The sequence below is a fragment of the Alligator mississippiensis genome, chromosome 7 (genome assembly GCF_030867095.1).
Source record: "Alligator mississippiensis isolate rAllMis1 chromosome 7, rAllMis1, whole genome shotgun sequence".
Taxonomy (NCBI): Eukaryota; Metazoa; Chordata; order Crocodylia; family Alligatoridae; genus Alligator; species Alligator mississippiensis.
In genome coordinates, this window is record NC_081830.1 from 4,887,498 (window position 1) to 4,959,586 (window position 72,089).

Sequence of the window (72,089 nt, forward strand, 5' to 3'; positions counted from 1 at the left end):
GACAATGTTGTAACTTCTTAGTCATCATTCCCATTTGAAGAAGTAACATTTATTTATTAAAATTATTATAGTGAAAGCCATTCCATGCACATATAATAACTAAACTTCTCAGATTTCTATGGAACTAAAAACCCAATCCTACTTAAAATACACATACGTGGTCAATCCAAAATAATAAATACTGCTAGTCCAGCCAGAGGTTTCAAATTCTAGAATATAAGGGACCATAGACATTTTTCAGTGCCTTTTACAGACTGGCTGATTCTGAAGAGTGTATGAAAGGGGGGAACAACAGAATCAAAACTGTGTTGAGTAAAGCCATCTCCTTGTTGAAGTCTGTTAGAGCATGTTCTGCTGGGTTGATACAAGTGAACATGCAAACACTACAGAAAATCATAGAAAATTGGGGTTGGAAGGGACCTCAGGGGGTCATCGAGTCCAACCCGCTGCTCAAGGAAGGACCACAGACAACCAAACCATCCAAGGCTTTGTCTAGCCAGGGATCCTGCTCATCCTTAGAAAAGTGAAGACAATCCGTGGAACACCCCTGTGATAGTGAAGAGCTCTATCATCCAAGAGGTGGGAGTTGGGATCTGGAAGCCAGGAGATGAACAAGTTCATGTTAGAGATAAGGAACAAATTACCATTGGTGATGAAATAGAAACAAACAACACAGGGGAATGGCAAATTCTCCATCCGTTCCAGACTTTATTTGCTCCTCAGCTATCATCTTTTTCTTAAACAATGGCTGCAAAAATGATGTGGAATTAGGTGGCTCTGTTTCAAACATTAGATAGGGTTAGGGGTCTCGAGTCTGTGAAATGAGTCAAATCAGAGTAAATTAGTGAAATGGTCACACTGGGTTTTATAAGCTATGAGTCTATGCATGCATCTGCATGTAAAATTAATGCAAAGCAATAAATTCTGGATTTTCTCACCCTAGAGTTTATTGCTTCTGGGCATGCCCTTTCAACATGAACCCAGGAACAAGAAACTTGTGAGTTTATTGCTGTTTGCACGTGTACCCAGGATCACACATATTGAGCTGGGTCAGAGAAAGCCTGGCTGTCAGGGCTCCAGGGGTGGGCCCAGGGGTCCAGGGGTGCATGTTGGGCCCAGGGGTCAGCCTCTCAGCCCAGGAGAGTGTATAAAACAGATTATGGGTTCTATACCAAGAAATCACAAACACAATGTTAGCATGCATAAAGAAAAATATGACCCACTACGCCTCTGCCATTAGTACCAATGCAATCCTTGAGGGAAATAAAATAGACTGTCTTTCATGGCTTAGAGCATCTCAGTTCCACTTATCTAATGAAGAAACAGGTTAAATGAATAGTAACTTCCCCTCTTTAATATTGAGCATACCGTAATGTGCCACTTGCAGGAGAAATAACAATGGGCGAAATTTAAAGCTTGACTAAAAGAAAAAATATAATTTCCCATGGCAACAGCCTTTTGAAACATTTTAATTCTTATAATGAATCTCTACATTTTCAAAGTCTAAAGTCCTTAGAAGAGAGCCTGGCATGAGAGTCCCTTATAGCCTCCTTGACTTGCTTGTTTCGGAGACTGTAGATGAAGGGGTTGAAGAGCGGTATCACCACAGTGTTGAGAACGGCCACTGCCTTGTCCAAATCTGTCAAGGTACTCTGGGCTGGCCTCACATAGGTGAAAATGCAGCTGCCGTACAAGATGGTAACAACCATAAGGTGAGCAGAACAGGTGGAGAAGGCTTTTTTCCTCCCTGTGGTCGAGGGGATGCGCATAACAGTCCGGATGATGTATCCGTAACAAATGATGCTGACTGCTAGTGTTCCCAGCAAACTAATAATGGCTGATCCCAGGATAAATAGTTGCATGAACTGTGTATCAGAGCAGGAGAGCTGGAGGAGTGGGTTGAAGTCACAGAAGAAATGGTTTATGATATTGGGTCCACAGAAGACTAACTGGGAAGTCATAATGGTGGCTGGGAACGTTAAGAAGAAACTAAGCAGCCAGGAGCCCAGAACCAACTGCCAACACACACTGCTGTTCATAATGGTTGCATAGCGTAAGGGGATACTAACAGCCACACACCGATCCAAAGACATCACAGCAAGAAGGAAAAACTCAGTGGTCCCCGGGAACAAATAGAAAAAAAACTGAATGAAACAACCAGAGAAAGAAATGGTTTTCTTGTTCACTAGGAGATTGACAAGCATCTTAGGGATGAGGGCAAGGGTGAAAACTATTTCTGAGGAGGAATAATTCCGGAGAAAGAAGTACATAGGCATGTGGAGACGATGGTCCAGCAGGGTGATGGTGATGATGATGATGTTCCCCATCAGGGTCAAGAGGTAGACAAGTAAGAGTAGGAAAAAGAAGAAGATCTCCAGCTGTGGGTCACTGGTGAAACTTGAGAAAATGAACTCAGTCACCCTTGTCTGGTTCTTCATGTACGGCTCATCTTGCAACAAATAACAGAATATGAAAACAATTAACAGAAGAACAACAGAAGATCAAATTTCATAAACTTGGCACCCATCAAAAGGAGCCTTAGCAGATGAAGAGGGATAGTGGTAGCAAGCTAATGAGCATGCACACATGAGAAGGAATATGTCCAAATCAGACATGCATTTCAAAAGACGCATTACTCCATAAACACAAACTCCATAAGAACAAGTGCTCGCACACTGCTTTGTAACCCCTTGACCAGAGGATGGCTTGCCATGGCATGTTTTCTTCACGGGTATTATAGCATTTACCAAGTATGACCTGTGCCCCCAAAATGTCCTGCACCACTAAATCTCCTCCTTTTCCCATTTCTCATTATTTTCTGAACAACTCCACTGTATCCAGGACAGTGTCCCCTTTTATTTATCAGCATTTGTAATAAGTTAAAATGTTTAGAAGATTTCGCTGTGACTTACTTAACTATATTAAAAAAAAACAGTAGGGTGTAAAGCTGAGGGATGTATGATTTTGTTTGCATAATCAGAGATCCAGGCAGCCAAAATAGTGTTGATTCGCATTCCCTCTTTCCAACCCCAACCATCCCTGACCTTGAGTCTCTCTTCTCCAACTCTATACCCTTGGATCAGATGTCCAAGAAAGGGCAGGGCTTTCTTTATTCTTACATACCTGTGTGCAGAGACCACCTTACCCAGTACCTGTTTCATCTCTTCAGCTGTCTTATAAAATAAACAGGAAAAAAAGCAGACAAATAAAGAGGCTATCCACACAAGCCTTCATCCCCTTAAATGCCCATCTTAGAAATCTTTCACACAATGGGACAATGAGTACTTGAGAAAGTTTATAAGATAATCACCACTGAACACCAGCATGTCTATAAATGTAGAAGGGGACTGCAACACTCTCATCCATCATCGTGTCCATGGAAAGGGGAATGACTCAAAGCAACGATCTGTTCTGGACAGTCCCCTTGTCCCATCTTTCTAAAGTCCCTCTTATTTTACCTGTGCCATGGTAACTTGCCTGCTTTTACCTGTGCTGACTCCCTTGAGGGACTAATTAACTGGAAGCTCGCTCACACAGAGAGCAGTTTGGTTCAGTACAAAGGAAAGTTTACTGAAAACACAGGTCTTCATTAAACTTTTCTCTCTCAGGAAACATCACTTGGAAAACAACGGACTCTGGCATTTGCAGTCTGACTCCCTCCCTCTCTCTCTTTTTTATGAGACAGACACAGAAGAAAAGAGTCTAAAATCCAGAAACGCAATGGACATATTTGACGGAGTGGCCTTCGAATTAAGGTCGTAAGTTGGCCATGTTAGGCTGAAGCGAGGCAGAAAGCAGGGTAGAGTCACCCCTTATAGCCTAAGTAAAGTCAGACATGGTAGCAAAATCTTTCATGAGGATGGTCTCATATTTCAGCATCTGATAAAGTGACTCTGGCTTATGAAATGTATGCTACACCTAGGCCACAACATGAAATCTATGCTACGGGAAACGCTGACTGCATTATAGCTCTTTAGTAGGGCTGTGCGAAACACCATCATTTGGTTTCAGCGTCCATTTTGCCATTTCAAAGGGACAGTGTTTCCTTTCATCATTTCATTTGGAAGCACTGTCTCGCTTTGTTTCATCAAAACTGTTTCGCTGTTTCGACTTATAGTGACGTTTCACCCATAGGCTATAGTGGGGAATCATGACAATGCCTAAAACGTTATCCTGATTGCTTCCTGATTTGGAAGTAAATTGCAGGGGCGATAGCCCCTTCTGAGGGAATGAAGTCTGCCAAGTTTCAAGGACAGAGGTGAAGAGGTTTCCTGGAAACTACACCTCAAAGTCTTGAAAGCAAAATTTGCCGTCAGCAGAAGGCTCCTGGCATCCAGCACGCAGATCCAAGGGCTTGCACCCAGGGTGCCAGACTCCTCCGGGGCCTGCGGGCACCTGGATCTGTGCTGGATGACAGGAAGCTGCCTGAGACTGGTGCTGGGTGCAGCCTGCACCCAGCACTGGGAAAGACAGATGCTGCTGCTGGCCCCAGGCAGTAGCAGCAGCCTCCTGTCATCTGGGTGCAGATCCAGGGGCCCACACCCCCGGGAGGGCTGCGGGGCTGTGCCACACTCCTGGGAGTGCGGACCCCAGAATCGGCACCAGATGACAGGAGGCTGCTGCTGCCACCTGGGACCAGCGCTGGGCACAGCCCACACCCAACGCCAGGCTCAATGGAGCTCAGCCTGACAGCGGGAGGTGGAGCACGCTGCTGGCTCTGCCCACCTCCAGACGCTAGGCTGAGCCCCATGGGGCTCTGGAGCCGCTTGGAGCTCAGCCGATGGTGGGAGGCGGGCAGAGCCAGTGCACCGCTCCCTGCTGGGCTGAGCTACATGGGGCTGGGGAGCTGATTGGCGCGCCTCCACCACCGGGCTGCTTCAAACCTCGAAACTTGTGAAATGTTTTTCGTTTTGTTTTGAAGCTGTTTCAATGCTGTTTGTTTCATTTCTATTTAACTGTTTCAAGCTCAAAATTAATTGAAACAGCTTCAAAATGAAACACTCGGCAACATTTTGCACAGCCCTACTCTTTAGTACCGTGCAGTAGTGTTGCAGAGCAGGAAGCATTTTTTAGTCTTCTCTGCATCATGGGGGAGTTACAAGCTGGGACTCTTGCTTCTTAGTCCTGACAACTAGGCTCTTGAGCTAAAGTATGGGGTTCTGAGAATTGTAGACTTTGAATATGGTTTTGGCATCTGAAAATATAGTCGGAGCTCACAGTAGATGATCAACATTGCATCTTTATGCCTTAAAATCTATGAATCTGGGAGGGGTCACATCGTAGCATGGTACAAGATGATTGCCTAAACACTGAGCTCCTCAGCTCTCCACACTTATTTTGCATCCCGTTAGCATCAAGGTGGTTTTGTTTCCAGCACGTTCTGTTAATAAATCCACACAATGCAGAGGACTGGGCCTGGATCTCTCAAACAAGTCAGGATGGGAGTGAGATGCCTCAGGGCTTGGAGTTGCAGTACATTGCCTCTCTAAGGCAGTTCTTATCAGAGAAACCAGAGGGAATTTCTTAGGATACACATGGGTTTTCTGCAGGCAATGGTGAGATAAAAGGGTGCATTGTAATCCTGGAAAATTATGTGATTGAGAATAGCACTGATATTATGAGATTATAAAAGAAAACGCTGTTCTTAAATTAAAGGTCAACAGATTAGAACAGCAACAAGATAAGCTAGAGAATGAGCTAGTAGAAATAATTGAGGATTAACTGGGCTGTCAGGGAGAAAACACGATCCGTTTCCTAAACATGTCCTGCCAGAGATCCTGACACAAGATCTATCATTGCCTCCAATGAATGAGCTGAACCGCATAGGATCAATCCTAGCCAGAATGGGAGCAAGCCTATGCCAATTATATGTACGCTCCTTATATTCTCTGGCAAGGCTAATCTTTAGCCATCAGGTAAGAAGATAGGAAACCTTATGTTTAATGGAAATAAAATCTCAGTGGGCACATATACACGTGATGGACCTGCTGGGCTGGGGGGTGCACACATGTGCATGCACACATGTGCTCAGCCCCACACCCAGCCTCAGATTGACCTGAAGAGGCTCTGTGATCGACCGATTCATCATGATTGACTGGTTGGTGACTAATACTACCATAACTTGGAAAATAACAAACCCCCACTCTTACACAAGAATGGCTTGCATTTGAAAGCTTGTCTATCTCTATCTCAAACATATAGGTCAGTCCAATTAAATCTATAATAAGAAACCATTTTCTCCCACGTAACAAAGTCATTTCTCTTGTTTGTTTTAAACAACACTGCAGTGACTACTGCTTATTGTAGCAATCACATTTCATATACCATTCACTTTTCCTTCAATCCTCAGTTGGCTGTGCCCTCCTGCTGGTCTCTGCTTTCTGGAAAGGCAGTGCTCAGTCAGACAAGGACCATCCTTCTTTGACACATTAAAATGAAGTGCCACTATATATATACATATATAGTGGCGTTTCATTTTAATAATGGAAAATGTGGATTTTAAAGAGGAAAGAGGGTTAAATCAGAAAATGTTGATTTTTTTTTTTAATCAGAGAAAACCAGGAACCCTGAATATAACTGACCACAGGCATTCTTCAGTGATGATTTGACTGGCTTAATCTCAAGAAAGTATATGAAAGTGTGGAAGAACTGCAACACAACAGTGTTGTGAAAAGCCACCACCTTGTTGAAGTTCACTGCAACATGCTCTGCTGACTGGACACACGTGGAGATACAGCTAGCACAGAAAAGCATGCAGGATCCTTCTGATATTGAACAGGGATTCTGCTAATCCTTAGAAAATTGAAGACAATCCGTGGAACACCCCTGTGATAGTGAAGAGCTGTATCATCCAAGAGGTGGGAGTTGGGATCTGGAAGCCAGGAGCTGGACAAGTTCATGTTAGATATAAGGAACGAATTACCATTGGCGAGAAAATAGAAACAAACAACACAGGGGAATGGCAAATTCTCCATCCGTTCCAGACTTTATTTGCTCCTCAGCTATCGTCTTTTTCTTAAACAATGGCTGCAAAAATGATGTGGAATTAGGTGGCTCTGTTTCAAACGTTAGATAGGGTTAGAGGTCTTGAGTCTGTGAAATGAGTCAAATCAGAGTAAATTAGTGAAACAGTCACACTGGGTTTTATAAGCTATGAGTCTAGGCCTGCATCTGCCTGTACAATTAATGCAAAGCAATACATTCTGGATTTTCTCACCCTGGAGTTTATTGCTCCTCAGCATGCCCTTTGAACATGAACCCAGGAACAAGTAACTCGGCAGTTAACTGCTGTTTGCACGTGTACCCAGTATCACACACATTGATTTGGGTCAGAGAAGCCCCGGCTGGCAGGGCTCCAGGAGTGGTCCAAAGGTCCCAGGGGTGCATTTTGGGACCAGGGGTCAGCCTCCCAGCCCAGGACCGCTCCCTCTGGCCCAACATGCCATGGAGGGGAGGGTTGGGGCATGAGGGTGCTTCAGTCTGGGTCTAGCCAGCAGGCAGCCGCCGCACTGAAGCACCCTCATGCCCCAGGAAGTTGGGGCAGTGTCTACACATGTGCTGCTGAACAATTATTACTCCACAGCAGGGAGGATAGTATTTGTATTTCCAAGTACTATGCTGCTACAGAGTAAATTAGTTTTCTCCAGCCTAATAGGGGCACACATGTAGATGCTGAGACATTTACTACATTGCTATTTAGTCTACTGTGCAGGAAAAATCTCATGTATCTGCATCCTTTTTCCTACTGGGAAACCTAATGTATGAAAGAGATCATGGGTTCAATACCCAGAAATCACAAACACAATGTTAGCGTGCATGAAAAACAATATGACCCACTACGCCTCTGCCATAAGTACCAATGCAATCGGGAAATAAAATAGACTGTCTTTCATGGCAGAGAGCGTCTTAATTCCACATATCTAATGAAGAAACAGGTTAAATGAATAGTATCTTCCCGTCTTTATGTATTGAGCATACAGTAATGTGCCACTTGCAGGAGAAATAACAATGGGCGAAATTTAAAGCTTGACTAAAAAAAATATATAATTTCCCATGGCAATAGCCTTTTGACACCTTTTAATTGTTATAATGAATCTCTACATTTTCAAAGTCTAAAGTTCTTAGAAGAGAGCCTGGCATGAACGTCCTTTAAAGCCTCCTTGACTTGCTTGTTTCGGAGACTGTAGATGAAGGGGTTGAAGAGCGGTATCACCACAGCGTTGAGAGCGGCCACTGCCTTGTCCAAATCTGTCAAGGTACTCTGGGCTGGCCTCACATAGGTGAAAATGCAGCTGCCGTACAAGATGGTAACAACCATAAGGTGAGCAGAACAGGTGGAGAAGGCTTTTTTCCTCCCTGAGGTCGAGGGGATGAGCATAACAGTCCAGATGATGTATCCGTAACAAATGATGCTGACTGCTAGTGTTCCCAGCAAACTAATAATGGATGATCCCAGGACAAATAGTTGCATGAACAGTCTATCAGAGCAGGAGAGCTGGAGGAGTGGGTTGAAGTCACAGAAGAAATGGTTTATGATATTGGGTCCACAGAAGACTAACTGGGAAGTCATAATGGTGCCTGGGAATATTAACAAGAAACTAAGCAGCCAGGAGCCCAGAACCAACTGCCAACAGACACTGGTGTTCATAATGGTTGCATAGCGTAAGGGGATACAAACAGCCACATACCGATCCAAAGACATCACAGCAAGGAGGAAAAACACAGTGGTGCCCGGGAAGAAAAAGAAAAACACCTGAATGAAACAACCAGAGAAAGAAATGGCTTTCTTGCTCACCAGGAGGTTGATGAGCATCTTGGGGATGAAGTCAAGGGTGAAAACTATATCCGAGAAGGAATAATTCCGGAGAAAGAAGTACATAGGTGTGTGGAGACGATGGTCCAGGAGGGTGATGGTGATGATGATGATGTTCCCCGTCAGGGTCAAGAGGTAGACAAGTAAGAGTAGGAAAAAGAAGAAGATCTCCAGCTGTGGGTCACTGGTGATACTTGAGAATATGAACTCAGTCACCCTTGTCTGGTTCTCCATGTACGGTTCATCTTGCAACAAATAACAGAATATGAAAACAATTAACAGAAGAACAACACAAGAGCAAAATTCATAAACTTGGCACCCATCAAAAGGAGCCTTAGCAGAAGAAGAGGGATAGCAGTAGCAATCTAATGAGCATGTACACAGGAGAAGGAATATGTGCAAATCAGACATGCATTTCAAAAGATGCGTTACTCCATAAACACAAACTCCATAATAACAAGTGCTCGCACATTGCTTTGTAACCCCTTGATCAGAGGATGGCTTGCCATGGCATGTTTTCTTCATGAGTATTATAACATTTACCAAGTATGACCTGTGCCCCCAAAGTGTCCTGCACCACTAAATCTCCTCCTTTTCCCATTTCTCATTATTTTCTGAACAACTCCAATGTAATCCAGGACAGTGTCCCCTTTTATTTATCAGCATTTGTAATAAATAAAAATGTTTAGAAGATTTCCCTGTTACTTACTTAACTATATTAAAAAAAACAGTAGGGTGTAGGATGTATGATTTTGTTTGGAGAATCAGAGATCCAGGCAGCCAAAATAGTGTTGATTCTCATTCCCTCTTTCCAACTCCAACCATCCCTGACCTTGAGTCTCTCTTCTCCATCTCTGCACCCTATTCCTATATGAGACACCATAGCCCACTAAGCTAAGGGAGTACTTTAAGTGATGAATGGTCAGGAGAAATCGGCAAGGATCATAAATGGCATGGTTCTGTCCCCAGTGTTACCTGACATAATCAACGGAAACCTAAATGATAACGGAAACATTTTGCTAGTTAAGTTGGCAGAAGATGCAAATGCCAGTGACTAGTAAGTTATGAAAAGAAGTAAATCCCTGTTACAGGGTAGTGTGAACCACATGATTAAATGCCCATATTCCAAATACATTCAGGTGACTATATGTACGTAACTTATGCCATCAAACCTGCACTCACATATGAGCGAAAATGTGTGAGTACACTGGACTAGAGGATCTTGTGAGCACCCTTCCAGCCCTACTCGCCTATAATCCTATATTACAAAATGGGTCTTAGCACTATAGCAGTGGTATATTACCTCCGAAGGTGAGAGTAATATTCTTCTGGCCTAAACACCTAAGACCACTTAAGAAGCTAAAAAGCTTTTGCCATGTCCCCATTTCATGCCTCCTAAAAATAGCCTTTTGTAGCCACTCACAGGCATCATGCAACAGCTTCTGCTCATCACATTAAGCATTCGTTTCTCATATTTACCTTGTGTATCCACAGTCTGCTGGGTTCACCTTCCTGTCTTTGTCTTATGCGAAGATCAGATGTCCAAGAAAGGGCAGGACCTGCTTATTCTTACGTACCTGTGTGCAGAGACCACCTTACCCAGTACCTGTTTCATCTCTTCAGCTGTCTTATAAAATAAACAGGAAAAAAAGCAGACAAATAAAGAGGCTATCCACACAAGCCTTCATCCCCTTAAATGCCCATCTTAGAAATCTTTCACACAATGGGACAATGAGTACTTGAGAGAGATTATAAGATCCTCACTACTGAACACCAGCATGTCTACAGCTATAGAAGGGGACTGCAGCACTCTCATCCATCATCGTGTCAATGGAAAGGGGAATGACTCAAAACAATGATCTGTTCTGGACAGTCCCCTTGTCCCATCTTTCTAAAGTCCCTCTTATTATATCTGTGCCATGGTAACTTGTCTGCTTTTGCCTGTGCTGACACCCTTGGGGGACCAATTAACTGGAAGCTCCCACGCACAGAGACCAGTTTGGTTCAGTACGAAGGAAAGTTTCCTGAAAACACAGGTCTTCGTTAAACTTTTCTCTCTCAGGAAGCATCGCTTGGAAAACAACGAACTCTGGCATTTGCAGTCTGACTCTCTCCCTCTCTCTCTTTTTTATGAGACAGACACAGAAGAAAAGAGTCTAAAATCCAGAAACTTAATGGCCATATTTGACGGAGTGGTCTTCGAATTAAGGTCGTAAGTTGGCCATGTTAGGCTATACGGGGCGACTCTACCCTGCTTTCTGCCTTGCTTCAGCCTAACTAAAATCAGAGCATGGTAGCAAAATCTTTCATGAGGATGGTCTCATATTTCAGCATCTGATAATGTGACTCTGGCTTATGAAATGTATGCTACACCTAGGCCACGACATGAAATCTATGCTACGGGAGACGCTGACTGCATTATAGCTCTTTAGCAGGGCTGTGTGAAACACCATCATTTGGTTTCAGCGTCCATTTTGCTACTTCAACGGGCAGTGTTTCCTTTCATCATTTCATTTGGAAGCACCGTCCTGTTTTGTTTCATCGAAACTGTTTTGCTCTTTCGACTTGTTTTGACGTTTCACCCATAGGCTATAGTGGGGAATCATGACAATGCCTAAAACGTTATCCTGATTGCTTCCTGATTTGGAAGCAAACTGCAGGGGCGATAACCCGTCCTGAGGAAATGAAGTCTGCCAAGTTTCAAGGACAGAGGTGAAGAGGTTTCCTGGAAACTACTCCTCCAAGTCTTGAAAGCAAAATTTGCCAGCAGCAGAAACGTCCTGGCATCCAGCACGCAGATCCAGGGGCTCGCACCCAAGGGTGGGATGCCGGGCTGTGCCAGACGCCTCCTGGGCCTGCGGGCACCTGGATCTGGGATTCAACATAACTGCAATGAGCAACTGTGACCCTTACGGTGGTAGGAATGCCAGGCACAAAGATAAAAAGACCATCTAATGTCTGTGCAAAAACTATGCTGTGATCCTGACAGCAATATCTTAGCTCATTAGGAATCAAAGGAAGTAGCTTATTGCTCAGCGATTTACACAGTGATCAACTTCTGGATTAAATGAACAACCTTCAATTCAGGCTGAGACTGCCTTTCACATAGAGCATTTGCTGGTGACCACATCTATTCTGTAAAAACAACAGGAAATGGTTAAAAATGTAAGTTTGACAGGAGATACCAGAAATTCAGGACAGATGGTGTTATCTCACCTTTCATTGCACAGCCATATCCTGCAAAAGCCTTTCAGAGCACTATCAGAGCCTCCGACAGCTCCGTTGTGAAAGCCATATTACACTCATTCCACTTTGCCTTTGGTGTAGCATGTCGTTTCTAATAACATTCAAACCAAATTAGCTCCACAGTAAAGCCTCGCTGACCACATGTGCACCTGTATTACGGTGCAGTAAATTAATTACCTTTGCCACATGATTGTACTATCCAGAAAAAGTACTATCCTGGGGCAGAGTAATTTACTGCACCTCAACACACGTGTAGATGCTGACCAGGGCTGGCTGCGGCATGAGGGTGCAGCAGGCTGGGACTGCCTACTAGCTAGTCCCACACTGTATCACCCTCGGGTCTCTACCAGCCTCTCCACCACCCTCTGCTGTGACCCTGAGCCCTGGCATGACTCCCCCAAGCCTGCTGCCAGCTTAGGGCTGCTCTGCCCCAGCTTTTACTGCTGCAGTCCCAACTGTGCTAGAGTTTATTACTCTCTGCTAATTGCACATGCAGATGCACTCTTTGTGTGTTACAGACAATGTTGTAACTTCTAAGTCATCGTTCCCATTTGAAGAAGTAACATTTATTTATTAATTAGTATTGTAGATGCCAATCCATGCACATATAAGAACTAAACTTCTCAGATCTCTATGGAACTGAAAACCCAATCCTACTTAAAATACACATACGTGGTCAATCCAAAATAATAAATACTGCAAGTCCAGCCAGAGGTTTCAAATTCTAGAATATAAGGGACCACAGACATTTTTCAGTGCCTTTTATAGACTGGCTGATTCTGAAGTGTGTATGAAAGGGTGGAAGAACAGAATCACAAGTGTGTTGAGTAAAGCCATCTCCTTGTTGAAGTCTGTTACAGCATGTTGTGCTGGGTTGATACAAGTGAACATGCAAACACTACAGAAAATCACAGAAAATTGGGGTTGGAAGGGACCTCAGGGGGTCATCGAGTCCAACCCGCTGCTCAAGGAAGGACCACAGCCAACCAAACCATCCAAGGCTTTGTCTAGCCAGGGATCCTGCTCATCCTTAGAAAAGTGAAGACAATCCATGGAACACCCCTGTGATAGTGAAGAGCTCTATCGTCCAAGAGGTGGGAGTTGGGATCTGGAAGCCAGGAGCTGGACAAGTTCATGTTAGAGATAAGGAACAAATTACCATTGGCGAGAAAATAGAAACAAACCACACAGGGGAATGGCAAATTCTCCATCCGTTCCAGACTTCATTTGCTCCTCAGCTATCATCTTTTTCTTAAACAGTGGCTGCAAAAATGATGTGGAATTAGGTGGCTCTGTTTCAAACGTTACATAGGGTTAGAGGTCTCGAGTCTGTGACATGAGTCAAATCAGAGTAAATTAGTGAAATGGTCACACTGGATTTTATAATGATTGAGTCTAGGCCTGCATCTGCATGTACAATTAATGTAAACTAATACATTCTGCATTTTCTCACCCTGGAGTTTATTGCTCCTGGGCATGCCCTTTGAACATGAACCCAGGAACAAGAAACTCGGGAGTAAATTGCTGTTTGCACGTGTACCCAGGATCACACACATTGAGCTGGGTCAGAGAAGCCCCGGCTGGCAGGGGTCCAGGAGTGGTCCCAGGGGTGCATGTTGGGCCCAGGGCTCAGCCTCCCAGCCCAGGACCGCTCCCTCTGGCCCAACATGCCATGAAGGGGAGGGTTGGGGCATGAGGGTGCTTCAGTCTGGGTCTAGCCAGCAGGCAGCCGCCGCACTGAAGTACCCTCATGCCCCAGGAAGTTGGGGCAGTGTCTACACATGTGCTGCTGAACAATTTTTACTCCACAGCAGGGAAGATAGTATTTGTATTTACAAGTACTATGCTGCTACGGAGTAAATTCGTTTTTGCCAACCCTATAGGGGCACACGGGTAGATGCTGAGACATTTACTACATAGCTATCTAGTCTACTGTGCAGGAAAAATCTCATGTATCTGCGTCCTTTTTCCTACTGGCAAACCTAATGGATAAAACAGATCATGGGTTCAATACGCAGAAAACACAAAAACAATATTAGCGTGCATATGACCCACTACGCCTCTGCCATAAGTACCAATGCAATCAGGAAATAACATAGACTGTCTTTCATGGCAGAGAGCATCTTAATTCCACATATCTAATGAAGAAACAATTTAAATGAATAGTATCTTCCCGTCTTTATGTATTGAGCATACAGTAATGTACCACTTGCAGCAGAAATAACAATGGGCGAAATTTAAAGCTTGACTAAAAAAAAATATAATTTCCCATGGCAATAGCCTTTTGACACATTTTAATTCTTATAAGGAATCTCTACATTTTCAAAGTCTAAAGTTCTTGGAAGAGAGCCTGGCATGAGAGTCCCTTAAAGCCTCCTTGACTTGCTTGTTTCGGAGACTGTAGATGAAGGGGTTGAAGAGCGGTATCACCACAGTGTTGAGAATGGCCACTGCCTTGTCAAAATCTGTCAAGGTACTCTGGGCTGGCCTCACATAGGTGAAAATGCAGCTGCCGTACAAGATGGTAACAACCATAAGGTGAGCAGAACAGGTGGAGAAGGCTTTTTTCCTCCCTGTGGTCGAGGGGATGCGCATGACAGTCCGGATGATGTATCCGTAACAAATGATGCTGACTGCTAGTGTTCCCAGCAAACTAATAATGGCTGAGCCCAGGATAAATAGTTGCATGAACTGTGTATCAGAGCAGGAGAGCTGGAGGAGTGGGTTGAAGTCACAGAAGAAATGGTTTATGATATTGGGTCCACAGAAGACTAACTGGGAAGTCATAATGGTGGCTGGGAACATTAACAAGAAACTAAGCAGCCAGGAGCCCAGAACCAATTGCCAACAGACTTTGCTGTTCATAATGGTTGCATAGCGTAAGGGGATACAAACAGCCACACACCGATCCAAAGACATCACAGCAAGGAGGAAAAACTCAGTGGTGCCCGGGAAGAAATAGAAAAAAAACTGAATGAAACAACCAGAGAAAGAAATGGTTTTCTTGTTCACTAGGAGGTTGACAAGCATCTTAGGGATGAGGGCAAGGGTGAAAACTATTTCTGAGGAGGAATAATTCCGGAGAAAGAAGTACATAGGCATGTGGAGACGATGGTCCAGCAGGGTGATGGTGATGATGATGATGTTCCCCATCAGGGTCAAGAGGTAGACAAGTAAGAGTAGGAAAAAGAAGAAGATCTCCAGCTGTGGGTCACTGGTGAAACTTGAGAAAATGAACTCAGTCACCCTTGTCTGGTTCTTCATGTACGGCTCATCTTGCAACAAATAATAGAATATGAAAACAGTTAACAGCACAGTAAGAAAAGAGCAAAATTCATAAACTTGTCAGTCATCAAAAGTGGCATTGGCCAGAGCACGAGGGATAGAGTTAGCAATCTAAAGAGAATATGTGCAAACAAATGCATTTCAAAGGATGCATTATTCCATAGTCACAAGCTCCATAATAACAAGTTTTGGCCCATGACTTTGTAACCCCTTCAACACTGGATAGCTTGCCATGGCATCTTTACTTCATGGATATCACCGCATTTATACAGCATTTTCCAAACAAAACCTCTGCACCCCAAAATGTTGCAATATTAAACATTTTCCATTTTCTGTGTCCCCACTCTTTCCTGAACAATTTCAGTGTAGCCTGGGCAGTGTCCCCCATTATTTTTCAGCATTTGAAATAAATGAAAATCTTTAGAAGATTTCCCTGCACTTCATAAAGAATAAACTGTGAGGCTAAAGGGTGTGTCTTTACATTTGGATTATCAGAGATCTGAGCAGTCAAAATAGAGTTGAATTGCATTCCCCCTTCCCTAGCCCAAACCCTCTTGACCTTGACTCTCTTCCCTCCATTTCTGCACCATATTCCTGTATCAGGACCCAGGGTCCACTAAGCTAAAGCAGTACTTTGAGTGGAGAGTGGTCAGGAGAAATATGGTAAGGAACAGTAATGGCATGTGGCTCTGTCCTCAATGTTATGTGGCATAGTCAACAGGAACCTAAATGTTGATGGAAAAATGTTGCTAGTTAAGTTAGGAGAAGATGCAAATCCCTGTAACTTGTAAGTTATGAAGAGGAGAAGCCATTGTTACAGGGTGATATGAACCACATGATTAAATGTTCATAGTCCAAAAACATTCAAGTTAATATATCTATGTAACTTATGATACCAAAGCTAAACTATCATGTCTAAAAACGTCCAAGTAAATGGAACTAGATGTCCTTGTGAGGTCCCTTCCAGCCTGTGATCGTATATCACAAAATACAGTTTTGAACACCATAGGCATGGTGTCTTACCTCTGAAGTTGAAAGTAAAATTCTTCTGGCCTAAACACTTTGGACCCCATAAAATACTACAAAACTTTTACCATGTCCCCTTCTCATCCCTCCTAAAAAATACCCTTTTGCTGCAATGTTACACAGTGATGGGGTAGGCATCATACTACAACTTCTGCTCATCACATTAAGAATTAGATTCTCATTTTTACCTTGTGTATCCATAATCTGCTGGATTCACCTTCCCGTCTTTGCCTTACACAAAGATCAGATGCCAAAGAAAGGGCAGGACCTTTTAATGACATGTTTGTGTGCATGGATGATGTTTACCCAGTGCCCAATGCGTCTCTTCAACTCTCTTATAAATTAAACAGAATCAAGCAGAAAAATAGAGGACATACACATTTCTGCAAGCCTTCAGCCACTTGAATGCCCATCTTAGAAATTTTTCCCATCTTGGAACAATGGGTACTTGACAGAGATAGGTCAACCACCACTGAAACCAGCACTACTACACCTATAGAGCTGGGCAGTTGCATGCTCGTTCATCATTGCGCCAATGAACAAAGGTACAATGCAAAGTGACAGTCCCTTCTGAGCATTGCCCTCATCCCAGTTCTATAAAGTTCCTTTCTAACTCTATCCCAAACACACAGTTGGTCCAAAAAAAGAAACCAAGCTAAGAAATCCTTGCCTTCCACATAGCAAAGTAATTTCTCTTTTTTTGCTCTAAACTTTTCTCCTAATAATTTCAGTGGGTGCCTCCAAGGTTCTGTATTTTGTTCTTTATGAAGTTGACACCCACATTTAACTTAAAACATAGTAGGTAAGCCTTTTGATCAGGTTTACTGAGAAGAGTTAAAGGATGGAAAGGTGTGATTCAAATAGCTCCTGCTAGAACACTTTGCCTGCTAAGGGGAAAGCAAAATTCCCCTGGTATAAGAAGGCAGAACATGAATACAGCCTGTCAAGCACAGTATTGTGCTCTTCTAAACCATCCTAAAAATACTTTTTTTGCTAGCATTCTACACACCCTATGGCACAGATGAGGTAGCAGCCGTGTAGTGACTATTGCTTATTGCACCAATTCAAATTCCCAAACCTTTTCCTTTTGATTCCATCCTCAGCTGGCTGTGCCCTCCTGCTGGTCTCTGCTTTCTGGAAATAGGCAATCCTCAATCAGACAAGGACCATCCTTTTGTGACATGTTTCAGTGTGCAAAGCCTCTCCCCCATCCCTGAATACATTCCTTACCCATTCTATAAAATGAACATTCGAAAAGCAGCGTCCAGCAAAAAAGGCTGCCCAGGGCTCCACAAAGCTTCAGCACCTTGCATGTCCGCTTCAGACAGTATGATCTGAGTAAGCTATGTATTTATTTTTCCACCATGCAGTGATGAACCCTTGGAAAATATGTTGAACAAAGAATGCAGCAGTCATTTCAGAGCTACTGTTAGTATTTTGAACAACTCTAATTGATAGCAACCTATCTCCTTGTGTTTTTTTAACATGGGAGTGATCCACAGTTATGGGCTCATTATGCCAAACATCAGCACCTCCACTCTTTTTTTTCTGGTCTCTTTTTATAGTATTTAACGTATGTTGTATTCTCTCCTTTGAATGCCAGTGGATCTCCAGGGGCCACTTAAGTAGTGAGCTTTGCTGGAATTTTTTTAACAAAACTTCTCTGATCACTTTTTTTCTAAGTGTGTGCTGAAAGCAGGGGTCTTTGTTAACTTTCTCTCTCTCTTACTGGAGACAGCATGGGTTACATCTCTTATCCCCTTCACATATGTAAGTGGAGATTACATTTTCAGGAACATACAAGGCTTGCCATGTACCCACAGTTTAGAGTTCAGATACTAATGTTCACCCTATGCTTCTCTTCTGAGCATATAGGCTGCATTTTAGCTGCAAGGGTCAGCTATGAGGCACAGAATTGCCTGGGTATACATGTTATAACGGGGATATTCCAAAACTCTGGTTCTAATAGAAGTGCATGTTTGTCAGAGGAGATGGGCCAAGGTGCTTACTGCCCAGATGCCTGGCTGGTGTGACATTTTACTACCAAGAGAGACACCTGGGTTCTGCTCCCTTCATCACTCAGGGGTTGAGTTTGCATTCGCCCTTGCAGCCAAAACCCTGAACCAACAATGCACAGCTGAGGCATTACACAGCGAGCCAGTGACTTTGGCTGCCTGCTTCTAGAGTTTATAAAGCATTCAGTTACCACCGTTCCAAAAGATGTACGTCCCTAATTCTCCTGATTTTTCTTGAGGAAGTGAATGTAGAGACCAACTATCCACTCTGCTTTGCCGGAAGGGGCCTGAAAAACCTTTTCTTATCCTTTATTTTGGAAGTTTGGTGGAAGCAGAGAATGGCATGGCTCCTGCTTATTTCCAAGAGACAATATTGCATCTCTGTCATGATGAGCCAGATTCAGAGCGGTCATCTTGATGCTTGCACTTGACTATTGAAAGGTTCGGGAGAAGTGTCTGTCTACCTGGCACTTAGGGACCTGACTTGGGATACATATTAGCAGCCTCCATTCTCTTATGATTCATAACGTGTAGGTCTAGTGCTACCTAGTCTACAACCACACACAACCAGACAGCAACCACGAAGGAGCCAATCATGTTTAATCACACCCTTTATGGGCATTCTGGGAGAATCATTTGGCTTGGCCGTCTATACAGCCCTTCAGCCCTTGAACACCACAATCCATGAGATATATCATGATTTCATTCTCAAACTTAGAAGGGGCTACCATTCCTACAAGTTTCATCCAAATCAGGCCAGAAATGACAAAGTTATAGGCTGTTTCTACCTTCCTCATTATAGCCTATGGGCGAAACATTGGAATAGCGTCAACTTGCCTCGTTTTGTTTCGAGGCTTTTTCGACGATATCTGTTTTGTTTCAATTTTGCTTTTTCAACCTTGAAATGAGTCAAAACAACGTCAAAACAAAACTGGCGGTGAAATTTCGCGCAGCCCTAAGCCATGCGTGCCAGGCACAAAGATTAAAAGACAGTCTAATGTCTCTGAGAAAATGTTGCTATGACCTTGACAGCAACATCATAGCTCATTAGGAACCAAAAGAAGTAGCTTTCTGGTCAGTGATTTACACAATGATCAAGATCTGAACACCCTACAACGCAGGGCTAATTAAATGAACACCCTACAATGCAGGGCTGAGGCTCTTCCTTTTACAAAATGGAGATGAACAGTAGAACAAACCAGACCAGGGATATTGACTGGGCAACCTTATAACTCTATTCATATACAGGCTATTACTTCAAATTATTCACATAAACTGTAAGGCACAGTCCACAAATATAATCATCAGTACTTAGGCTACCTGGGCCCCACTCCCAAGGTACCAGTACAGGAAAGGAGGTGGGGTGGGGAAAAAAAAAGCAGAGGAAGACCCCAAAGACTCCTAAGCTCCCCCACTATCACCCAGGAGCGGCCCTTCGCACTTCCTTTGATTTGCAAATGACACTCCTGTTAATATAACGCACACATGAATCCATATGTTTATACACTAGGCAAGCACAGGTCCCAAAATTTACCTGGCAATAGCCAATGAAGAGCAGACATTGGATGGAGGAGAAGGAGATACCTCTGTTTACTTGAAGCAGAAAAGACAGAATCTTACTAAACTTTATGTACCCGTATGTCAGTTATCAGGTTGTGCAACTACTTCTAATGTTTCCAGCTCTGGGTGGCACAAGCATCCATGATCCACTCAGGCCCTGAAGCTAGCCTACTGAGCATCCAAGAGGGGGAGATATGTTCAAACTGGAGGAAGCAGAAAACCAGAAGCTGTGTGGCTCAATGAGATGGTAGAAGGTCTAGGTAAGACTGGACCCTGTGTTCTAGCTTTGGCTATGATAGCATCTAACTTATGGACTGGGCATTATACTACTGTGTTTAGATCTATTTTCCAGCTTCTCTAGGAGAGGAAGGTTAGACCACAGAACTGTTGCTTCTTTGGCTAATGTCCAAACAACCTAGTCTATTGAGCTAAAGTGAGGGGTTCTGACAATTTTAGACTTTGATTATGCTTTTGCTGTCAGAAAAGATGGGTAGCCCCCAGAGTAGATTATCAACATGGCATCTTCAGGCCTTAAAAATCGATGAATCTCTTAATATACTTACATTATAACTGGTACTTTAAAACAGTTCTCAGCTGCTAATAGTGTTCTGGGATGAAAAATGACCTCACTAGATAAAACAGATTTACACTTGGCTGCCCATTTCCAAAATCAAACTATCCAATCAGTCCAAAGCATTTATGATTTGTCATCTCCGATGTTGAGAGAACTCCAGTTAACCTGGACTCCAATCCTGGAGAGTACGATGACCATTGTTTAATGAATTCCAGCTACAATTAGCAGAAGCAGGTGAAAAGTCCTTTGAATACTTTCAGAGTTAAGTTAATCGACACAATGGGTGCTAGAGGGCAGCAGAGACCACAGAATAAATATCTGCAGCTGCTTTTGTATTGAAAGTTGCGGTTGAGTTTAGAAACTACAGAGAAACCACAGACAATTCCCACTTTCTGCCTGCCTTAATCTTTGCTACTGTTCTTGCCTCTGTCTCTCTCTCTCTGCTGCCTCTTCTGTGACACACATTGACCCATACCTCTTATTGGACCCATCTAATAAACTGAACAGCTGATCAGGGCAGGATTGTTTCCAGCAAGATGTTTTTCACAGGTTGGATCAAGTTCTCACTTGAAATGACTCCAGTGATCATCCTTCTATTTCAGCCATCTGAAATGTCTTCCAGAAGCCCTTGTACTGTTTTCTTTTCACTGTCACATGCACTCCTATTATCTGCATCACAGGTAGAAGAGGTGAGTCCCTCATTTCATATGTTTTTAAGGTGTTCAGTAACTAAAGTAGGGAAGGACTAAGAAAAAACAGAACAGAATAGAAAATCAGATCTCTCCTGCTTTTCCCTGAATCTACCTACATGGTCAATCTAAGACATGTATGTTTACATGTACATATATATAGACATGCACGCACACACGCACACATATATAGCTGCATCTCTCCTTATTAAGGTAAATCCAAAGCATTATTAATAAGGACTGCCTCAAGCAAGACACTTTGTATTATGGATTCTGTTTGTGTAAAAATCATGCGGTTGATTTTATTGCACACTTATCACCCAAGCATCAGAATAGTGGATGGTAAAAGGCTCTTATATCCAGCAAGAAGACAGAACAAGAACAAGGGGATGAAATTTAAAGCTAAACTATTTCACACTGGGAAGGAGAGATAAACTCTGGCCCATGGAACAAGGCCCTATCTCTTTGTTACTGCAATAGATGCATTCATTTAGGTGCAATATGACAACTTGTGAGTGACACGTGCCATCATTTCATGGTACATGGCTGGGATCGGTGAACAGAGAGACACCTTCAGATCTGGCTGAAAGTCAAGGAAGGAAGAGAGGAGGAAAGAGTCACTTATGTATCCCTTGGTGTCTTTCTGTAACCACCCTGACTACGTATCAATCAAAGAACCAGCTGGTGGCTATCATCAAGATACAACTATGCACAACTATGCACCCATGCACCTCATCTCTGCCTGTCCTCCTAGACACAGTTACTGAGACTGAATCATTTTTATCTAAAATAGAAATAGGAATGGTTGGAGAAAGAGGAATGGGGGCATTCATGGTCCACAGAGCAGGAAAGGGAACTGGAGACTTGGAAACCACTGGGATCTTCCTGTGTAGGTTCAAGCCTGTCAGCTATGGTGTCTGCAATGCAATTCCCTTTTAAGTGGCACAGGATAGCAATTACCAAACACTTGAGATGAACCTCTGATGGGAAGGAAGAAATACTATAGTCCCTTATCACGGAGAGATAGTAGAGGAGCTGACACAGCATGAAGGAAGTTATCAGAAAGTATTACAAAAATCCCATCCCATGCCTCTCTGAAGATCTATTTTGTATATTTTCATTCTGTGGTGATAATTTCAATTCTGATTTTTTTCAGTGTTTTGGAGAAGCAGCATTTCCCTTTGATCACACTAACCATCTCCCAGAATGCCTGACAATTTTCTTGGGTGAATTTGATATCTTTTATTAGACCAACCCAAATGGTTGGAGAATAGTTATTAAGCAAGCTTTCGGGTTCAAAAACCCTTGAACCCGAAAGCTTGCTTAATAACTATTCTCCAACCATTTGGCTTGGTCTAATAAAAGATATCAAATTCACCCAAGGAACCTTGTCTGCCTATGTCCTTAGACCAACACGGCTACAACCTACACCCCTGCAACATGACAATTTTCTCACCCTCATATGGTGCTAAGGGATCTGAATCTCACGACTCTCTCAGTTCTGAAAAGTGATCGTGTATGATGGTAAAAAAGGGCCTGTGAGAACCACAGCAGAACACATTAGAACAGAAAAGGTCTTAACATATTTTTTTCTTTATAAGATAGAATTGGTCACATTTTTTTTCTTCCAGGATCAGTCTATTTAATCTGTTTTAGGCTCCTATATACAGCGCTTAAGAAGATGAATCCCAATCTGTACAATTTGGAAACACTGGCTTCCAGAAGAAATGACATGGAGAAATCCACCTGTGATTGCTACAGGTTGATTTTCTCTTTTCCCTTCAGATTTAAATGAATTCATTTCCTCATTCACAAGAGGGCGGCAGAGACCATGGAAAGAGCAGTGGATGCTGTATTTGTTATGAAAGTTGAGGTTGAGTTTGAAAACCACAGAGAAACCACCAAGAGTTCCCATTCTCTATCTGCCATTCTCTCTCTGTCTATGAAAGGCATCTTTCATCAAGTAACTTGCAAACCAGACACTGTTTCATTCAAGGGCTTCCCCCCACCACCTTTTGCCCCACTTCAGTCTCTAAATAACACCAGGGATACACCTTCCCTATGGGTGCTGTCAAGCACCTGCAGAATTTGCTAGGTTGTTTCTCATTGTAATAGGGGCTCACAATCTCTAAGCCCTGCCTGCCAAATGGAAGTTACACTGCTTATTTTAATTTTGGAAGATGCCCTGATATCATGATGATGCACACGACATGATCCTGAACTAGAAGAGAAGAGAGTAGCAAAGATAAAACTAAATTAAAGCTCATGGGAGTAGACTACACTAGAATAAAACAGATATAATTTCCCAAAATATTTTAGGCTACTTGGTTCTAGGTATTTAGATGGCATCTTCAGATTACCTATGTAAAGTCCAATCACTTTTGCATTTGGGCACCAGTGCATAGGGGGCATGTCTACATGTGCACATTTACTGCGCAGTAACCAAAATCATGCAGGTATCACATTTATGCCTGATTAGTTACTGTGCAGTAACACTGTGTGTATGGACGGACTTGGGGCTAACATTACTCCTGAGTCAGTCCATGAAAAGCATTAATGTAGTTTAACACCTGTATGTGTAGATGCCAGCCTATTCCCTCTTACTGTGCAGTAATTTACTGAGCAGTACATTTAAACCGGGATAAATACATGTGTAGACATGCCCATTGAGAAGCTGTGGATCTGAGGTCAATTGTAAAGCTATCCCTGAATATGAAGCAGATAATTTCTCAATTCTCCATCTTTTAAGAAGGAAAAGTAAATGTTCTGATGAGTTTTTATGGGTTAACAAACTGTCCTGTATACAAAGTATTTGCTGATAGTAGTGTCCCTTTTGCAGGAGAAATACAAATGGTTTAATGTTAAATCAGTGACAGCTGACCTTTCTTTTGAATCCATATAAATATCTATGTTCTATAAAAAACCTCTGTCTCTTAGAAAATAGCATGGCATGAATGTGCCTTATAGTCTGTTTTCCCTGCTTACTGTGGGGTCTATAGGTGAAGGGGTCGGACAGTGGGATTACACAGATACTGAGAATATCAAATTCTCTCCCAGCGCATTGTGCTGGATGCATGCAGGTGAAGATACAGCTGCCATATAACGTACTCAGCTGGTACAATTGGTCACTGAAGGGCTTCAAGGACCAGGGAATGAGAAGCAGCAGCTGCAATTGCAAAAAAAGAGTAGAGATATTGAGTGTGAAAACCACAGATAGTTCCCACTTTCACTCTCCCTTTCTCTCCTGCCTTTCTCTGCTTCCCTGAACTTCTCTCTCTTGTTTTCTGCATGACAGGAGCTTCTTAAAAATTCAGTGAGAATATTTCCCGTAGGATTTTTTTATTTTTTTTGCCCACCACCAGCTCAATACTTACTTGAAGTAAGGGTCGTACTAACCATCTCCCAGAATACTTGTCACTATTTTCTCACCCTCCTGCGGTCCATATTTATCTGTAGCACATTCTACTCTCTCAATACTGAAAGGACATCAGACATTAGTGTGATAAAGAGCCAATGATCCCATGTACACATGCAATGAATGTGAATAAACTCTGGCGCAGTTTGTGCTAGAGTTTATTGCTGCTGGGGCACAGTGTTTACATGTGCACCTGAGACTGCAGCATGTTGAGCCAGCGTGGTGAAGCCTTGGCTGGCAGGGGCTTGGGGGTGTCAGGCTGCTGGCCGAGAGCTGCTCCAACCTGGCTCAACATTCTGTGGAGAGGCTGGCTGGGGCACAAGGGTGCTACAGTGTGTGGCTAGTCAGCAGGCTCCATCAGTATCTACATGTATTTTGCTGTGCAATAAAGAACTCTGGCAAAATATAGTATTTATATTTACAAGTACTACATAACTGTGGAGTTAATGAGTTTACTGCAGCCTATTGGGGCCATGGATGTAGATGGGAGAGTTTAATGAAGAACTAATTAGGCAGCTCTGCAGTACATGTCTTGTGTAGATGGGCCCTGTGAGAACCACAATGGATCGGATTAGATTAGAGCAGGCTTTTTCTTTTTTTTCCAGATTTTTTTTTTCCGTAATAGATAAAATAGGTTCCATTTTTCCTCCCAGGATTAATCTATGCAGTTAGTCTGATAATGTTATATATATATATATATATATATATATATATATATATATATATATATAACCCTATATCTATCTATCTATCTATCTATCTATCTATCTATCGGGTTTTCCTATAGATCTATTTTCTATATATTATTTTCTATATATTATATATATTCTAGGTTTTCCCTAGATATATAGAAATATATATATAGAAATATATATAGAAATATATAGAAATTGGTTGTAGAAATCCATCTCTGATTTCTCCCCACCCCCACTCTTAATATTTTACGAGTAAATGTTATGGGTCGCTGGGGGGCAATAGAGACCATGGAATGAGAAGCAGCAGCTGCAATTTTTAGCAAAATTAGAAGTCGAATTTGAAACCACAAAGAAGCCACTAAAAGTTCCCATTTTCCATCTGACTTTAGCTCTGTCTCTGCTTCTCTTTCTCTGTACAGATGTCTTTCAGCAAGCAAGTTACACAGCTGGCAGTGATTCATTTAGGGATTTTCCCTTTACCCACACTTAGAAATCTCGAAAGAGAGGGGAGCTTTCCATCCAGATCCAACTTTCCTCCTGTCTTGGTTTCTCTCTCCCACTTTTTCCTCTCCATTCCCATCTTTCTCCCTCAGACTAAAAGGCAGTCTCAGCTCTTTTTCTGTTCACCTTGCCTATTTCCATTGTACATATCTAAAAGCAGAGACTGCTTGCTGTGTATGGTGTGCCATATCTGGCAAAATAGATTCTTTATCTTGCTCCCAGACTCTGGCTGTTCAGAGGAAAGAAGGGAATAGAAGAGAGGAGAGAGACATAGGACACCAGGATTCAGTCACAAACCAGTTAACCAAGCTGGATTTTGGAGGGACATAACATCTGCTTTGGCATCTGGATTTTCCAACTGTTTTCTTAAAGAAGTTGTTATTGTTGACTCGTGTAGAATCAATTTACCTGGGTACGTAACCATTCCCAGGAGCCTTTGCCACTCATGTTTGCAGGATGGCGTGACCATTTCAAGAGCCACAGCAATTTTGGAAATAGGAGGTATGGCAAAGGTTGCCCCAAATATCTCCTCTGTCAGAACCACTTTTTATTTCTTCTCATTCTGCTATAAATTTGTCTTGTCATACCTGCCCAAAACTACGCAGCCTCTCATTGCTGCCTTGTCTGGTATTTGCCAATCTCCTATATAACACTCAACACCTTCAGACTGGTTGTATCACTCCTTGATGCACTTCAGGACCTCATCAGATACCAAAAGGTATGTGGGCAAAGCTCTATGAGCAAAATAGTGCCCCGAGTAGACAAATTCTAAAACTTTTGTCGTCCAGCTGGACTTCCCAAAATCCACTACCAGCATCTAAGAGAGCAAACATTGTAGATCTTATGCCTAACTAGTGGTATCTTCTGCTGTAGGCAAAAAAAAAATGTTCCCTTCTTATTGACCTGTTCAGATCTCTTAGATACAAAAGAATTATTCTTTCATCTTTCTCTGATCTACCTAGAGTTAACCCAGCTACCCAAATTTTGTTATAACTTACAAGTCCTTATCCTTTAATACCCTGGGATTTCTAGGAGGTACCAGCCCAAGTCCTTTGCCAGCTACTTGTCCTGCGCTTGAATGTCACTCCCCACCACCCATAGTCCCATCCCATCCTCCCAGCCATGTGCCCTGTCTGTGTAGGTCCTGCCTCTGGTAGTGGGTGTAGAGCAGACAGGAAGGGGTGCCCAGGCAGCGGGGCTGGGGCTGGCGGTGGTAGCAGCTGAAACGAGCTACCACCTCTTCTAGGGCTGCTGGGAAGTGAGATGGCTGTGCTGCGCACCCAGGGGTGGTGAGACTGGTTGCACACACCACAGCTTGGGCTGTCTCCCACACCTGGGCCAGGTGAGACCAAGGGACCTTCTATGGGCTAGGTAAAATCCCTTGGTGGGCCACATTCAGCCTGTGGGCTCTATTTTGTCCACCCCTGCTCTAATATCTGCCATACGTGCACCAGTAAAATATTAGGCTCAATTAGCTTATAAGGTTCCTTCTTAGCCTTACTTTTCTATGGTTCTCTAACATCTGTCATTTGTCCACCAGGTAAAATATTAGGCTCTTTCAATAAGCATTAGCCTCTTTATTTAAATAGTAACTAATATTGTTTGCATACATAGGTAGAGTGTTTTTCTTATGCTCTCCTAGTCCTGTAGCAAAAAGCCCCCTTTGTACATTTTTCTTCTGGACATGGATATAACACAAGCCCCTTCTTGCCTGTCACTGACTGCCCCCAGTAGGCTTTGATCCTTACTACTTCACAGTGCATTTTTTTTTCATCTTTCCCATCTTTACCATGGCATTTTGTATTTTATATTTTAGGCTTTTAAACCCTTAAGGAATGTACTCCCTGTAGAATGAACTTACAACCTGGACCATTTTTAAAACTTCATTGAAATTGTAATTGTAGAGATAAAATCTGCTATATTGGGTGATCCTTTGAGTGAATGCGAGTGAATGGTGATCGGTAAGTAATTAAATGATAACAGCCTAGCCAAAAGAGCTTACCATTACAAAACTCTACTCTACAAGCCATTTTAGCCTAATCAAGCCAAGGAACTCATTCCTGGAACTGAGCACCTACCCTATTGACTATAACCCTTAACAATACCATTGTTACTTAATCAAAATTACAAACTGACTCCTGAAACTGCACTACCAGCAGGCAAGACCCCTGTGACTAACAGCTGTCAGGTACTACTCAAGACCTATGTGGGACAGTGACCTCCAGATTGGGCAGCCAAGATGATGCTGGAGGATCACATAAGTCTGCCAGAAAGGGATAAAAGGCAGTGAACCGTGACCCTCAGTGGCACCCTCTCATCTAGCACCTGATGTACAGAGACAGAAGGACAAGCTGACATTGCCTTGAAGGAAGCTGCCCATCGACAGCAGACTCCAGGGCCTCAGATAGGTAGATATACTGACACCAGTGCTCTCACAATCACTATGGCAGCTACTATACACTATACTACATGGGTTTAAATGACATGGGTTTGAATGAGTGAGTGCATGTATGTGTTCGTGTGTGTGTGCGTGCGTGCGCAATAAGGTGCCCAATACCTTTCATAACTCAAAGTTTGCATTTGTGATTTTATTGGTACCTTCACATCCCATCCAATAAACTAGAATTTATGATGATCCCAAGAGTTAGTCCTTTGTAGCCAACAGTCCAATACATTTTGGTTTTGCCTCATTACCTTCTCCTGACTCCCCATATAACACATGCTTGTAACTTTATGGTAACTGCTTCCTAATTTCATTACAGATCATACCTAGCAATGTGTGTGTCTAGTCTTAAATATAAAAGAAAACCCAGCAAAAAAAATTATGTATGTGCATTTTGGGAGTTTAGGCTATAGTGCAGACACTTTCTACTAGACCAGGTGCAGACATTACGCTTTTACTGGTATAAGTCATTGGAAATCAGTGTATACCCATAACAGAACAGAAGTTCAGCGCACAAAACCAATCTATACCAGTAACAGAATACAAGGGAAGCACACACAGACTGGTTTAAAAATGGCAGAACCCAGTCTAAGATTTGCCCCCATGCCAAAGGGCAATCTGTTCACTACCAATCTAAACTATGCTGCTTACAGAAAACTGTGTAAATTAGATCAATTCTTCCTTGGGCGTTTTGAATGTCTGTACCTAGCTCTAAAGTTCAGTATACACACACATATATGTATGTATATGAGTAACAGCCATGGCCACCAGGTGACAGCAAAGATCACATAGGGGAGAGCAGCAGCTGTGTTTGGAAAGATCAGAGACTAGAAAATATTATACCAATGTTATTACATTTACTGATATGGAGAGACAGAGAGAGAAAGAAAGACTTTTTTTTAACTTTTTATAAAGGTTTATTAGGGGGGAAATGGGTAACAATATAGCAAGGAAAAACAAAATACCCATGGAGGGACCCTGATACAACAGACAGAGCCTGGGGATTTGGCCTGTAAGACCTGCCCTCACAGTCTAAAAATAAACATATCCAGTACAACATCAGCCTGCTGAGACCCCTGCAACTACCCCAGGAAAGGGCTAGCAGTACCACAGTGCAAGGACTAAATGGCCACCCTTGACATTGCAGAGCACCTCCTGAACTGCCCAACATGACTGGAAGGCAGGCACCATCCACTGGAGGACTACATGCTCAAACTCCAGTGACAGGCATTCCTCCACCAAAAACTGGGAGGGTCACAGGGTGTTGTCTGAGCCGGCCCCGGTAAGCCAGTTTCTGTGGCTCTTGAGGATGGCCATTTTAGCCTGGCTGAGTAAGAAGTTGGCCAGGCAGATGACAACCCCACTAACCACCCAGTAGGAAAGGGAGAACAAGTAAATGGCCTCTGAGAAGGTTAAGTCTACTGCCTCAAGTAAGACATTTAGGGCAGCAAATAGCGATAACAACTGGGGACATCTGAGGAAGGCATGATGAAGATCCTCCTCCACTCCCCCCAGACAAAAGGGGCTGGCTGCCAACACAGCTGCATCTATGCAGTGGATGAGAGTGCTAGTGGCCAGTACCCCACGTAGCAACCGTCACTGGAGGTCACTGGCCTTATTGGAGATGGGGGGCTTATAAAGCACGCGCCATGCAGGGTGGGCTGGTATGAGCGCTGGTACTGCTATGTGCCTTCACCATACCATGTCAAGCTGACTGGCAAGGATGTGTGCATGGTCAACTCAAATTGCCCACAGCTACAGAGCCTTCTGGGGGAGCGCATTGAAGCGGATACCGGTGCCTCTGGAGTCCCAGCCAGATGGTATGTGATGAAGGAGGGAGTCAACAAGGCTGCTAGAAGTGAGGCTTGGCAGACTGCACTGCAGGGTTGGAATATGGACTCTAGTCCACCCCACCACCCCTGCACAGATACAGGATTTAATGTTCCTCGGTCATTCTAGAAAGGACTTGATGGCCAGAAAGGGCAGCTGGCTCCAATAACTATCTTGTCTGACAGTTTAGTTCCTTCTTGTGTCTTAGGATTTATTTCTCCCAAGGTTTGACCTGAATCTACCTTCTCGTGCTAAAGACACTTCCTCTTACCCTTCCCTCAGTGCCCATGGTGAAGTAGGAATGAGATCAATAGATATTCATCCTCCACTTTCTGGCAATCATTCAGACATTTAAGAACCAGTCTTCTTTTACTTCTAGCACTATATGCATCACAGCACCTTTTATTGACATATCTAAAAGCACTTTCCACATTAGGTGAGTATCTTTCTCTTTGCTTTGTGGGGGCAAGGGCTGGAGGAGAGCCGGGGTTGAGGCCCAGGAAGGTACAATCACTTGACTTAAAGATGCCCACAAGATTGTGGTGCTCCTAGGGGTGGAGTTATTTTCTCCAGTTTCTTCCCACAACTCTGCTGCTCTTTTCACAGGACTTTGCTGCCAGCCTGGAGATAGTCACAGCCTGGATAAAACAGGGATTCAAGAACTCAAAGTGTATGTGTGTGTGAGAGAGAGATGTCTGCTTATAATAAATATTGGTCTCTAGCTTTACATACACATACACTGATGCTGGATAAGCTACAGCAGCAATCTTTAACCAGGGTGCTGTGGCAGCTTGGGGTGCCTTGAAATCCTTTCAAGGATGCTGCTGGGTACCTCACAATATTGGCATGGTTAGTGGGGCTGTGCAAAATTTCACCACCAGTTTTGTTTCGAGGTCAAAACAGCAAAATCAAAATGAAACAGATGTGGTCGAAACAGCCTTGAAACAAAACAAGGCAAGTCGAAACGTTTCGCTGTTTTGACACTGTTTCAACATTTCAACCATAGGCTATAATGGGGAAGGTTGAAACAGCCTACAACTTTGTTATTTCTGGTCAGATTTGTATAAAAAATTGTAGAAATGGTAGCCCCTCCTGAGGCCACAAAGCCTGCCATGTCTCAAGGAGATAGGCGCAGGGGGTTCAGAGAAACTGCATCGCAAAATCCTGAAAGCAAAACTCATGTCAGGTGTATGTGTTAAACAACAGCAGGGTTAAAACTGCAGGCATGCTAGCCCCTGTGGAGGCCACAAAGCCTTTTAAGTTTCAAGGAGATCGATGCATGGAGTTTGGGGAAACTGTACCCCCAAATCCTGAAAGCAAAACTCCTGTCATGTGTATGTGTTAAGCCACAGCAGGGTCAAAACTGCAGGTATGCTAGCCCCTGCTGAGGCCATAAATCCTGCCAAGTTTCAAGGAGATAGGTGCAGGGGTTTGGGGGAAACTGTACCTCAAGCTGTGGACAAGCAAAACTCATGACATGGGTGACACTGCGTGTGTTACGGTGCAGCAGGGTGAAAGCTGCAGGGATGATGGCCCCGGCTGTACACTCATGCTGTACACGATGCTGTAGCCACCAGGGCCAACAGTATGCTGGCATGCATCAACTGACGCATCTCCAGCAAAACCATTGCATAGAAGTGATTCTCCTGCTCTGCTCGGCTCTACCCAGCACTGGTAATCAAGGGTGTCTTGATTAAAAAAAAAGGTGAGAACGTGCTTTAACAAGGTCTCCATTTCTAGCAGGCCTTCCTCCCTTTTTAATACTTAGTTTAACAAGGTCTCAACATCTAATCAAGCTCTTCTCCCTTCCTGGTAGGTGACTGGAGCTGGTTGGGTTGCAGGGAGTTTCAAGGCCCTTACAGATTGCATCTCAAAGGTAAGTCACGTGATTCTTTTTCAGGATCATAGGGATGTGTGGAGGGAGGTTTAACAATGATTGGATAACTAATTGGCTCATATACCAAGGTTGTGAAATAGAGTCCACCTGCATGTATATTTGTGTGGTCACTGGTGACTGGGTTTCTTATAGGATCATTACAATCTGATTGGTTTCCTGCATTATTCAATGTATAGCAGAGGTATAAAAGATGTAACTTTTCTATTACACTTTGCATTTGTAACTCTTATGCATCTTGCTTCTGCTGGCAGATGTAATCAGGGGTTGAAGGCTCCCTAGTTATGCTGACTGTCATGTGTGGGGAATGATTAGCTAGACTTCAATAGATTGAGGGGGATTTGATAAATCTTCACATATGTGAAGGGTGATTATATAGATGGGCTTTTCTCTTTGGCTGTAGGGGAGAGGACTAGGACTAGGACTAGGACTAGGACTAGGACTAGGACTAGGACTAGGACTAGGACTAGGACTAGGACTAGGACTAGGACTAGGACTAGGACTAGGACTAGGACTAGGACTAGGACTAGGACTAGGACTAGGACTAGGACTAGGACTAGGACTAGGACTAGGACTAGGACTAATGGCCTCAAACTGTAGCAGGGGAAATCTAGGGAATAGCATTACTCATATAAATCTAGGTTAGGGATTAGGAAGAGCTTTCTGGCTATGAGGGTGGTCAAGCATATGAACAGACTATGTAGAGAAACTGTAAAAGCTTTCAAAAGCAGATTAGATAGACATTTGGCTGTGATTGTTTAGTCAGGGATGACCCTGCCTTGAGCAGAAACCTGGGCTTGATGATCTTGTGAGGTCTTTTCTAAGCCCTTCTTTCCTATATCTCTAAACTTAGGAAATATTGTATGCAGCAAACAAGGACAAAACCAAACAGCCGCTTGCAAGTGTGCCCACATGCACACACAACTCCTCATTCTGAATTAGCAAAATTCAGGCCTAGAAGATTTCCTGTGGAATGAAAGGATTCTTTCAACTCAAAGTTACCATTCTTGCAAATATCTAGCTGGTTTAATGAAAGAGATCACCTCTGCCACAAGTTCTGATTTCATTCTTGCAAATTGTTTTGTGCATATTTGTGGCTCATATTTTTTTTTCATGTCTTCTTTCCTCCCTCTGCAGATAACATTCAAACAGACTGGAGGTCAGATAACGTCTGGGACCCATGACTCCATGCAGCACCCCAAAAGCTGGTTGAACCTCTCTGTATTTATGGAAAGCCTGTGAAGTTTCTTTTTTACACTTTGTGAGGCATGTTCAAACTTGTTTTCACCCAGTCTTGCCATCCTCATGGCATATAGACAGGGCCTTAGGGTAGGAATCTGGATGTCTGGGGCAGAGGGGAGTTTGGTCTGTATGTTCATGTTGTTTTCATGTTTGCTACTGTTGTGATCCAGAGGTGGAGGCCCAGGGCCTTGCACTGAAGGGTAGACTCCCAGACAAACTGTGCATAGGTCAGAGGCCCAGTGTGCCCTCTGAATCTGTGACAGCACTCTCCCAAAGGGAGATGAGAGTGATTCTCACTGCTACATTGCAGATTGGGGAAACTGAGGCATGGCATTTTTTTTTATTTTTTTTTAGAGGTCAGGTTTTAAAGAAGCAGTTGTTCATTATAGGGTTTTCTAGCATAATATCATCACCAGCTGCATCCTACAGAGGCAGGAAATGAGGTGCAGTGAAGATGGGCTCACAGCTGCCTTCCTTCTGGAGGGTCTATATTCAAGACTACAACAGCCTTGTTTGTCCAGGCACTGACCCACTCACAGGGATCCTTCCCTTCCTCCGAGTGGAGAGCACTGAGCTATTCTCAGACTTGGGTTCAGGGATCGAATTCAGCCACAGTGTAGACATGTACATAGGCTTTCTCTGTGGTGGAGCAAAATCTGGGGGGGCACATGGATGGAGGGCCCTCTATAGCAGGGTACGGTGTACCCTGTGTGATGAGGTTTATCCTGAAGTGAAGGGCTGATATGATGGAGGCACAGGTAGATTTAGCAGCAGTGAGCAGCCACCCGTTCCCTGGGGTGTTCATGTGTAACACCCTGGCGGTACCCTGGGGGCAGTGGAGGTCCTGGGTATCTGCACTTGGGTAACGCATCAACTGCAAGCTTTTCTGCAGTAGCTGTTGCAGTCAGAAAGCTCTGCCTCAGTGATTTGTCCCAGGTCATACTGCGGCTCTGTGGCAGCACTGGAAAAAAGGTACCAGGTGCCTGAGTCTTTGGCCAGGTCTGCCCCCTCACCCTAGGAGGGAGTGGGATCCAGGCTTAATAGTAATAATATCAATACCTAGTATTTGTAAAGGTAATAATACTTATTATAATGTGCTTAAATTTGATACACGGTGATTCATTGATTAAACTATACATAAGAGGCCACTGTCATCCCAACAGATAATGAGATAATAGTTCAGGCACAGAGTTGGGAAGCAGCTTGCCCAAAGGTAGCCCTAAAAAGCAGTGGTACGTCCAGGTCTGAGCCCAGGACTCCTAGGTTCCTGTCCAGTGTGGTCCCTACGAAGGGCAAGCTGTCATCCCTTGGGCTGAGCTCAGGAGAGGGGTGAGGTCAGTTCCCTGCTCAATTCCTGACTTCTTGTTATGTCTTGAAAAATTCACTAAGGTCCCAGTATTTAAAGACAGACAAGGTTCCTTGGGTGAATTTGATATCTTTTAGTAGACCAACCCGAATAGTTGGAGAATAGTTATTAAGCAAGCTTTCAGGGTTCAAAAACCCTTCGTCAGGCTAAGGAAGTTTCAGCAGTTGGTGTGTGCTCTTCTTAGATGTATTTAAAGGCACTTATCTGCCTGGCTCCCAGGCTTAGGCACCTAAGCACCCTTATGTGCCTCTCCTTAATGTCTCAGTTTCCCCATCTGTAAAATGGTGCTTTGTCGGTCTTCTCTGGCTGTGTAAGGAACTCTTCAAGACCAGAGGATATATGCTCTTACCCTTACAACACCCAGCACTTCAGTGCTCTGAACTTGGATGAGGCCTTTTGTAGTTTTTACTAAAAAATAAATAAATAAATAAAATTGCCAATTCTTATGATAACTTCATGAATCGTTCAGTATTTGGTGTTTTTCCTTACAGTTCCTTGTTAAGGGATCCTGCAATTACCCTGGAATCTCAACTTGGACCAAACAATCCATTTCTAGCCTCTGTGGGCACCAATAATAGCTTGAAATCATGAAGGATAAGGCAAAAAAAAAACCAAAAAGGCTGAATATTGTTTATCTTTTGTAAATATCTGCTTTTTTTATATACATAACATATATGTTTTTGGCAGGGGTGCCTTATGACTTTTGAACGGCTGGTGTTATGAATCCTGGGCAAAGGAACATTAATAGCCTCTGAGAAAAGTGTTATGAAGGGGATTAGTCCAGCCTCTGAAACAGAGGACTGGAAAAAGAAAAAAGAGAGATCAGTTGGGTTCCTATTGCTTTTTTTTTGGTCATCAGCAGGGGGCATTTCGTCTCATTTTCCATGTCTGAACGGGTAGGAGGTAAAGGATTGAGTCTGATGTCTCTGAGCTGGGCCTCACCAGATACTATTCCTTGACCAAATTTGTAGTCATTTTTGTCTGGCTAGGGCTATCATTTCCAAAGCAGCTAGTCTGGGTGCCTAAGTTTTATGGCGTCCAAAAAGAGGTCTGATTTTCAGATGTTGACTATGCTCTGAAATGCTTAACTCTTTTCTGATGTCCATATCTAAGTATCCAGACACCATAGTGATTTAAAACCGTTTGTCAATGTAGGCCTAAAAACAGGGTTAAAAGTAGATCAATCTAATAGTTAAGCAAAAGTTCAGAACTCCAGCGCTGTAGCTCCCTAGGTGTTAATTAACAAATGTGCAAAGTTTTAATTAACATGGGACGGTCTTTTTCCTTCAGGGATAGCAGGTTCAAAAGGATCAGGCTGTGCTTTTAATTGGACGGTCTGGGAACTAATCAATGGCTGAAAAGTTTTGGAAGAAGCAGCAACAAACTTGTACTGCTCCAACAGGGAAGCTGATAATGAGTGTAAAGAAAGGAGGGGGGGTGGGGAATAGAAACACAGGTTCTGTTTGCAGCAGTTCAGCTACCAAAGGCAGATTAGGATACTAAAAAGATAATAAAAAAAATACCCTTGGGTTAGATTCCTGGCTAGAGTCAACAAATGCATGGCTATTCACAGGGCTATCACAGAATGATACAAAATAGGACTGTTTCATCACAATGCCCTCTGAATTAAGCAGCAAAGCACTTTTAGCATTGTCCTCAATGATCTTTAGAAACCACACAGATACATGAAGTATGTCCAAACAGATTAGACCAGACCAGTGGCCCTGTCATCTCCAAGCTCTCCTAGTCTATCCCAAGGGACTCCAAGGAAGTGCAAAACTCCCTGCAGCAGACAATTCTGAGAGAAGCTGTTTTGAGAAGTTTTTCTTCTCCCTTTTATCAGTTACAATCTAGGGGCTGAAGCTTCAGAGCAGGAAGGTTTATAACTCTTCCAAGTTTTTATTTTCCCCCTACTTCCATGTACAGTATTTCCCCCAATGATAAATAAATAAATGAATTTTAGGGGGAAAAAAGGGGGTCAGTGAGTGCGTTACTGAAAGAGTCCTCTGGCTGGAATATTCAGAGGTGTCTTGCACATGCCTATACCTGCTTGTGGCCATCCTAAGGAGCACCACTGTGAAAATGTCCACCCCAAGTGACATGCTTATGGCATGCATTCAAAATGGTTTTAATATGCAGTGTAGCTGCATCTGTGGGTGGCACCCAGAGCGGGCTCAGCACCATGCATTCTCCATCCTAGCAGTCTCAGTGCGTGGAGTGGGAGTGAATGGGTTTAGGGAAGATTCTCGTGTCATTGCTCCACAGCCTGGTCAGAAGCAGCATAGATGGGCCATCTATGCCTTTTTCCTAGACTGGTATCATTCAAGGTCAAAAGGGACTGCACCTTGTCTAACCTACTGCAGGATGGTTGAGCTATGCACACATTACCTAGCCACACTTCACAGACTTGAGCTGCTGACTTCTCAAGAAAACCAGCCGGGCATGACTTTGGCTCGCTGCTTGGCTAGGAACACCTGCTAGCATTGACCCCTGCAAGCATGAAGAATGACGCCTGTGATTCCCCGAGGTGCAGGAAGATGCAGAACTCTTCTTCCTGTAGTTTCTGGCTCATTCACTCAGAAAATGGTTTGAGATGTCCAGTGAATGAACTATGACTTAAGACAAGCTTGGGGGCAACTTAGTGAGGTCAACTCAGCTCATCTTCTTGGTAGGAACTCTGTCAGGGAAGGCCAGAGGCATATATTTATAATAAATGGTGTTTAATTATGACCCTCCTTCCAGCCTTGGGATCATTCCATCACAGCTCTGCCAGTGCCCCTCAGTCTTGACCCATAGACCCATTGCTCTCCTAGTGCTCAGTTCCCATTCCCCTCAGTCCTCTGCTACATCAGCCTTGGTCTTCTCCATCACATTGCTGCCCATTCCCCTTTATCTTGACTCAGAGTCACTCTACTATTTTGGTCCTGGCTCTCTCCTGTCCATCACAGTTGATGTGTATGGTGCACTTCCTTAGTCCCAGCTCTGCCAGGGGCTTCCTGTCATACCACCATGTCTTCCATTTAATACATACTCTTCACATAGGGATCAGAGGCCTGATAGCTGAAGCTGTTCAGGTGCCTGATGGGAATCACTTCACTTTGAACAGTAGGTGAGAGGGTGTGTGTTGTTGAGTTACAGGCCCTTAAAATAACTGCATTTTCTGCCCCAGAACCAATAAGGCTTTAATGCAACCCAAGGCTTAACTGGGACACAGTTAAATAGGAGGTTGGTTGTTCTGGGACACAGGAGCACAGTATAGGAACCAGTCACTATTAGTGAAATCCTGGCTCCTGGGAAGACAGTGTGAGCTTTGTTAAAGACTGTAGAATGAGGATTGTACCCTCAGACCTTACAATCAGGGGATCAGGCCATGGGTCCATCTCACTTGTTGTCCTATTTCCAGCTGCCGTTGGTGCCAGCTGTCCAAGAAGAAGTAGAAGGAATCCTGTAGTGGACAGTTCTGGGCTAATATGACATGGGAGGTTGCTGAAAGGATCCTGGTGGACTTGGAAGAGAAAATGAAGGGGCATCATGCTTCTAATTTGAGTGGGTACCTTGGAAAATCTCCCTTATCCAACCAGTCTGGGGCTTTCAAAGTGATTTCTGGATTTTCCTAGTGAATCCTAACATTTAATTTTATAAGTGATAGAGTGAGACAGTGCAATTTATTCCTGATTTATTACTTTAATCTAAATTGATGTATCATTGACTTAGAAATAATGGAGATAAGCCAGAGATAAACCTACATAAATATGTCAAAGAAGTTCCATTAGTGTAACATGAAAGTCTGAACCAGATTAAAATCTTTATTTTGTGTTAGGCAAGTGCTCAGACAACATCAACCAAAGGCCCCTTCTGGCATTGAAATCTATGGGCCTGTTAAACTAAATTATTATTTTTTTTAATCAATAACTGATACAGCATTTGTGAAAATCCAGATCCTAAAATGTAGCTAACAAAGACAAAAATGAGACCAATTTAAAAATGAAATACAATTAAAGAATGGCATTAATTGGTACGTTTACAAGGCCTGTTTCTCAAAAGGCTTTACATTTGCAGTTCAAAGGCAAGTTTCAGTTTTGGTTACTGCTATTCTAGTGACATATTCAAATGAAATAATACCTTCAGAAAAGTAGCACCTGGTTGCCTTACTCCCTCCTCTGGTTTACAAGCAACATCTCTCAAAACACATTTTTATTTTATATCTTGTTAAATGTCCAAGAGACCAATATAGAATATAACAAATAGTGCAAAGACAGGCCTTTAAAATGGATGTAACAGTAACCAGAAGAAATATCTAGACAACAACAGCAATACAGATGTGACCATTTGCTGCTTTATTCTCTTTCTTTCATGAACAAATGTGCTCTGTCACTACATACCTTTTCCTCAAAGTTATTTTAACGTCAAACAGTAGGTGCTGGCTGCACACAGTTTCATTCCCTGTGTTATACAGGAAGAAAGGCAAGAAAATAGCTGGGGTATAAAATCTTTGGATCAATTATGCAGATGTAGTGGAACAGTTGGAAAATATCTAATGAAGTCGAATCTCATTTATACCAGCCAGGCCTTGTAGTCTAGTGGGAAAGGGAGATTCAGAGTCAATGACTCCCTTGCTCTGAACCTGAATTTTCTGCTTCCAGCCACAGTGCTTTAACCAACAGGACACAGGCTAAGCACCACTGAAGCCCCTTGCAAGCCTTTGTGTTGCAGCTGACAGGTAGCCAAAAGAGGGAAGTATGAGCATCCAGGGGGAAGGAAACACATTCAAGTTTGTGTGGTACTAAGATGGCTGTTGATGCCCCAGATGGGTGTAGGCCTTGAGTTTTAGCCTAGCCCCATACCCCCAGTGGAGCAGAAACTTCCCTGCTGCTTTTCATAGTATTTATTAGATACAATCAAAATGGAAAGTGCTGTATGCCAGCTTCAGAAAGAGAGATGGTGATGGGGGCCTCAGTAAAGCCTAATGGATAGCCTGGTGGTTAGTGTGTTTTCTTGAGAAGTAGGTTTCAAGCTCAGCTTTTTTCTTCTTCATGGGGCAGGCAGAACTTAGGTCTCCCAAAGCCTGATCTGCACTTGATTTGCTGCCTTCACATTAAAGTCAGCTGTCATTTGGGGAAGGTGTGAATTAGGTAAATTGAAGATACTTGGGTAACCTTCTGCCCAAGTCGCATGGGAAGCCAGATGTGATACTGTGATGGTCTCTTTTTGCCTCAAAATGCGTGACCTTTGGAGTTATGTGGCCTGCCATTTCCATACATGGCTACACACTTGGGCAGAGAAGCTTTAACCCACTTCAGACAGGCTGTAGGAGCTACTGGTGGCAAAATAAAGATTACAGTGTTGGCCTAAGGGAAGTCTCCAGCTAGGGTAAATGGGCCTGGCCCCATGAAGCAGCACCGGGTTCTGGTAATTAATACCAGAACTATCTTAGAGATTAATACCACCAGAACGAGTGATTAGTATTGTAATAGACTAGTCTAATAAAAGATATCAAATTCACCCAAGGAACCTTGTCTGCCTAGCACCCATAAGGAACTTACCTGGCAGAAATATCTTGGTTCAAATAAACCCACTCTACTGAATTGATGGAGGCCCAAATTATTCAGTAGCATTAATGGGGATTAGTCAATAAGACCCATGCCTCTAAATACACTCAACCAGTATAGTAAAGAGTGTTCCTTTAGAATCAATGTTCTTCTGTAATGCACATACTTTAGTGTGAATCACCAAACTTAAGTTGAAGCTTTGGGCCCAGGTGATTCAGTCTCTCTGTAGTATTCAAAGAGCTTCTGAATCAATCCTACCTGTCCCAAATTAACTCCAATTCTCCAAAGTAATGGCTTCTGGGAGACTTCAAAAGCTTTATTATGGGACTGAAGAATGATGTTTAGTCATCATAGCTACTTTCTTTGCAAAGGGCCTGGAGATATATGGGTAAAAAGCACTTTATAAGAGTGCTTTGTGTGCTATTCTAGTATTTTCAATCAATTCAGTTCATCTTTAGAGTAAGCTCTTTTGTACCGAATCAGTATTTGTATTGTATCTGGGCCTTTAGTGTCTCCTATTTAATTGGTCTGGGAATGTCTACAGTCTCTTTTAGCTTGATGCTATGCGAGCCCAGTCCATAACAAAGCTCCCTGTCCCAAAGAGTTTCCGAATGAAGTACAAGAAAAAAGACAGTCTGAAGGCACAGAATGAGAGATGGAAGAGAACAATGATACATTGGTCAGTCTGTCATTGCACCATTGGTTTCAGTAGCACATACTGGGGGTGCCTGAAAAATTCCTTCAAACTATTTTTTGGGTGGTGGAAGTGGCATGCTAGAACTGAGGGCATCTGGCTCTTGAGCATGTCCCTTGTGTTCTGGGTGAGTCAAGTCCTTTTGTTTGCATTCTCCTAACTTGTAATGTGTGTGTTACATAATTCAGCCCTTTCCCCTACCCATTGTCCAGTCAATGTTTTGGGGGAGTCTGAACATGGGCCTGTCTATCCTGTCACTCGCAATGCCAGAGAGTGGATGGTAAGGGGAAGAACATTTCTTCATATCTTGTTCAGACTCATCTGTCTCCTGCCCTTCTCCCCTTACAGCGTTCAGATGCAGAAGTGCAGAGCCCTTCAGCTAGACAAAACCAGAACCAAAGCTCAGGACTGCTAAGCTTTTAGTTGAAGGCTCAGTCCTCTGGGTCACCATCTGTGGCAGCCAGATCCAATGGGATTCCCACAGGACCTGGGTTTCCAACTCTTTTAGTTGCTACTGAAAAAACATCAGAGGTCCTGTTTCCATATCTGAGTATCTCACAAGCCCTCTTTGGGCTATGGAAGTGCTGTGAGCTCTTTCTTTACTGACAGCAAACTGAGGAATGGGTTCTCAAAGGTGTTTGTGTGTGCAACTTGGGTTGATTTCAGTAGCAGTTACGCCTATGAGGACTGGCCTACTGTGCTGCATGAAGTCTATGACAAAAGCAAGAGTAAAAAGTAGTGCTAATCCTTACTGAAGTGCTAATCCAGACCTGAAGTACTGAAGAGACCTTCATGGTTATCTCACCTGCCCTTCTGTATACCACAGGTCAGGAGGCAGAAAAGTTAGCTTGAGCTAATAAAGACATCCAAGTTTGGTGGAGTTACAGATGCTTTAGAGAGTAGTGGTAGAATGATCTGCATAGATTAGAGAGTTGCTCTGCAATCAACCAGATGTGATTCAACAAGGATAAGTGCAAAGCCCTGCACTTGAGACAGAATCACCGTGTGCCCTGATACAGAATGGGGGATGACTGACTAGGCAGCAGTATTGCTGTGAAGGACCTGGGGGTTACCGTGGACCATAAGACCATACAGTGAACCATGAGCAGCAGTGTGTCCTTGTTGCAAAAAAGACAAAACCAGACTCGGTTGAATTATTGTGGAATGTCACCTGCAAGTCAGGGGAAGTGATTTTCCCACTCTATTTAGCACTGGTGAGGCCTCACCTGGAGTATCATGTCCTGTTTTGGGCCTCACATTTAAAGATGGATGTGGACAGACTGGAAGGAGTCCAGTGCAGAGTGACAAAATGGTTATTGGGAGGCAAGACTTACGAGGAAAGGCTGAAAGAGCTAGGGTGGTTTTAGTCTGAAGAAGAGAAGATTTGCCGGGGGGGGGGGGAATCTGATAAGTCTTCACATGTCAAGGGTGATCACAGAGAGAATGGAGATGATCTTTTCTTAGTACCTTATCTGCTAGGTTGTCCCACACTACATGGCAGAAAGGTCAGATTCTTACAGGGAGCATGCACCATATGCAGCATGGCAAGTATCTGGGAGAAGGCAGCTTGCATCTCCATTGAGTCTTGTACATGCTACAACAGATAATGATGGGATATCTCAATCACTTCCCTATCGTAGCAGAGACATCGGTGGCACCTTGTCTTGTTTCCTCTGTGCTTATGGCCATGGCTTAGCTTCCTGAGAACTGACATGGTTTGTTCTAACTCAGGGTTGAAGTAACACAATGGTTCACCTAGGCCCTTTGTTTTTAAAACGCTTTGTTTCACATAGATGCCAGTGGCTATCCCATCAAATAACAGCATTTTAATGTAGCTAATGTTCATAATTAGCTAATGTCCCATCCAGATACGAATGCCTTGCTTGGGTGTGCAGCTCTTTGACACAGGATATGCAAGGGGATGAAAGTTTAGGATTGATGTGGGATATATGAGTCAGACTAGATGGTCAGTGATATGCAGGAGGTAAGGGAGGATGATATGGTGATCCCGGCAGGCTTTGAATGCTATGGAACTATAATAATAATAATACAAATAATACTAATAATAAAACTGGGTTAAGTGAGACCAGAACCTCATCCTTTGCACTCTGACTGCCAAAAGCTACTTTGCAAGTAGTGGCTAAAATTACCCTCGAGTGCCTCAGCCTGTGCTTTCAGGAGTGGAGTTGATCAACAGCTGCTTGGGGCAGACAGGAAACAGAAATGAATCATGCATGTTGAGCTCTGCTCTGAACTGCACAGATGACCGATTTCAGCTGTTGCAAAGTGTTATTATTAGCTCAGGGCTGTCAGTTAGGGACCTTCTCCCACATGGAAATAAACACGGGGCTTGCTTTTTACTGGAAAGGGGTCAGTGAGATCACAGCTGACAAGCTGGTGCTTTCTGTATCACATTGAGAGACACGGTGGAAAAACAAAAAACAAAAAAAAAAGCCCCTGCTTTGGTGTTCGGCAGTGCAAATTCTTTGACAGAAATGGATGGGAATGGGGGCGGGGGGACACAGCTGTGTTGCTGAGCGTAATTAAATTAGCTCATTGAATTGTCACCATTTCAATGCATGGTTTTTAATGAGGAAAGAAAAAGTAATTAAACCACAACAATTATAAGTGGAATGTCTGCAGAACTCATTATCCCCCAGATATTATAGAAGGCAAGAAAATAAGTGTGTGTGTGCATTTTGTTTTAAAGGATTGTGAATTTAATTGATGTAGGAGGCTTAAAACAGTACAAATTGGATTCTCTGGTTTAATTTATTTAGAAAACCACATTCGATACTCTAACAGTAACTTTTGGCCTAAAAATCTTTTAACTTCTAAAACTGAAATACTGCTACAGCTCCTAATATCACCAAATCCAAGTCTACTCAATTAAACCTGCATTGGCAACTGTATTCCTCCCCCACTCCCCTCCCAATCCTCCTTGAGATCTCGGATGAGGAAGGGCAAATGATGATGATAATAATAATACTAGATTTGTTATCAGAAATAATAATTGTGTGGAAAACATGTTTTCCACAAGAGATTTGAAGAGCTCATGTTGTTTAGCTTGATAAAGGGACAATGTGATCCTAGAGTATGAAGCCTGTACAGTGACAAGAAATGTGATCATCAAGGGGTCTTCAATCTACTAGATTAAGAATATGAAAAGATGCAATGATTAGAAGCTGAAGCTTGACACATTCAAACTCGAAATCAGGTGCACATTTTTTAATAGGAGTATCATTAAGGAGGAAAAGCAACTTATGTCCATGGTGGTTTCTTCTGTAATCAACTTTTCATCCCACCCCCCAGAAAATAATCCATTTTGACTGGAATTAATCCTGATCAGTGATCTGGGCTAGGTTGTAGAAGAAGCTTGATGACATGAGGTCAGAGAGGCCCCTTCTGGCTTTCTAATTTACAATCAGTTTAATTGGTTGCCATTTCTTCATCATTAAAATATTTTTATACAATACAACTGTTTTGGCAAACTGGATTTTTGGTCCAAAATACCCTTTTATTTGTCAAGAAGTGTAGGGATTAAAAAACCCCACCTGAAACACCCAAACCTATTCCCCACCCCCATTTTAAGCTGTTTATTTTTAGTTTTAAACCCCTTATCATAAAAAAAACCCAACAGCAGCAAACAAATGGATAGAAAAAGAAAAACATCATTCCTCTCATAAAGAAAAATCAAATCAGATCTAATAATGCCTCAAATTAAATAGCCTGGGATTTCCTTAATTTGGAGAAAGCTTTGAGCTTTGGAGTGCTTTTAGCTGTAGAAAAATAAACTCTCTGTCAGGTAGATTTACCCCTCTGTAAGGCATGAATAGCATACCCCCTGCTTTCCCTGGGACCAGCTCCAAACACCTTTACTCCAACTGGACAACACCTTGCCAAATGATAAGCAATCTCTGTGGAAGCAATAGGGCTCCTGATAAGCAAGTTATATTTTTCTAAGGAAGGGCCATCAATGCCATTTGGGCCAGAGTTTTAAATACATTGAGGAAGACAGAAATGAGGATCCAGACCTGCTTCTACCTTCAGATGGGTATAAGAACCGTTTTCATGGATTTTAGATCCCACTCCTCTCTGGGAAAGCATGTGAGTCACAAATAGATGATAGAAAAAGATCATTCCATCTTTTAAACGTGTAGCCTAGTGGTTAGGCCACTTTCCCCAGGAGTGGGTGTGCCAAGCTCTGGGCCTTTTCACATGGAAGGGATTTGAACCTGTATTTTCCCCATCCTAGCTGAAGTGCTCTAACTATGAGGCCATGGATTAGGCGTTGCCCAAAGCATCCTCCTGCCTTCTTCTAGAAGCTAGCACTAGAAAGCAAAGCAAAAGGAGTATGGCTTAATGAGATCAGCTCTGCCCTGGAAGGACAGGGGACCTTGGGGGCTTGAGACCCCATTCCTGCCTCCAGTGGTATTCTGCATTTTGCATTCAAAAGTCATTGGATAAAGAGCAGTGGGGCAGCATCTACCCCAATGGCACATGGCTTCTTTAGTCACATATTTAATCCACAAAGGAAGAATTTGATCTGGGTTCCAGTGAGACTTCTAGAAGACTGTAAGCAAGATAAGTGTCTAATACCTATGGTACCTGGACACCTAATATACTAAATCACCTCTTAAAATCTCCCTGAGGACGTGTCAGAATCATTATCTCCCTAATACCTTTGGAAGCTGGCCTTCCATAGTCCTGTGTTTCAGTTTCCCAGCTGTGGAGCAAGGAAGATAGCATCACTATATTGTGTCACGAATTAAAATGATGCAAAGCTGCAACGCTGTCCTCACATCTCACTTTTCTGTAGGTTAAAGGTCTCATTTAATTTCCTCAAATTTAGCCCTGGGCAGTTTTACAGTCTTCACCATGGAAGAGCACATCCAGTGTATTTTTGTTTTTCTGAAGCAATAATGAGTTTAAGACTCAATCTGGATTTATGCTGGAAACTGCCTTTAGGTCAAATAACTACTGATTCCTACTTGGGCACCAAAGGCAAATGGACATGATTCTGGCTTCTGTGTGTACTGTTGGCTATAGAAAATGACCTGGTTTAACCATGATAGTTTGATAGGCCACCCCAGGCTTCATTTGATTCTTTTGTTCCTATATCAGCATTGTCCATTAGCTTAAATGTTTTTTCTCCTCCCTCAATGCTTAGACCTGAAGGACCGAAGAGACCTTCATGGTTCTCTCACCTGACCTCCTCTATGGCACAGGTCAGGAGGCAGAAAAGTTAACCTGAACTAAAGACATCTAAGTTTGGTGTAGTTATAGATGCTTTAGAGAGTAGTGGTAGGATTCAGAATGATCTGCATAGATTAGAGAATTGCTCTGCAATCAACCAGACGTGATTCAACAAGAATAAGTGTAAAGCCCTGCACTTGTCACAGAATAACTGTGCGCCCTAATGCAGAATGGGGAATGACTGACTAGGCAGCAGTACTGCTAAGAAGGACCTGGGGATTATAGTGGACCATGAGCTAAATATAAGCAGCAGTGTGTCCTTGTTGCAAAAAAGCCAAGAACAGACTCGGTTGAATTATTGTGGAATGTCGCCTGCAAGTCAGGGGAAGGGATTTTGCCACTTTATTCAGCACTGGTGAGGCCTCACCTGGAGTACTGTGTCCTGTTTTAGGCCTCACATTTAAAGATGAATGTGGACAGACTTGAAGGAGTCCACTGCAGAGTGACAAAATGGTTATGGGTCTGGGAGAGAAGACTTACAAGGAAAAGTTGAAAAAGCTAGGGTGATTTTAGTTTGCAGAAGAGAAGACTTGGAATGGGAGGAAGATGTGATAAGTTTTCACATGTGTAGGGTGATCACAGAGAGAATGGAGATGGTCTTTTCTTTGTGGATGTAGGGCAGAGGTTCTAACCACTGGGCTGTGGCCTGGTACTAGGCCATGAAGGGTTGGCTGTTGGGTCATGGTATGAGTCCCCCCTGCTTAGACCTCCATCTGTCCATCCAGGTGGGCAGCTTCTGCCCCTGGCAGTCATGTGTGGGGTTAAAGCTGAGGGGTGGGGCAACCCCAATAGGGAGACAGGTGGCTCTGTGCACCGCATCCCGCTCCCATGCCAGTCCACAGGGGAAAAAAAAAAGGTTGGGAAGCACTGATGTACAGGACAGGACTAGGAGAATGGCCTCAAACTGTGGCAGGGAAATTTTAGGTTTTGACTATGAGGGCAGTCAACCATTGGAACAGGCTACTTAGAGAAATTGTGGAATATCCATTCCTGGAAAGTTCAGAGAGCAGGTTAGGCAGACTCTTGGCTGGGATGGTTTGATCAGGGATGAACTTGCCTTGAGCAGGGGGTTGTATTAAATAACCTTGTGAGGTTCCTTTCATCTGTAATTTCCTGTGATCCTATGATACTATCTGGGATGAAAGTCTTCAAGTGATGGGGTGTGCAATGGTTCCAAAGGCGAATTACATTTGCTTAACTTCAATTCTACTGAGAATTTGTCTAGGTTGTTGGCCATGTGTAGATGAAATGAGAGGCATGCGTGCACAACACTTTAAAGCAGTCTAAATGCTTTTGCACTGCATTAATGGTGTCATTGTGCATTAATTCTAGCCACTGTAGGAAATTCGGTGGTGTAAGGAGGCTTAAATGGCTTTTAGTGCAGCAAACTACAGCCATGGAGTGAAGCACCGGGCTCCATGAAGCTTAGATGCTCTGCAGAAAGCCCTGCAGGTAGCCTGACAGCAGCCCAGGAAAGCAGCTCAAGCCAAGAAAAGCATTGAGTCTGATTTCCCACCCTTCTCTCTTCTCCCTGGAGTCTGCCTGCCTGCCTGAGCTGCGCTGGGGCCTGGTGCTTCCCTCCGTTCCTGCGGTACGCCCTGGGACACCCTGAGCCGGGTGCCTGCAGGCAGGTGCCACCTGTGGGGGGCACTACTGCCATGGAGGGAAGAACCAGCCCCTCCCCGCTGCAGCCTGGGGACCGCTCAACCCGCTGGCAGCTATCCCTCCTTTCCCTGCCAGACAGACAAGTAAGTCAGCAGAGTATGTGCACAACACACGGGGGTTTAATCAACCTTAAATTGAAATGGTGTTTTTTAAAACCCACTGCTTCAATTTAGGGCCCCTGTTTTGTCTACATGTGCCCTTTGAGGCTGTAGTACCAGATATTCCCATTTCTACCAACCCTATTCACTTTGAATGGCTTCTTCCTCTGCAAGCAGATGTGATTAATGCAACTGGCCTAACTGCAGCAGGAAACATTGCTCAGAGTTAGGAAAGTAGAATCCTGGTCTTTAAATCACGACTTAAAGACATTTGCTTTTTCTCCCAAGGTTCGCTACTACTTTTGACATATAGTTATTGAGCTAAGGGTCAACACAAGGCTTATGAACCACTGACCCATTTTTACCTTACTAACTAAATCTGTGTTGACTTCAAATGATACATAGGGCTTACAATGGTTCTCTGTAACAAAGCAAATTTTACCCATTGGCATATTCTCAGATGGGGTACCTGGACATTGCTCTGTTAACTCCGGTGGATTTCCACTCGTTTATAGTGGCTGGTCTGTTGGCATGAGCTAGGGATGTCTTTGATACTATGACTGTATTAAACCAACTAATAGTCTAGCCCTTTCTTTACACAAGGTGGAGAGGTAGTTGGTCACAAATAATGCTTAAGTTATACAGGTTTATAGTGGCTTATCTGTTGGCATGAGCTAGGGATGTCTTTGATACTATGACTGTATTAAACCAACTAATAGTTTTTTACACCAGGTGAAGAGGCAGTTGGTCACAAATAATGCTTAGGCTATACAGGTTTACTCACAATGATCATTTTGTATTATATAACTTCTTTTCCTTTCCAGTCCATTCTCTGCACTTCTTTAGGTTGTCAGAGACTTGCAACCAAATCTGCAGACAGCATATATTGGCCACAAATTCCATTGATTTTAAATGATAAACTTCACCCTGTTGCTGTAACACCATAGGCGAAGTAATTTTTTCCTTTTTTCTCTACTTTGAAGCTTATACGATAATATTTGAGAAAAAGATGTTCTCATACAAGCTTCAATGTGACAGTTAGCTTTGGAGAACATATGTCAGAATGAAAACACCTGTGATTTTCAGTAAAGGCGGATGAGCATACTTTGAAAGATGCAGAGTCTTGTGGTTACTATACTGGAGTTGTATGAAAGCAAGAATATGAACTGAAGTGACTTGAGGGAAAGACATTACATTTTCATGGAAACCACCTGACAAGGGACAGAAATAATCCTTCAACACCTGTTTCTTTTTTGTGGTGGGCTGCTTAGTGAGCAATATTGTCTATCACAGAAGATATTTTTGATCAAACAAGACTACTGTCTCAAAATTATTAAGAAAAACAGCTAAGAAAGATTGTTGCATCATTTTTTACCTACTGGCAATCTACCCCCCCCCCCCTTTTAAAATTTTAGGTAATTACAGGATTTTTAAAGTTATTTAAAAAAAAATTACAAAAAAAAAGAAATGTCAGGTCATACTTATTCCTTACATTCCTCTCTCCACATTGTATACGTTTCAGGGTTATTCATTTTTGTCTAAGCTGGCTGCTGGCTTCTATCACTGTAGTACCTGACCTATAAAGCAGGTAAAAAAATTCATTAAAGTTTGATGTTTCAATGCCTCACTCTGTCTCCCTCTTTCTTTTTCTTCTTTATTCTTTCTTTGCATTGAAATTCCCATTTTTGGCCAAAAAATTAGCCAAAAGCCATGGCATTGCCATCTCTACATAAAAGCATTTTTAGGGGAAGCGTAGGGAGGGGAAAACAGTGGGTTTTTTATGCTGAAAAACAACATATTAAGCAAAAGATCAAGTTTCTACAAACTGTCTGTGAAAACATTTGGCTGGATAATGGGAATTATTTTTCTAATGATCATAGTGAAGTTTTGGAATAGTTTTCTGAGTGGAGTTGCATGGACGAAAGAGCCTAGATTACTTTAAGACTGAACATAATACCTTCATGGAAAACTTTGCTAAGTCTGGAGGCTTTGATTCAATTATCAGTGTGACTTATGAACCATGTAATGGAGGGTGTCTGGGAAATGCATGTTTTGGGATGTTTGTTGGTGGACAGTAGAGGTCAGGAAATAAGTGTAGGTGTGCTCTTCATGAACAATCCTAGCTTCTGGAGGGGAGGGAAGGGGACAGCAATTCATTTTCCACTGAAGCATCGGGATGTTAGCCATGGCTATGGGTGGGAGCTTTTGACTTGGGTGTAATGATATTCCTGTTGGCACTTAAATTCAGATGTTCCATGATAGAAGGTCTTTCCCTTCAGTTAAGGGTTACATTAATCCCTAATTTTGGAGTTAGGAAGGATTTTTTTTTTTCCTTTAGGTCAGATTGCCAGGGACTTTACACTCAGCTCTGAAAGCTTGTCTGACCTCTCCCACAATAACAGGGTTTGTCCAATAAGAGATATTACTGAATCAATCCTGCTTCTATGAACTTCTGAGCCAAATATTTCTCTGTCATTGAAGGGTACAACATTGACAGTGCCTTCATGTCTCTTTGCCTTTATATATGGTACATTAAAGGGTACTCCTGCTGTTTCTTATAATGTGCTTTGTAGTTGCAAGTGAGGGTTTGAAGTGTTGATTTGGGGGGTTTCTTGAGTAAATGATTCTGTGCCTGTGAGGGACTGCACTTGATAGCCCAAGAGACCCTTTCCTATCCTGTATCCCTAACATTTTATTAATATTAATTGTACTGTCCTTGAAACTCCTTTATTCCTTGTTTTACATAAAGGAACAGTAAGAGATTTAAAGATAGCTTTCCATAGGTACAAATGGCATCGAGGCTTCCAAATCTCAGTGGTTTTCAGTGGGAGATGTACATTTACGGTTCCTTGGGGGCTTGGAAAAATCAGTCCCAAAATCTGATATTGGCAGAAGAACTGTTTGATGCACTCATTGTCCATTTGGCACATAAATGCCGTTTGTCTGGTGCTAAGTAGTCCACCCAAGATGACATGTGTTAGGTGAGGAAGAGGTGAGCTTTGAAGCCCTACGATGTGAGTAGAGGTTCAGCAGCTAGTGGTTACCTCCCAGGACCTATCATGTCCTACCACAATTCAATATGAATAAAGGCTAAACTAAGTTTATGCTGTCAAATAGCTTCTGTGGGCCTATTCAAACTATCAATCAGTTGATGAGGTTGGCCATCAGGGAGGAGGGATTGCATGGGGTTGAACACAAATGTGAAGTGTATTTCAAATCTACTCTCTATTCATTACAAGTGCTTATATTAAGCCTGCATCATTGCATCCTACAATTTGCTGGTTAATGATCATTATAAGTGCAATGTTCCTACATACCTTTCTGTCTTGTGTACCAGGTGTTGGCTGTACCATCATATATGCTGTCCTCATAATCAATCATGCAGATACCATGCACCTTTTTAATGTATTGATCAATGGAACTATTCAATTACTGTATCCCCTATGCATCGGGGTCTGTTTCCACCCTGGGTTTGGTTTATCTTCTATGAACTTTTATTTGCTATGATAGCTTGTACTGATTCTGTCCATCTCAGGATGTTCTAGATCAGATGTCGAATGCCACCTTCCACAGAACTTCAGACCTGCAGGACTTTAACTCTGTTGTCTCATGCTGGGAATTTGGCTCTAGCTAACCTGTCTGTCATGCATATATGGCTTTCCTCTGTGCATATCTCCTCATTTTTAATGCATTTATTTTCACAAAAACCCTAGGTGATAGGGAACTTCCATTATCCCCAATGTACAGTTGGTGAATTGAGTCACCAAGAGACCAAAGAACAGATTTTTCAAGGCAGATCAGTGCCTCTAAAAGATGGGCCCAAGCAGGTTGAAGAGTTTCACAGTTTAATTTCAGAAAGGACCGCTACATCATCTACTCTGTGGATCTGCACACCAGAGGCCCTTAACTGACATCTAATGACCTTGGAACTGACCATTATAATTTTCATTAAGTGTATCTTCCAAAAAGACATTTAAAACATTGTCATCCATGTTCAGGGTGAGCTCAAGCTGGTGCAAGTAGAGAGTGAAATACTAGGCTTTGTGGTTCAGTGGTAGTATTCTTTCTCCTCTTTCTCCCTTCCACCAGGGATTTTTTTTTAAAGAATTACATTCAGTCCCAGAGGCTGGACTGGAGGAGTATCCTAAGCTCTTAGGATGATCAGAGCAGTGGATAGCTTTCCTTGAAAGAGGAGACTTGATTAGCCAGGAGCTTGTCTCTAGCAGTCCTTTTCCTCCTCACCTAGCAAAAGGAAGCCTGAGAGGGGATGTCATTGTTTTCAGTAGTTGCATTGAAATGATAAATGTTAGGGGATAAAAAAGACTGCTTACGTTCCAGAGCAATTTCAGCAAAAGAGCAAATGGGTAGAAACTGGCCATGACTAAGATGAGGCTGGAGAGGAGTCTAAACTGTCCAAGCAGTGACGGTCTGAGGAACATTTTCACCGGCAATAGGATCATGCCACTTTAAAATAGTTTTAAGATGTATTTCACTGATTTAAGACAGGGGTGTTGTGACCCAGTGCCTGGAATAGGTAGAACTGTACTCAGTGACCCAGGAGGTCACTTCCAATCCTGTATTCCAGCCACACAGGATATCCAGCCCCTCTTTCTTTCCTAAACCCCTTTAAATATATATATCTTATGTCCTACACAAATACAGATGGGGCCATGCTCTTCAATGGCTACATCAGGGAGATGGGAGTCACAGCAGTGGATTTCTTATCCTAAAAGCCCTTAATGTTTCAGGGGTTCAGCTGGTTACATGTAGGGATCTATTTTCTTTTCTTTGCTTACTGCTTTTGTAAGGTTATTTCTTTCCTATCCTGGTTTCCCCTGAGGTATCAGAAATGTACCATGAGTGCAGATGATATTCAGGGAGCTTTAGCATGGCTTTCTTCAGCTTCCTAGCACAGTGCTCTAACCACCAAGCAACAGGTCAAGCACTGCCCAGTACCCTTGACATCCCTCCCATCGAAACTGAACCATTGTTCCTTGCATTTAATAGTCCTTGAATAAAATAGGTGGAGAGCAATGCAGTAGTTTCTACCCTGCTGGGAAACAAGGGCCCCAGCTAGGCCTTCCTTCTTCCACAACATCCATCTCAATGAGCCCCACACCTTTTGTCTTGTTTTAGGCCCCTGTCACCCAGAGATGGTTCATTTTTCCATTTTATAACCAGGCCCCAGGTTTGGCAATGCCTAGTCTTCTCTAGCACCCATAACTTGAGACTAGCCCTCTGAGAAGCAGAGGAAGGGAGATGCATAGGGTCAAAATAAGAGAGAGAAAAACAGAGGGTATGTGAAAAGGAGAGGCTCTAGCTTTGAACCTGGGCTCTTGAATATAGTAGTTCCCTACTGTTCATCCATTTTATCCAGCAATTGTTAAATATAAAGTGCAATGGCTCAGCTGGAAAAGGAGAGCTGGTGAGAGGCAATACGTGACCTGTGTCCTGGGTCTCCCTCTTGCTGGCCTATCCACTAGCTTATTGGAATAAAAGATGGAAGGGCTCTTTTCCTTTTTTCTCCACGTTTTTTGGAAGGCTTCCAGGGCTGTTCTACCAGAAAGCAAACATTGACCTGCATGCTGTATGTAAGTGCCAAATGTAGCAGCTATGGCCTGCTTTTTTGGCACACAGAGAAAGATGTTCAGCCCTCCCTGTATATCACATGGGCATATGTCTGTAATTGCTTTCACAGTTTAACTTTTGCTGCTTTTCCATTTCATCGTGTCCTTTTTTTTATCTTTTATAATGTGACAGCATGAATCTAAGTGCTTGATCTGCCTTCTCTATAATATTTTTTTGTTATCTTAATCACCTGGCTCAGAATTATGTCCAGCTTGCATTACCAGGAAATGGGAAAAAAAAGCAATGACCAGAAACTCCCCATGTCAGAGAGCCCAGGTGTCTCTTTCAAATCTGTCTGAAAGAGGCCAGGATTCTAGATTTCAGGTTTCCTTCTGGGTAAGAAGAGCTAAACTGGGATCTGAAAGGCAACAAGAAATGTAATAATATGTATTCATATTACTCAGACTTAGCACCTGTGATTAAGGGGATTATCCATCTAGCAGTAAGAATAATTACTAAGAATGCATAATATCTGTCATTCATAATCTTCATTATTTTTATTCAGGATGCATGTCTTAGTAATGATGACAACAATAATACATTTGACAAATAATAATTATAATTGCTTAAATGCCTGACAGGTTAGTGTCTCATTTATTGCTATAAAGATTCAAGACAAAAGACAATTGCTCCCTGAAGAATAAACTATATTCTTAAGGTCAAAAATCCACTTGAGAGGCATAGGATCATCAGTGTCCCATAGTTCATTCTTCCTATTTTTATAGTTTTATATTTTTAATAATGGAGGGAAAGATGATACAAAGACATCACATTCTGAAGCAACACTCATGAGGTCAGCAACATCTCTGTGCCAGATAAGGGGAGAGACCTTAGATCCCCTGAATACTAAGTGCCATTACTTCTGGTCTACACCGTCTCTCATAATTCCAGTTACGGTATATTATGTTACTGCTGGAAACAGTGGATACAATTCAAGAGCCTGTTACACCAAACTTGATGATTCTTATATTCCCTTGGTCCTTAAATCTCTGGTATCCATGAGGCTGCTGTTCCAAATCTCTTTCTTATGTCTGAAACATATAGAAATAATCTGAGAACTAATGCAGAGAGTGTAAGATAGAGTCTCACCTGGTGAGAAGTCCAGGACCTGGACAGGCCTGAGACCCATTTCATTTCCACATTAAGCTTTCAGCTTTGTTTTCCTGTGCTAAATATAAACTTAACTAGACAAAAGTCCTGCTCCTTAAAAGAAAGTAAAGGAGAAAACTTAACTTAAGGTCTTTGTGATTTTTTCCCCCCCCAGAACATTTATAATATATTCAGATACCAGATAGAGTTGGATGGATGTAGAGGAGCATGTAGGGGGATGGATGGATGAGTATGAATGGAAATGGGCAGACAGATGAAAGGATAGGGTGACCATATAGGACAATGTGAAATCCATTTCTGCTGCTGCTGCATATGGAGGCAGGGGTGGGCTGCTCTGGCATTACTATTCAGGCAGCTAAGGGAGTCAATGACTCCTTAATGACTCCTTAATGACCCATTGCTCTTTACTTCCTAGGTGTTGACAATCACCTGTGAAGTAACAATTAGTGTTAATGGTCATTCCACTAATCAAACTAACCTTTTTTTAGGGCAATTTTGCTGTTTGCTAGGATTTCCAATTTCACAACTCCTGCCACTCTGCCTCTTCACCTGAGGTGCTTATTTTAATTTTCGTTGACTTGCCAGGACCAGCCTCTGAAATCTGGGACTGTCCTGGCCAATCCAGGATGTATGGACAGCTAGATACCTTCTGTTATGGTCCTTTCCAATGGAAGACTTGCTCTAATTATTTTTAACACAAAGGTACTTTCTGGTCTTCAACAGAGCTTTGGCATCTTGCAGCTTCTGACACCCTGGGGGACCTCAGTGTCTTGGGGTCATCTCACTTTTGACTGAAAAGCCATCCCATTGCCCCACAAACCACCGTCTTTTGTGCTGGGAACCCCCCAGAGCTTCCTTCTTACAGCCTTCCTCAAGGCATCCTTCACTTCTTTGTTTCTGATAGTGTAAATGAAAGGGTTCAGTACAGGTGTTATGATTGTGTTAAGCAAGGACACCAGCTTGTTGTGCTGGAAGGAGGCATGTGCTGTGGGCTGCAGATACATATACATAATAGCCCCAAAGAATATTGCAACCATAGTCAGATGGTAAGCACAGGTGGAAAACGTCTTCTGGCGTCTCCTGACAGAAGGGATCCTCATGATGGTGATGATGATGAGCAAATAGGAACGAACTCCAGAGTACTAGCACTGCTGCCACCATACCCAGAAACTCAATGTGGCTGGTGTCTCCACTGGATAGTTTTAAGAGGGGCCCAAAATCACAGTAGAAGTGATTGATAACATTGGAGGCACAGAAAGGCAGCCTGAGTACGATAACTGTCTGCAACAGGTTTGCCATGAAGCCCCAAGGACCAGCTGGAAATAGGCCTTCCTGGAAATAAGGTCCCATTTGAGGTCCCTTCCGACCCTAATAGAGGTCCCTTCCAACCCTAAAAGCTATGAATCTATGAATCTATAATGATAGTGTATCTCAAAGGCTTGCAGATGGTTAAGTAGTGATCAAAGGACATTACTGTGAGGATGAAGAACTCTGTTGTGCCCAGGAAGAATTGAAAGTAGGACTGGGCCATGCAGCAGTAGAAGCAAATGGTGGCCCTTAAAATGTAGAGGTTGGAGAGCATCTTCGGGATGACAGCAGTGGTGTACCCGATCTCCAGGAAGAAGAGGTTGCTCAGGAAGAAATACATGGGGGTCTGGAGCCTGCACTCAACCATCACTGTTATAATAATAAGCCCATTCCCCATGAACCTAAGAATATACAGGAGGAAAACTGCCGTGAAGGTGAAGACATGGAGTCTTTCAATATTAGTAAAACCCAGAAAGATAAACTCTGTCACCATGATGCCATGGTGCATAGGAGACCCCAGATGTTATGGAAGGGACTAGAGAAGAAAAGGATGCAGGGCTCTTACAGCCAGGGAGACTGGTTCTTAGCTGGTTTGACAAGGATACCCAGGAGAACGCTAACTGATCGATTAGTAGAAGCTGGTCACTGGCCCGTTGTCAAATTGAAATTTTAGAGGGGAAAATGTAGAAAATATGAATGTAAGAAATTCAAAATCTCTTGAGGGGTCACTCTTGGGGTCCATCTGGCGTGCCATTCTGTCCTCGGTACAGTTCAGTATCAACTGTTGGGAGGAAGGTCAAAAACCCACTTGAGAGGCATAGGATCATCAGTGTCCCATAGTTTATTCTTATTAACTATTAACATTAAGATTTTCTCGCAGGCCTACAATGCGGCATTCTTTACCCTGTCAAAAATAACTCTGCCTTTATCTACCTTTGTATATTCTTGAAAGTCATGATATTCTTGAAAGTCCAGGCCCTCTTCTGATGTTCCTTTTAAATACTTGGCATTTGTAACATCCTATGGCAATGAGTTCTAAGGTTTAATTACACTCTGAAAAGGAAACAGAATTTTTTTTTTTTATTAGTTTGGAAATGTCCCTTTTCAATGTCACTGAATGCCTCTTCACTCTTATATTAAGAAGATGGAATGGATTGGAGCCCCTGATCAACCTTATCCTGACCACTCTATGCTATAGACTTTCTCAACCTAATTCCCATACAGTCTGCTCATTATATATAACCACCATTTATATCATCACAGTGTCCTATATATACAGACACAGTATATATAACCACCAAGCTTCCTGGTAGTGTCCTATATATCTACCCTGCAATGCAATTGGACCCACTAGAACAATGTATTCCCATCCCAGACAGAATGACAGTAGGATTTGGAGAAATCTAGGGAGGAAACATATCCGTGACTTGGCTTTAGGTTTCCCCCTCCCCTCCCTTTTTTTTTGGAGCAAAACGGCAGACAAGACAGTGACAGGCAGGACTAGCAAATAAAAGAGAAGAATCTCATTTGGCATTTTATTTACTTGCCCACAATAAAGTCAGTAGAACTACCTTGAATTAATCAGGCTTCTTGATCTTCCTGGCACTATGCTGGGGACCTTGTTTAATGAACTCCAATGGAGCTTCCTGGGTTCATACTAGCAAGGATCTAACCCATTGGCTATAGATGTGAGGCAGTTTTATAGATTACAATACTGAAACCATCTGAGTCTTGGCACATGGATCCCTCTGGTTTCATTCATTGTGGCAAAATGCTGCCATTTCCTCCAGCACTACGATACCTTGGGTATCATCACGCCTGCGTGTGAATGTCTGCGATTTGTTCCCTATAGATTGCCATAGAAACTCCCTGAAGCAAGAATTTCAGCACCTGCCAGGGGTCTATTTAGATACAGTGCAAACCCTGAATGCTCTGCAAAGCTAAATCCCCCAGAAAACCTCAGGGGGAGAGATTCAGAGAAAGGAGTGACCCTTATAGAAACAATGACTTAAGTCCTGCTACTGCTCCAATAGCTCTGGGTGAGCCAGAGCATATAGTCCAACCAAATTTCAGCAGAAACTAGGTAGATTAAACAAGTTTTTAAAGGTATTTAAGTGCCTAACTACATATGAAGTAAGAGGGAGTTTACTGGTACCTCTATTACCTTTAAAAACATGTCCTCAAAATCCCTTTGCTCTTGTGGGAAGCCCATATTTGATCCTTCAGTAATGTTATTTTGTTAAAGAGAAGATCAAGGTATGCAAAGACTGTTAGGGGATTTAGGTGCCCAGCTCCCATGCAATGGGGTAGGTGAGCTTACCTTTTCCTTTCTTTAAAGAAAGAGAGGAAAAAGGTATCAGAAAGAGGGGAGGTGAGGGGGAATGTTATTAGTGACTACTAAGGCAGTGGTAGTCGATTGTCTTTATCAGATAAGATGCTGCTCTGGCCAGATAAATGTATAGGTTTCCTGGCTGTCTTCCTCTTTCCTGTCACATCTGGATGCAGCAGAAATGGGTGTTGTGCTGTGAAATGGTGGTTTCAAGTGATTGCTAACATGGTTGGTGAGGGAAACCACAGACAGTCTCATATTGCCAAGTCTTGAGAGCTTTATCACATGGCAATGGCAGCAGTCTTGGACATGTGAGGAAAGATGGGTGGTTCTCTAGTTCTCCCCCAAAATGCTTCGCTTACCCCCGTTTCCACTTCACCCTGTCCTCCCCATCCTTTTAAGCCATTATTAGGTTTGAAGTCATGAGCTCCTGGCAGTGTGGTGCCCTCTTCTGCTTTATACATGTATGGCAAGTGCCAGCTCTTTGGTTATGAATCCCAAATGGTATTTGATCCAGGCTTTATGCCATAGTTGGGTCTCCTCCACCTGATCCCCACTTTCCCTTGCTTTACTGAAGCCATCCCAGCCATATCCTTGCCCCATTTTCACCCCAGCACATTCTTCCTTCTTACAGTCTGTGTACTCATCTGCTTTATACATGTATGTCAAGTGACAGCTCTTCTTTGGTTATGAATCCCAAATGGCATTTGATCCAGGCTTTATGCCATAGTTGGGTCTCCTCCAACTGATCCCCCAATTTCCCTTGCTTTACTGAAGCCACCCCACCTTGTTCCTTTTTACAGTCTGTGTACTCCTGCCCCACCCATCCCTACCGTCCCCCAGCCCTCATGAGTCTGGCATGCATTACACTGTTGTATTCCTTGGTTTCCCAATGCTTACACTGGGGCGACCTTCAGGGACTTCCATTATCCTAGGATTCAAATGGAAACTAGCCAAAGTGGTCCCCATTTCTAAGTAAGGGAGAAAGGAGGACCCAAGTAACTATAGGCCTGTAAGCCTCACCTTGGTCCTTGGGAAGATCTTGGAGAAAATCACCAAGGAGCACATCTGTGGGGGACCAGCTGGGGAGATCATGCTCAGGGGCAATCAGCATGGGTTCATCAAAGGCAGGTCCTGCCAGACCAACCTGATTGCCTTTTATGACCAGGTAACTAAATTCTTGGATGATGGTGTTGCCGTGGACGTAGTCTTTCTAGACTTTAAGAAGGCCTTTGACACTGTCTCTTACCCCATCCTCATCAATAAATTAAGTGACTGCAGCACTGATGCCTGCACAGTTGGATGGGGAAAAAATTGGCTGATGGGGCGCACTCAGAGAGTAGTGGTGGACGGGTCGTACTCAACCTGGTGAGATGTGAGCAGTGGGGTACCCCAGGGCTCAGTCCTTGGACCTGTACTGTTTAACATCTTCATCAGCGACTTGGATGAGGGGGTAGAAAGCACGCTGTCCAAATTTGCTGATGACACTAAGATGTGGAGCGAGGTGGACACACTTGAAGAGAGAGAAAAGCTGCAACTAGATTTAGACAGACTACAGAAGTGGGCAGATGAGAATAGGATGGGGTTCAACGTAGACAAATGCAGGGTGCTGCACCTTGGGAGGAGGAGTCCACAGCATATATACAGGCTGGGGAGTTCCCCTCTTGAAAGCACAGAGGTGGAAAGGAAATTCACCCAAGGAACCTTGTCTGCCTATATCCTTAGACCAGCATGGCTACAACCTAAACCCCTGTAGAGGTGGAAAGGCATCTCGGAGTCATTATTGACTCCAAGATGAACATAAGCCGCCAATGCCAGATTGCAGCCGATCCAGAGAAGTGATACTCCCCCTCTATGCGACATTGGTCAGGCTGCAGTTGGAGTACTGCGTCCAGTACTGGGCGCCGCACTACAAAAGGGATGTGGCCAGCCTGGAGAGGGTTCAGAGGAGGGCCAGCTATTTGGTGAGAGGGCAGCAGGACAGGCCCTCTGAGGAGAGACTGAAGGACCTGAACCTGTTCAGCCTTGGGAAGAGGAGGCTGAGGGGGGACCTGGTGGCTGCCTACAAACTCATCAAGGGAGATCAACAGCTACTATGAAACTATGAAATGGGGTGTAGGGAGCAGGGAAATGGCCTTAGAGTGCATTGGGACAGAGGGCAGGCCCAGTTCAGTGCCAGGCAGAGACATTTCCCTCAACACTGTCAAGGTCTTGCTGGGCCTTCCCACTGGCTGGTAGGCAGCTTCCCCCTGGCATTCAGGAATGGGGACTATGACACCTAGAAGGTCAGGAACACCTCCTCCCATCTAGATCCCCAATTGTAGCCTCTTATCTATCCTGTCTATTGGTGCATCTCCCCCCCACCCCCCCAACAAACAAACAAAGAAACAAATGACCAGCTGCTGGAAGTTGAGTGTACAATATAGGCAAGAAATATGGTAAGAGGAGTTTCTGCTACTAATGGGGCAAAAGTTAAATCTGCAGGTGGGAGCAGAAGAGCACACATACTGGGATCCTTAGATGCTGTTATTCAGTTAATACAAGGAAATAGCTTTTTTCTTCTTCTTTTTCATTGTGCCTTTCAGAAACAAGTTGCATAATACATTGCAGGGATGTGTAGTATGCAAGAAAATATGGCAGTCCTTGGGCGAAATTTCAAACCATCAGGATATTTTAAGCCCCACCCCCAGAACCATTGCAGTTCAGTTCTCTAGCCCTGCATGAAATAAGCTCTTAATCATGAAAATAAACTTGTTCGGGGCTGTTCTACCTCAATCAATATTCCCTTTATTGGGCACAGTAACTATCCCAAGAACACCTGAGTAACTAGATGGATTTTAGAGGATGACCTTTAGACAGAAAGGGCTGTTTCGACCCTGACTGTGCCATGGAGGTAACAGAAGAGCACAGAAGTGAAGGATACATGAATGAGCATCGTAGAACAGGGAGAGGAACTTCCTGAGGATTGTTTGATAGGGTGATGTGGAGTCAAGAAGATAGTCAAAGAAAGGACATATGAGACTGAACATCTCTTTTCAGATGAATACGCATGCATTTCCCTTGGGGGAAAACTGCAGCAACTCCACTGTTTCACTAGGGCATCCCTGATTTACACCAGCCGGTGATCAATCGCCTTGAATCTTATACACAATGCTTTATGCAGGGAGTTATCCCCAGTATCATTACATGGTACTTCAAATGACCTGGGAGATGATGAATCTGTCCCCATTGGCTTGGAACCCACTGATTTTGGGGTAGCTTTGGATAGGGCCCCTGGATCAGCCCATCGGTATCATACTGATCTTGAGCAGCCTCAGTTGCTACCTGACCAAGGCATGTGGAATTGTTCACAAGTGCTCCTACCTGGTGAGATCTCTTCCTGCCTTTCCTATGATCTTACTGCTCTAATGTGTGTGGATGGCTCTTTGCATACCCGGGGCAAAATAGGATGGACATGCAGGTGACAGTCACTCCCTGGAGGTGCTCAAGCTGTCTCCTACCCAGGGGAGGTATTGGTGCCTCTGCAGGGTGATAGAGCAGTCGAATTTAGGAGTGTATTAGGCTTCCTATTAGCACAATGGCAAACACTGGCCATGTGGAGGTGTATTGTAATAGGATTAAGTCTTTCTATGGCCTGGGAGGACTGTGAAAGCAGAGGGAGGGTTCAGAGCTGTGGATGCGGACTGGGGGTAATGCCCGTGTCCACCTATACTATGGATAGTGATAGCATTTGAGATGCACAGACTCTCTCCATGCATAATATGGAAAATTAGACATGCAGATCTGATCCCTAGATTTATCTCCGAGGTCCAGGCACATGCAAGTTAGTTACTGCAATGCTTCTGACACCTGAGGCCCTTTGCAGACTTAGCCCTTATGTTATGATTTTCCAAAGTAATGGGGAACAGAGAAAGACCTGGAAACAGTGCTTGCATTTTACTTGGATTCTATGTGCGGGTGACTATTAAGGTCCTAGAGCAGCAGTAACTTCTGCTGGGGAAGCAGTTTAAAAGCTGAAAACTCAAGAAACAAAAACCAAAAAATGCTGAAGAATTCACGGCACCTCAGCTGCCTCTGTCACTTCTTTGTTCTGTTAAATACAACTATCATTGCTATTAAGTATAATGTCTGTTCACTTCATGCATTGATCCCTATTTTCTCCCAGAGAAACAGGCATTCACAGCACTGATATGCCTGAAATTGAAACCCAGCCCTGTGTTCCTTCCCTGTAAAATCAAACCCCTGAATAAGAGCAAGTCCCTCCCCAACAACCAATATCACCTTCTACGTTATTAGATCATCCCATGCTACCCCGAAACAGAAACCCCAACCCCCAGTACTCCGCTCCCTTATGGGAGTAGACGCTCCAAACCCTGCCGCACAGATCTCCCCCTGCTTCCTGTTCCCCACTCTGAGGACACAACATTGATTCTTGTTTTGAACCTCAGATCCTGGTTGGGGGGTGTCCTTGGGCAGATCCTCGAAATGTATGCACTACTGCACTCATTTTCATCACTATCTGCATGAATATAAGCTATCTTCTTCAACGGTCTGAAGCTTGCAGATGAAGACTCATAGACTGACTGGTTTTCAGACCCCTCTACACACCTCTACCATCATGCTGGAAGCCATTTCAAATCTCTGAGTTCAGCAAAGGACTTAGATGCAGAATATTAGAGGATTTGGATGCCAAAGGATCCCAACAGGCACCTGATGGTGTTTAGAGTCCTTTGGAGTTGTCTTCCTTCCTGGGCATCCTCGCCAAGTCCAAAACCAGGAACGTATGCAGGAGAAGGGGAAACATCCAGCTTTCTTACAGGAGGGCTGATTAATTATTCTATTTCTAGCTTAAATTGCTATATACATAGAATAGACCAAGCAGACAAGGTTCTTTGTGTAAATGTGATATCTTTTATTACGCCAACTATATAGTTGGAAAACCAAGTTCCTTACACAACACACGCACACATTCTCAGAGGTGGGGACATCCCTGTGGGAAAGAGATAGTGCCGGCCTGCTGGAGATATTTTTAGAAATCCTGCTCCCCAGTCTGAAAAGACAAAAGACCCGTTTGAACACAGGTTTGATGACCTGTGGATTCACATCCTTCGGGGAGGAAATGTTGACTTTCTTCGAGGCTCAACAGTCAACTTTCCAGAGGAATATTGCAGTCACTGTTATTACATGAGTCCGTGGGGAGAAGGGTTTCCTTTCCTCAGCCTGATGCTGAACAAATTACGGTGTTTAGGAGACTCTTTTGCCCCATGTAATCACAAAAATATTATACAATATTTCCCTGTCCACCGAATGACTTGTTTGCAGGTAGGCATTGCAGGAACCTGCTCTGCGTCTGTTGAGAAGTCAGGTGCAACAAGCAGAGAGCAGCCAAAGGAGAGGAGAAGGGAACTTGCTGAGAGGTATCACTCTATGATGTGCATTTCTTCTGGATGATAGTTTCCCTCAAGGCCTGTTTGACAGCCTCATTCCTCAGTGTGTAGATGAAGGGGTTGAGGGAGGGCGTCACCACAGTAGTCATCAGGGCCACTACTTTGTTGAGGTCCAAGGAGCTGGTTTCCGTGGACTGAACATGCATGAAAATGTGGGTCCCATAAGTGAGGCTGACTACGGTGATATGGGAGGCACAGGTGGAGAAGGCTTTCTGCCGCCCTTTAGCTGTGGGGATCCTCAGCACTGTGATAAAAATGTGTATGTAAGACACTGTAGTGACCACCAAGGAGCCGCAGAGAAGCAGCGATGCCAGAATTAAATTCATCAGCTCCACGGGATGGGTATCAGTGCATGCAATTTTCTCCAGCGCGATACTGTCACAGAAAAAGTGGTTCACTACATTCGGGCCACAGAATGGCACCTGGAACAAAATTAAACCTGAGAAGAGAATGGGAAAAAATGACCCAACCCAAGCAGCCAAGAGCAACTGGATGCAAACACGGTTGTTCATGATGGTGGTGTAACGGAGAGGGTTGCAGATGGCAACATAGCGATCAAAGGACATGATGGCCAGGAAGATAAATTCAGTCACACCCACAAAGAAGTAGAAGAAGCACTGTGTCATGCATGCCAAAAACGAAATAGTCTTGCTGTGGAAAAGCAACCCAGCCAGCAGCTTGGGCACTGTTATGGAGGTGAATAAAATCTCCATGACAGAGAAGTTCCTCAGAAAGAAGTACATAGGGGCATGGAGCCGATGGCTTATCAGTGTGATGGTGATGATGAGCAAGTTTCCGGACACGGTGACCAAGTAGAACATGAGAAAGAGGAAAAAGAGGATGATCTCTGTCTGAGGGCTCAGGGAGAAGCCAATCAAGATGAACTCTGTGACCCTGGTCCTATTAGCCATGGGTGCTAGCCACTGCTGCTGCCACTGCTTCAGTTCAATCTGTAGAGAATGGAAAAAACACAGCAACTCATGATGTTTGCTTATCAAGGTTTTAAAAATGGAAATCATATATGTGCATATATATATATATTATAAATCATTAGAAATGATGTAACTGAAGCAACAAATGTCCTAGAAAGTGTGAAATCTGTAACCCATTTCTCACAAAACATTTTGGATAGTCTAGTGGAAATCACACAGTAATAACCCACTCCTTTATTTCTCCTGTGTGATTTTACCACACGCTTTTTTATGGAGGATACCCTGTATGGTAACGTGCTCTTCCTAGGGTAGGAAAAAAATGATTGATAGATCCTCAACTTCATCCAGACATCACTGCATGAGTATAGTAAAGAAATGTTTATGCACATCAGCAGAAAGCTGTATAGATTAGTTGCCCTATGATAACTTAAAATAATGCTTCTGTTAAATAAAGGATTTTTAAATGGAAATAATAAATGTGCATTTACATATGTCATTATAAAAGATGTGACTGAAGCCACAAATATTCTAGAAAGTGGGAAACCTGTAAGCCTTTCTCACAAAACATATTGGACAGCTTCGTGGAAATCACAAAGTCACAGCCCACAATCTTATCTCTACTGTGTTATTTTAGCACTGACATTTTTAAGGAGGACACACTTTATGTTCATGTGCTCTTTCTTTAAAAAAAAAAAACAGCAACAACAAAACAGATTTTTGTTAGATGCTCAATTCCAGCCAGACAACTAGGCATGAGTATGTTAAAGAAACTTGTATGCACATCAGCAAAAGGCTACATAGATTATTTTATTTTAAATTATCATGAGGCCACTACATATTGTTATTTGTCTATATTTTTGAGTCGCAGGTGGAACAGAAATAAAACAGGCCAGCCCGATATAGAAAAGTAACCCCAGCAAAGAATCCGGCCTCTTGCCAGTACTTACAGGAGTGAAGAAGGGTTGGGGTGGATGCCACAGCCCGTCAGAGGCAGCCCATCTCCCTTGTCCTTTCAAGCTGTGAAATTAAAGAAGAACACAAAGCTCTAGAAAATAAATAAATGAAGGAAACAAATAGGGTTCTTGCTTCCTGGTCATGAATTTCCTGCCATTAAACAGGCTTTCTCTCTGAGTGTCTTTCTCTCTCTGACACTCTCTCTCTTGCCCCCTCCCCGCCTTCTTGATTTGTACATACATGTCTATGGCAGTAATGTCTCTGCCTTCCTCTTCTATAGGACCCAAACTTATTTTCCCAATTTTTTGTTAATTTATACTGTAGCAAAACATTTAAAAAACCTATGATAACTGTTATAACCATTTCTGATTGGACAACAACCAATTGATGTTGTTTAGGTGCCTGCTGACTTGGAATTACCGAGGGCACGACAGCATTGACGTGTTGTCACAAATGGAGAATGTTCACCGAGGACGCCTTGTGTTTGAAAAGGCACTGAACTAGAAGCTCAGAAGTACACGACCTGCATAATATTCTTATGTGCTCAGAGTAACACAAATGTAGGTAGTCTGATTCAAGTGATAGCTGAACAGAACAATTGACCTTAGAGGCTTCAGAAGGTAGAGATGGGAAGAGATGGCTTTATCATGTGGACATCTCTCTTGAGATGAATACACATGTATTTCCCTTGGGGGAAAACTGCAGTAACTGCACTGTTTCACCAGGGCAGCCCTGAATTACACCAGCCGGTGATCAATTGCCTTGAATCTTATACAATGATGCTTTATGCAGGGAGCTATCCCCGGTATCATTACATGGTGCTTCAAATCACCTGGGAGATGATGGATCTGTCCCCATTTGTCTCAGGGCCCACTGATTTTGGAGTAGCGTTGGATAGGGGTCCTGGATCAGCCCATCTGTATCATATTGATCTTGAGCAGCCTCAGTTACTACCTGACTAAGGCATGCGGCATTGTTCACAAGTGCTCCTACCTGGTGAGATCTCTTCCTGCCTTTCCTATGATCTTACTGCTCTAATGTGTGTGGATGGCTCTTTGCTTCCCCAGGGCAAAATAGGATGGACATGCAGGTGACGGTCACTCCCTGGAGGTGCTCAAGCTGTCTCCTACCCAGGGGAGGTATTGGTGCCTCTGCAGGGTGATAGAGCAGTCGAATTTAGGAGTGTATTAGGCTTCCTATTAGCACAATGGCAAACACTGGCCATGTGGAGGTGTACTGTAATAGGATTAAGTCTTTCTATGGCCTGGGAGGACTGTGAAAGCAGAGGGAGGGTTCGGAGCTGTGGATGCGGACTGGTGGTAGTGCCCGTGCCCACCTATACTATGGATAGTGATAGCATTTGAGATGCACAGACTCTCCCCATGCATAATATGGAAAGTTAGACACGCAGAGCTGATCCCTAGATTTATCTCCGAGGTCCAGGCACATGCAAGTTGGTTACTGCAATGCTTCTGACACCTGAGGCCCTTTGCGGACTTAGCCCTTATGTTATGATTTTCCAAAGTAATGGGGAACAGAGAAAGACCTGGAAACAGCGCTTGCATTTTACCTGGATTCTATGTGCAGGTGACTATTAAGGTCCTAGAGCAGCAGTAACTTCTGCTGGGGAAGCATTTTAAAAGCTGAAAACTCAAGAAACAAAAACCAAAAAATGCTGAAGAATTCACGGCACCTCAGCTGCCTCTGTCGCTTCTTTGTTCTGTTAAATACAACTATCACTGCTATTAAGTATAATGTCTGTTCACTTCATGCATTGATCTCTATTTTCTCCCAGAGAAACAGGCATTCACAGCACTGATATGCCTGAAATTGAAACCCAGCCCTGTGTTCCTTCCCTGTAAAATCAAACCCCTGAATAAGAGCAAGTCCCTCCCCAACAACCAATATCACCTTCTACGTTATTAGATCATCCCATGCTACCCCGAAACAGAAACCCCAACCCCCAGTACTCCGCTCCCTTATGGGAGTAGACGCTCCAAACCCTGCCGCACAGATCTCCCCCTGCTTCCTGTTCCCCACTCTGAGGACACAACATTGATTCTTGTTTTGAACCTCAGATCCTGGTTGGGGGGTGTCCTTGGGCAGATCCTCGAAATGTATGCACTACTGCACTCATTTTCATCACTATCTGCATGAATATAAGCTATCTTCTTCAACGGTCTGAAGCTTGCAGATGAAGACTCATAGACTGACTGGTTTTCAGACCCCTCTACACACCTCTACCATCATGCTGGAAGCCATTTCAAATCTCTGAGTTCAGCAAAGGACTTAGATGCAGAATATTAGAGGATTTGGATGCCAAAGGATCCCAACAGGCACCTGATGGTGTTTAGAGTCCTTTGGAGTTGTCTTCCTTCCTGGGCATCCTCGCCAAGTCCAAAACCAGGAACGTATGCAGGAGAAGGGGAAACATCCAGCTTTCTTACAGGAGGGCTGATTAATTATTCTATTTCTAGCTTAAATTGCTATATACATAGAATAGACCAAGCAGACAAGGTTCTTTGTGTAAATGTGATATCTTTTATTACGCCAACTATATAGTTGGAAAACCAAGTTCCTTACACAACACATGCACACATTCTCAGAGGTGGGGACATCCTTGTGGGAAAGAGATAGTGCCGGCCTGCTGGAGATATTTTTGGAAATCCTGCTCCCCAGTCTGAAAAGACAAAAGACCCGTTTGAACACAGGTTTGATGACCTGTGGATTCACACCCTTCGGGGAGGAAATGTTGACTTTCTTCGAGGCTCAACAGTCAACTTTCCAGAGGAATATTGCAGGCACTGTCATTACATGAGCAAGTGGGGACAAGGGTTTCCTTTCCTCAGCCTGATGCTGAACAAATTACGGTGTTTAGGAGACTCTTTTGCCCCATGTAATCACAAAAATATTATACAATATTTCCCTGTCCACCGAATGACTTGTTTGCAGGTAGGCATTGCAGGAACCTGCTCCGCGTCTGTTGAGAAGTCAGGTACAACAAGCAGAGAGCAGCCAAAGGAGAGGAGAAGGGAACTCGCTGAGAGGTATCACTCTATGATGTGCGTTTCTTCTGGATGATAGTTTCCCTCAAGGCCTGTTTGACAGCCTCATTCCTCAGTGTGTAGATGAAGGGGTTGAGGGAGGGCGTCACCACAGTAGTCATCAGGGCCACTGCTTTGTTGAGGTCCAAGGAGCTGGTTTCCGTGGACTGAACATGCATGAAAATGTGGGTCCCATAAGTGAGGCTGACTACAGTGATATGGGAGGCACAGGTGGAGAAGGCTTTCTGCCGCCCTTTAGCTGTGGGGATTCTCAGCACTGTGATAAAAATGTGTATGTAAGACACTGTAGTGACCACCAAGGAGCCGCAGAGAAGCAGCGATGCCAGAATTAAATTCATCAGCTCCACGGGATGGGTATCAGTGCATGCAATTTTCTCCAGCGCGATACTGTCACAGAAAAAGTGGTTCACTACATTCGGGCCACAGAATGGCACCTGTAAAAAAAATAAAGCTGAGAAGAAAATGGGAAAAAATGACCCAGACCAAGCAGCCAAGAGCAACTGGATGCAAACACGGTTGTTCATGATGGTGGTGTAACGGAGAGGGTTGCAGATGGCAACATAGCGATCAAAGGACATGATGGCCAGGAAGATAAATTCAGTCACACCCACAAAGAAGTAGAAGAAGCACTGTGCCATGCGTGCATGATAAGAAATAGTCTTGCTGTGGAAGAGCAGCCCAGCCAGCAGCTTGGGCACTGTTATGGAGGTGAATAAAATCTCCATGACAGAGAAGTTCCTCAGAAAGAAGTACATAGGGGCATGGAGCCGATGGCTTATCAGTGTGATGGTGATGATGAGCAAGTTTCCGGACACGGTGACCAAGTAGAACATGAGAAAGAGGAAAAAGAGGATGATCTCTGTCTGAGGGCTCAGGGAGAAGCCAATCAAGATGAACTCTGTGACCCTGGTCCTATTAGCCATGGGTGCTAGCCACTGCTGCTGCCACTGCTTCAGTTCAATCTGTAGAGAATGGAAAAAACACAGCAACTCATGATGTTTGCTTATCAAGGTTTTAAAAATGGAAATCATATATGTGCATATATATATATATTATAAATCATTAGAAATGATGTAACTGAAGCAACAAATGTCCTAGAAAGTGTGAAATCTGTAACCCATTTCTCACAAAACATTTTGGATAGTCTAGTGGAAATCACACAGTAATAACCCACTCCTTTATTTCTCCTGTGTGATTTTACCACACGCTTTTTTATGGAGGATACCCTGTATGGTAACGTGCTCTTCCTAGGGTAGGAAAAAAATGATTGATAGATCCTCAACTTCATCCAGACATCACTGCATGAGTATAGTAAAGAAATGTTTATGCACATCAGCAGAAAGCTGTATAGATTAGTTGCCCTATGATAACTTAAAATAATGCTTCTGTTAAATAAAGGATTTTTAAATGGAAATAATAAATGTGCATTTACATATGTCATTATAAAAGATGTGACTGAAGCCACAAATATTCTAGAAAGTGGGAAACCTGTAAGCCTTTCTCACAAAACATATTGGACAGCTTCGTGGAAATCACAAAGTCACAGCCCACAATCTTATCTCTACTGTGTTATTTTAGCACTGACATTTTTAAGGAGGACACACTTTATGTTCATGTGCTCTTTCTTTAAAAAAAAAAAACAGCAACAACAAAACAGATTTTTGTTAGATGCTCAATTCCAGCCAGACAACTAGGCATGAGTATGTTAAAGAAACTTGTATGCACATCAGCAAAAGGCTACATAGATTATTTTATTTTAAATTATCATGAGGCCACTACATATTGTTATTTGTCTATATTTTTGAGTCGCAGGTGGAACAGAAATAAAACAGGCCAGCCCGATATAGAAAAGTAACCCCAGCAAAGAATCCGGCCTCTTGCCAGTACTTACAGGAGTGAAGAAGGGTTGGGGTGGATGCCACAGCCCGTCAGAGGCAGCCCATCTCCCTTGTCCTTTCAAGCTGTGAAATTAAAGAAGAACACAAAGCTCTAGAAAATAAATAAATGAAGGAAACAAATAGGGTTCTTGCTTCCTGGTCATGAATTTCCTGCCATTAAACAGGCTTTCTCTCTGAGTGTCTTTCTCTCTCTGACACTCTCTCTCTTGCCCCCTCCCCACCTTCTTGATTTGTACATACATGTCTATGGCAGTAATGTCTCTGCCTTCCTCTTCTATAGGACCCAAACTTATTTTCCCAATTTTTTGTTAATTTATACTATAGCAAAACATTTAAAAAACCTATGATAACTGTTATAACCATTTCTGATTGGACAACAACCAATTGATGTTGTTTAGGTGCCTGCTGACTTGGAATTACCGAGGGCACGACAGCATTGACGTGTTGTCACAAATGGAGAATGTTCACCGAGGACGCCTTGTGTTTGAAAAGGCACTGAACTAGAAGCTCAGAAGTACACGACCTGCATAATATTCTTATGTGCTCAGAGTAACACAAATGTAGGTAGTCTGATTCAAGTGATAGCTGAACAGAACAATTGACCTTAGAGGCTTCAGAAGGTAGAGATGGGAAGAGATGGCTTTATCATGTGGACATCTCTCTTGAGATGAATACACATGTATTTCCCTTGGGGGAAAACTGCAGTAACTGCACTGTTTCACCAGGGCAGCCCTGAATTACACCAGCCGGTGATCAATTGCCTTGAATCTTATACAATGATGCTTTATGCAGGGAGCTATCCCCGGTATCATTACATGGTGCTTCAAATCACCTGGGAGATGATGGATCTGTCCCCATTTGTCTCAGGGCCCACTGATTTTGGAGTAGCATTGGATAGGGGTCCTGGATCAGCCCATCTGTATCATATTGATCTTGAGCAGCCTCAGTTACTACCTGACCAAGGCATGCGGCATTGTTCACAAGTGCTCCTACCTGTGAGATCTCTTCCTGCCTTTCCTATGATCTTACTGCTCTAATGTGTGTGGATGACTCTTTGCATCCCCAGGGCAAAATAGGATGGACATGCAGGTGACGGTCACTCCCTGGAGGTGCTCAAGCTGTCTCCTACCCAGGGGAGGTATTGGTGCCTCTGCAGGGTGATAGAGCAGTCGAATTTAGGAGTGTATTAGGCTTCCTATTAGCACAATGGCAAACACTGGCCATGTGGAGGTGTACTGTAATAGGATTAAGTCTTTCTATGGCCTGGGAGGACTGTGAAAGCAGAGGGAGGGTTCAGAGCTGTGGATGCGGACTGGGGGTAATGCCCCTGTCCACCTATGCTGTGGATAGTGATAGCATTTGAGATGCACAGACTCTCCCCATGCATAATATGGAAAGTTAGACACGCAGATCTGTTCCCTAGATTTATCTCCGAGGTACAGGCACATGCAAGTTGGTTACTGCAATGCTTCTGACACCTGAGGCCCTTTGTGGACTTAGCCCTTATGTCATGATTTTCCAAAGTGCTTCTCGCCCCCCCAGAATACTCCAGGTGAAATCAAA

The 72,089-nt window shown here is 43.3% G+C and overlaps 5 protein-coding genes and 1 pseudogene across 5 annotated transcripts; all 6 read right to left on the reverse strand.

Moving 5' to 3' along the window:
• Window positions 1-1,496: 1,496 nt before the first annotated feature.
• Window positions 1,497-2,438, reverse strand: LOC132251535 (olfactory receptor 6C75-like). The gene has a single exon (XM_059731371.1). It carries the CDS (start codon window positions 2,436-2,438, stop codon window positions 1,497-1,499), a length of 942 nt encoding a protein of 313 aa, XP_059587354.1.
• A 5,666-nt stretch (window positions 2,439-8,104) lies between these two features.
• On the reverse strand, window positions 8,105-9,046 carry LOC106740496 (olfactory receptor 6C74-like). Its single transcript, XM_014611423.3, has one exon. The coding sequence runs from the start codon at window positions 9,044-9,046 to the stop codon at window positions 8,105-8,107; it is 942 nt and encodes a 313-aa protein (XP_014466909.3).
• A 5,334-nt stretch (window positions 9,047-14,380) lies between these two features.
• On the reverse strand, window positions 14,381-15,322 carry LOC132251536 (olfactory receptor 6C74-like). Its single transcript, XM_059731373.1, has one exon. It carries the CDS (start codon window positions 15,320-15,322, stop codon window positions 14,381-14,383), a length of 942 nt encoding a protein of 313 aa, XP_059587356.1.
• Window positions 15,323-55,004: 39,682 nt separating this feature from the next.
• On the reverse strand, window positions 55,005-56,409 carry LOC106740495 (olfactory receptor 6X1-like; annotated as a pseudogene).
• A 7,246-nt stretch (window positions 56,410-63,655) lies between these two features.
• On the reverse strand, window positions 63,656-64,588 carry LOC132243242 (olfactory receptor 6E1-like). The gene has a single exon (XM_014611422.2). It carries the CDS (start codon window positions 64,586-64,588, stop codon window positions 63,656-63,658), a length of 933 nt encoding a protein of 310 aa, XP_014466908.2.
• Window positions 64,589-68,618: 4,030 nt separating this feature from the next.
• Window positions 68,619-69,551, reverse strand: LOC132251537 (olfactory receptor 6E1-like). The gene has a single exon (XM_059731374.1). It carries the CDS (start codon window positions 69,549-69,551, stop codon window positions 68,619-68,621), a length of 933 nt encoding a protein of 310 aa, XP_059587357.1.
• Between the last annotated feature and the right edge of the window lie 2,538 nt (window positions 69,552-72,089).

What these genes read in the sequence shown, in the direction of transcription:
- LOC132251535 (XM_059731371.1), bottom strand. Translation starts at nt 2,438, where the DNA reads ATGAAGAACCAGACAAGGGTGACTGAGTTCATTTTCTCAAGTTTCACC.
- LOC132243242 (XM_014611422.2), bottom strand. Translation starts at nt 64,588, where the DNA reads ATGGCTAATAGGACCAGGGTCACAGAGTTCATCTTGATTGGCTTCTCC.
- LOC106740496 (XM_014611423.3), bottom strand. Translation starts at nt 9,046, where the DNA reads ATGGAGAACCAGACAAGGGTGACTGAGTTCATATTCTCAAGTATCACC.
- LOC132251536 (XM_059731373.1), bottom strand. Translation starts at nt 15,322, where the DNA reads ATGAAGAACCAGACAAGGGTGACTGAGTTCATTTTCTCAAGTTTCACC.
- LOC132251537 (XM_059731374.1), bottom strand. Translation starts at nt 69,551, where the DNA reads ATGGCTAATAGGACCAGGGTCACAGAGTTCATCTTGATTGGCTTCTCC.